General features: G+C 35.2%; 1 protein-coding gene and 1 non-coding gene across 2 annotated transcripts; one reads left to right on the top strand and one right to left on the bottom strand.

Annotated features, from left to right (window-relative positions):
• Positions 1–36782: 36782 nt before the first annotated feature.
• On the top strand, positions 36783–36854 carry TRNAH-GUG (transfer RNA histidin (anticodon GUG)). The gene has a single exon. It is a non-coding gene; the product is annotated as a tRNA-His (tRNA).
• Positions 36855–41863: 5009 nt separating this feature from the next.
• LOC127073337 (acyl-CoA-binding domain-containing protein 6) lies at positions 41864–47504 on the bottom strand. Its single transcript, XM_051014489.1, has 16 exons — positions 47138–47504; positions 46966–47047; positions 46683–46856; positions 46455–46532; positions 46195–46299; positions 45563–45629; positions 45421–45482; positions 44969–45108; positions 44649–44775; positions 44410–44524; positions 44008–44096; positions 43666–43749; positions 43255–43590; positions 42506–43018; positions 42361–42420; positions 41864–42271 (listed from the first exon to the last, which is right to left on the bottom strand). Exons 1-16 carry the CDS (start codon positions 47173–47175, stop codon positions 42185–42187), a joined length of 2157 nt encoding a protein of 718 aa, XP_050870446.1. The 5' UTR covers positions 47176–47504; the 3' UTR covers positions 41864–42184.
• Positions 47505–72089: the final 24585 nt, after the last annotated feature.

Here is a 72089-nt window from a genome sequence, read left to right as displayed (position 1 = left end):
AACCTTACCATTCAAAATGGCATTTTTGGACCTTTTTCATTTAAATTCAAAGTTTGACCAAACTTTGACTTTTTGAATTAGGACTTTTTTCACCATTTTGCCATTTGAGATTGCTTCCATACATCATTTGTGATTTGTCTAAAGCCTTAAACCATGTTCATTTCACCCTTATGCCATCATTTTTGGACCAAAATGCTAAAACTTGAAAATTGGCAATTGGCTTCAAATAAGTGAAAGCAAGTACAGCAGTCAAAAGCAACAACAAACAGCAGAGTTTTGGTCTGCTAGCAGCCTGTGCCCAGCCCACTCGAGCAGCAAACATACCCCCATTTTCCACTTTGTCCAAAATTAGCAAGTTTGCAATTACACTCATTCAAGCTAATCAAGTTTAGTACTCCCTAATCCAACTCTAAACAGACCCTTATAAGGGATTTTTCAGCATTTCTAAACCTAGCTTGACAGCCTCCCTCGACCAAAACACTTCATCCTCTCATTCTTGCATTTTTGCATTTGAGATTTTTCTGCACAAAACACCAAAACCTTTGAACAATCCTCACTGTTTTCTTCATCTAGACAGCATTTAGGAGTCACTTGGATCATTAAATCCCAGCTTTTACTCCATTTTCAAGTTCTGTTTTCATTAAGCACACAACAATGGTGGAAGTTGGTTCAACCTACCTCGTGCACTTGTGAGCTGAAAAAGCTTCATCACCCCTCATTCCAAAGCATTGGGAGCAGCTGTTTCGGTCTGTATCGTCCAAACAACCAACATTCAACACTTTGCTTCAAATTCAAGTAAGTTTCGATCCTCTCCTTTTACCAAATCATGCTAGGCTTAGAGTAGGTCTTTGAATACTGGTCTGAAGGCAACTTGTTTCATTTAAAATGGTGGTCTCATGTTGGAGAAATCCGAATTTTCCTTTTTGTGTACAAATGAATTTTTGCACGATTTGCCTTGCTGGAAGAGATTCAATGAACTTTGATGATGCATTCTTGTTGTTTGATATGTGTTGATGTTATGGGCTTACTTGATTTGGATTTCTGCACATTTTGAAATTTCAAGTTACACATTGATGTTGAACATATGCTGTTGTATTTAAACGAAACACTTTGCCCAGAAAACTCTCATGATTAGGCTTGTTTTGGTTGTTAGCTGATGATGCATGATGTTGGTATTTCATAAGTCGTGCTCCTTTGGTTGACTATGGTGTGTTGGTTGTTTGGTGGATGATTGAACATGATAGACATGAAGCCTTGCTGCTGTTTTAAAACCCTAGCTCTGCCCGGCTTGTCCATGAATCTTGTTTGGAATTTGCTTGGTGTAAAGTTATTTGAACCTTGCTGTTTACCATGTTAAGTGATTTTGGGTTGATGTTGGTGATACCATGTTGAGCACCATGCTGTTTGCTTGTTGTTGCTTATGATGACTACATGATAATGATAAACATGCCCTGCTGTTGCTTTGAATATGCCCAGAAATCCATGTGAGTTGTGTTAGTTATGTTTGGTTTAGAGCTGCTTTGGACATTACATGAACTTTGTCATTGCCTTGTTGATTGCCATTGCCTTTCGAATTTTTGGTTGAGGATGTATATTGATGATGAACTTGTATTGATTACATGATACCATGTTGTGGTGTGATTTGCTGTTGTTCTTGTTGTTCGAAACTGTTTTTATGATGTTTAAATCCTGCTGCAGTTTTGAAACCTTATGAGCATTGTCCTGAAATCCATGTGAAACATTGTTGTATGCTGTTGTTTGGTTGCAGTAGGAACATTACCAATACCATGCTGTTGTTTGTTTTGATTAGTTTGATGATGATTAAACATTGAGTGATGAATGATGCTTGCTGTTATGATGAGTATGCACAGAATTTTCTCATGAATGTTTGGTCTATTGCTGTTGTGATAACAATGATGAATATACTTTGCTGCTGTTTTGAACTTGCTCATAAAATCCACATGTTGATGTTTGTTGTATTTGGTCATGGATGCTGGTTTGTTGTATGATCATTGCTACATGTTGCTGTTCATTTGTTGTTGGTTTTGATTGATTGATGAAGCTGAACATGATACCAATGCCATGCTGTTGTTTGTTTTGTTTCATGATGATGATAACATTGAGCAATGCCTTGGCCATGCTGTTAGAAACCCTAAGGGTTTATGTGAAAAACCAGAAATTTGAGCTTTTTAGCTGCGTGCACTGTTCCATTGGCTGAGAGCCAATAGGAACATTTCATTTCCTTCCCCAAAACTGTGTCGTTTGGATTAGTGAAGGAGTTAATTACAACTCTGCCATCGGTTGACTTGGTTTGACCCCATATGCCATGCTTATTTGCTCATGTTTCATCCAAATGTCACTCAACTTCCATAATTCATTTCTAATTCATTTTAACTCCAAAAATTGTGGGATTTTTTGCATTAAACTCATGAATGTGTCCTCTATTTTATTGTGAATTTTAATTAATTTTTCATTGTCTGGATTTTTAATGATAAATGATTTCCCAACATGTATGCATAAATGATACATTGTGCCATTCCTATTGTGAAATTGTCATGTTGCATCCAATGAGCCTGAAATTTTTTGTGGTGAAACTAGACACATTGACCTTTGTTTCCATGTAGAGTTTATACATTTATCATTTGTGGTTTGCTAGTTATGATTTTTTGAACTAGGGTGTGACAATTTGTGTCACACCAATGATATGCAAATGTATGATTTTTGTTCACATGTCTCCTGGCCTCCAAATGATCCCAAATTTTGCATGAATCATCTATCACATGTCTAGTTTGTATATGAATTTTCTTGGAATTAATCATGCTGTTTCCAATTTGATTGTGAATTTTCTTCCATGCTTAGTCTTTTGTTGACTTTTTGTGATACGCATTGCCATATCTTTTGTGAAATTCTCACATCATATCACATGACCATGAAATTTCATATGTGATAACTAGACATCTCAAGTTTTGCATTGGTGTTAATCTCATTCATTTCTCTTCTGTTTTCAAATTGATATGATTTTTTGAAGTTGACCTATGTTTGTTGGCTTTCACCATGCTTACTTGAATTTGGTTTGACTTCATGATTTTACTTGACTGCCTTCCTCTCATCCAAATGCCATGAAATTTTACATGTATACCATGTTAGATGTTAGGATTGAGTGTGATTTATTTCATAATTTTTGAGAATGTTTGAGTTGACTTTTGAATGAAGTCTTTGCTGTTGACCTTTTGTGTGCTTCTCTTGCCATGCTTTGCATTCATTTGTGTATGAAATGACCATGATGCATGATATAATTATGAATCCAATTGAGAATGCTTCTTGAATGTTTAGACTTGGTTTGGTTTGACTTTTCCTTGCTGCCTTGACTTTTTCTTTCATCTTTGACCCTAGGCTAGTCCTAGTGGTCTTCTGAGCTTATGTTGAGTTCATCTGTTTCAGGTTAAGCACCAATGCCTTGAGGATCATTCAAATGTGTTTTAGTTTGATTGTTGAATGTGCTAACCTTTGTTTTGTAGGTGACTCACATACTTGAGTCTTTGTGCCTTGCACAATTGGTCCCTCTGTGGTTGACTATTGGGTTATTTCCTTTTGATTTTAACTGTTGAGCTGTTTACTAACTAGTTTGACTTTTTCAGGTACTTTAGTTGCCTAAGTTCTTTGAACTTGCTTGCTTGCTTTGCTATTTAGCATTTGCTTTGAGGTATAAACACTTCTTCTTCATGTAGTCTGGAGACCCGGTCTGTTATTTGACCGGGCAAACTGTCTGAAGTCCTCCTTAAGAGGCAATGCCTGTGTGTGTTTAAAATTGTCCCAAGCAGGAAAAGTCCTTCAAGTAAGGCAATTGGTGGAAGGTAGGGATAAGCAATCTATCCCCCACTATTCAGTGTGTCCTCTCTTTGCTCCCATTACATGGCTGAAGCATTGAGATAAATACCCAAGATCTAATCGAGTCAATAATGTGGAAAGAGCTCCATCTTTCTGAGCTCCCACACTTTCTTATATGCTCTCCCTGATCAGGGATAGAAGCAATGAGGCACACCCCTCATCTCCTTTTCATCTGCTTCACCTTAGCCTCTCAATGGCAAGGTTAAGAGCGACATTTACCTATTACAGTGGACTTTCAAAGTCAAACCCTCTTGTGTGAGCCCCCATTGTTTGGCTATAGAGTGTGTTGTTTGCTATTCATTGATTGACTGATTGCTTCATATGCACTTGCTTGCCTGTATGCTATGCATTTATCATCATCAATTGCCATTAGTGCATGATCATATCATTTGTCTGTGTGACTTTTATTATTGTTGTTTGCCCATTGAGGACAATTGTAAATCCATCTCTTTTGGCCATTGCTCCTATGATATGGAAGTGAGTATAAGACCATCACCTTGGCCACTCATCTTATCTTTGCCTGATGCATTTACTTGATTGTATGTGAGGAAGCAACTGTAAGTCCCCGTAAGTTGGCATTTGCTTTCCTATGATCATGTTGCTTTGTTTGTTTGTATGTGAGGATACAACTGTAAGTCCCTGCAAGTTGGCATTTGTATTCCTAGGACCATACTGTGGATGTTAGAGTAAGCCCAGACAGATTGGCATCTTACATCCATGTTTTGCTTTTGTTTGTCTATGTGAGGATACAGTATAAGTCCCTGCAAGTTGGCATCTGTTTTCCTGTGATCATAAGTTGATTTGTCCGATTGTATGAGAAATTGCAATTGTAAGTCCCTGCAAGTTGGCTTTTGTTTTCTCATCATCTCATGTTGCATAGTTCTTGTATGTGAGGATCCTTGTAAGTCCCTGTAATGTGGCATTGGATTTCCTAGGACCATACTGTGGAGCTAACCTAAGTCCAGACAGATTGGCAGTTGACTCCCATGTTTCATTTTGTTTTCTTCTGAGGAGATTAGTGTAAGTCCATTGAGTGGCTTCTGATATCCTGTTCTGTTTTAGGAGACTGGTGTAAATCCATCTATTGGTATCCGGTATCCGCCTTTTATTTCTTTGCCTGAGGAGATTAGTGTAAGACCATTGAGTGGCATCTGATATCCCATTCTGTTTTAGGAGATTGGTATAAGACCAGTGATTGGCATCCGATATCCACTTTTGCTTGCTTTGTTTGATTGTTATTGCTTATTTCCATTCCAAAGGACACACTTGAATCATCTGCTATATGATTTCGAGAAGTGAACCTTCTAAGAAGTTTTACAATCCCATCCTCATCCGTCCATCATTCATTATGTCCTAAACCTTTTCACACTCTTGACTTTCAAACTTGACATAAGTGTTGTGCAGACATCTTCATGTTTTCAAACTAAAAACCTGGACTCAAGTCCTTGACTTTTTTCAAACTCATTTCATAATACTTCTTTTGAATCAATCTTAATCATACTTTGACTCCATTTTCATAATCACAATCAATTAACTTCACTCATTCACTTGTTTTGGCTTTGTCCATTAATCTTTTCATGCATTAGCCATAGGCTTCAATTATCATTGTGGTTGATGTAAATCTTGCCTATCCTTAGTGAGTCGACAGTAAGACTTCCGTACTTCAAACAGGGCTAACCCCTCTAGTACGTCGAAGCTATCCTCGCATGGTGGATGTTGTTTTTGGTCGAGTGTTCTCCCATTGATAATGAAAAGCCTCAGTGCTTGTGTTTAAAACTGAATCCACCAACTTTTGGAAATCTTTTAGCCGAACTACGGCGTTCTGATCCTTACCTTTGATGGAAGGTACGTAGGCAACGGGTTCATCCGTTCGAACCCAATAACACAAAAATAAATAAAACCCAATAACCCAATAAAAATTGTATATTCTTTTCTCATCATCCCAATCATGTTTGCACAATGCTTATGTCATAACAAATAACAATTTAATACAACAAGTGTGAAAAGGGCTCCCTAGGAGTACCTAGGACGTAGTGGGTGCCTAACACCTTCCCATTGCGTAATTTACCCCTTACCCAGAATCTCTGATCTTTTTATTAGTTTTCTACGTGTAAAACTTCTTAGGCTTTTGTTCGCTTTTTAGCCAGTCCTTTGGATAAATAAAAGTGCGGTGGCGACTCGAAAATTTCATGTATCTCATAGCTTATGATTTAATCGATAGATCATATAGCGACGAATACACCGCTACAATGATGTGAATTTTTGATAACTGGTTTGGAATTTTTCTCATATGCTATCATTGTTTTTGACACATGAAGATGTATGTGACAATTTGTGTCACATTTTTGGCATTCAATTTGTGCATTTTTGTTCACATATCATTTGAATCTTTCTGGATTTGATTTTTTGCATATTGCTTGTTCATAACATGAGAAACTCATATAAAAAATCTCAAGGTCATTGCATGCATTTCTGATTTGATTTGGAGTTTCTAATTTGGATGTTCAATTTGTGCACATTCTTTGTCATTTGCATAACATGGATCATTTGAGGTATTTGCTTATTGAATTGATGTTGGTCCTTTTGAGGACATTTTGTGACATGTTTGAATGTGCATTGTGCAAAAGATTGGGTTCTGTTTTGATCATTTGATTTGGTTTTGAATCTAGTCTTTGCACTAGTGTTTTGTACATAAACTAATTGTGCTTTGTGTTTTAGGTTTGGACATTTAGCATTGATGGTTGATTTGTTCTCACTTTGTGAGATGCAAATGATTTGAATTCTAACTTTTGTTTGTTTTGTAGGGTTCTAAGTGATAGGCTTGAGCTCATGAGTTCATTTGAGTGCTTGAGCATTGCTCATTGAATTGTGTAACTGTGAATGGTTTCACTGTTTGTCTGTTGGGTTTAATAACTGAAGTACTAACTGGTTAGCCTTTGTACAGGTACATTAGTTGCTTGCTTTTAGCTCTTGCTTGAGCTTTGGATTGTGGTTGATACACCACTTAGGTAGTTATCTTCTTACTCCATGTAGTCTGGAAGTCCTGTCACCTTTTTGGCAGGCATTTTGCTGGCAAGTCCTCCTTAAGAGGCTTTGTTTGTGTTTGTTTACAATTGTGCCAAAGACCTCCAAGATGAGGCATGTGCTACTTGATAAGCCCTCCAAGAGTTGAGGCAATTGACGGATAAAAGGGATTAGTATTCAATCCCCCGTTATTCAGTGAGTCGTTCTTTATGCTCGCACTACATGCTGATGCTTCAGAACATGTACCCAAGATCTTTGTCCAGTGTCTGTCAAGTGGAATAGGATCTCACTTTCTGGATCCCCACGCTTTCTTTGTCATGAGCTCACCCAGGCCAGGGCTAAGAGCTATGAGGTCTCATCCTCATTACCATTTTGATCAGCTTCACCCTAACTCTCAATGTTAGTGGTTAAGAGCTCACTTGATTACCCATTACAGTTTGGCTTGTTTGTCGAGGTTGATATGACCCCTCTTGACTAAAGCCATTCTTTGTTTTGAGCCTCTTGTATGTATATAGTGTGTGATGATTGTTCACTTGTTTGCTTGTGATGTGTTTGCTTTTGATGTTTGTTTGTTATTGTTAGGAGTCGGGTGCAAGTCCATGTATTGGCATTCTGTTTCCTTTTTGTTGTTAGGAGTCGGGTGTAAGTCCATATATTGGCGTTCTGTTTCCTTTTTGTTGTTAGGAGTCGGGTGTAAGTCCATATATTGGCATTCTGTTTCCTTTTATTTGAGGATCTCTTATGAGACTTGTGTGATTGCTTTTGCCTTGTGCTGCTTATTCCAAAGGATGGTATCTACTTGGATCATCTCTATGATCTCAAGAGAGGAACTCCTGGAGTGGTTTCATTTCTTAACCCTCACCTTTTGTTCTTCTTCATCTCTTCATCCTAACCCAAACCAAAACCTTTTTGTGCAAACATTTGACTTTTGTTTTCAACATTAGAAACCTAAGCCTTATGCTTTTGATTTTCAAACTTTCTTTTCATAACACTCATTTTGAATTGAATCTTTAAGTCAACTTTGACCATTTTGTATATACTTCTAATTGGTAAATATAACCCATTCAAATGTCTCTTCTTGTGGTTCCGATGTCCACTTCCTAATCAAATTTTTCATAACCTTTAGCTATTAGGTTTGAGTTATCTTTGTGGTAGATATAATACTCATCTTTGTCCTTAGTGATGGACAATGAGTCTTCCATGCTTATTATAGGGTTAACCCCTCACTAGCATGTTGAAGCTATCCTCACATGGTGGACTTGTGGTTTTTTAGGTTGAGTTTTCTCCCTTTGATAACAAAAGACCTTAAGGCTTTTGGACCAATCAATTCACCAATTTGTTTTGAGATTTTTTACCCGAACTACGAGGTTTTGATCCTAATCTTTTTATAAGAGGGTACGTAGGCAATGGGTTTGTCCATCCAAACACAAAATGTAAATAAACTTGTATATTCTTTTCTCATCTCTTCAATCATGTTTGCACAAATAAAATTTCAAAAAAACAATAACCTTTACAACAAGTGTGAAAAGGGCTCCCTAGGAGTACCTAGGATGCTTTGGGTGCCTAACACCTTCCTATTGCATAACCAACCCCCTTACCCAGATCTCTGTTTCTTTTACTAGTTTTGTTTGTAAAACTTTTTAGGTTTTTGTTCGCTTTCTAACCATTTATTTGGATAAATAGAAGTGCGGTGGCGACTCGACTTTGTATGATTTACCTTGGATTTAGTCAATATCTCCAATGGTAACCAATACACCGCTATAATACCCTCGTCATCACAATAACTCCTAAATTCATCCGAAGTAAATTTGCCTCCACCGTCGGTTTTGAGAATTTTGAGTTTGTGACCTCTTTGTCGCTCAACCATGGATTTGAACCGTTTGAACACTTCAAACACCTCATCCTTCCTCCTAATGAGATAAATCCATAGCTTCCTACTAAAATCATCAATAAACGTGACGAAGTATCGGTTGCCTCCATACGAATTGACTTGCATTGGTCCGCATACATCGGAATACACCACCTCAAGGTGATGCTTGGTCCTATGACCCGCATCCTTGCTGAAATTACTCTTGTGTTGCTTCCCTTGCACACACTCATCACATATTTCAGATGGAATATTAATCTGTGGCAGCCCGGACACCATACCGTGCCTATGTAACGCCTCGAGGTCTCGAAGGTTGAGATGACCGAGACGGTAGTGCCATAACCATTCTTCACGACTTGCAGCAGTAGCTAAGAACCTATGCTCCATAACTTTCAACTCAATCTTGAAAGTTCTATTGGCAGCCATAGGAGCCTTAAGGATCAAAACACCGTTTTGGTCCAAAACATGCAAAACCTTGTTTTCCATGCAAATCGTGTAATTCCTTTCAAGTAATTGGCTAATACTTAAAAGATTACATTTGATTCCAGGAATATACAATACATCTTTGATCAAGGAATGACCACCATCCCTTCTCATGATCAAAACATCACCGACACCATCGGCTGCTAAAGTCGTGTTATCTGCGAATCTCACTCTACTTCGTGTGGCTTGATTGATCTTCACGAACCAATCCTTTCTACCAGTCATATGAGTCAAACAACCAGAATCCAAGTACCACTCATCACTACCTTGAACTCCATCTCGAACCGTTACCAATGCGTTTTTCTCCGAACGCGTTTTCTGCACTTTTTCGGTACTGCAGTAGTTGCTGTCCAGCAACTTTCTACTGTTGTCCATGCCATTATTCTCCTCCGTAATCACCACAAGAAGCGTATTTTCATCATCCATTTCTTGCCTAGCTACCTTAGCCTCATCCGCATCATTTTCCTTGCATTTTGAGCGACATTCTCTCGAAAAATGCCCAAACCTTTGACAATTATAACACTTCATGGAACTTTTGTCGAGTGGTTTGTAGGCGCTTTGATTACCCTCTTTAGAGCTTCCTTCACCCTTTAGCCCCTTTGAATTTTGTGGATCTTTTCCACCAAAATTCTGTAAATTCTTCTTACTTCTAGAAGACCATTTCCCTTTCGATCTCTTGTTCTTTTCATTTAAACGAGCTTGCAAAGCCACTTCCGCTTTCGCCTTGTCGTTTCCTATTTCATCCATCCTTTGTTCATGAGCTTCCAATGAGCTTTGAAGCTCATCTTTGGTCATAGTCTTGAGGTCCTTCGATTCTTCAATCGCAACCACAATGTTATCGAATCTAGGTGTTAAAGAACGCAACACTTTCGATACAATATTCTGCTCTGAAACAGCTTCACCGTAAGACTTCATTTGATTCACCAAACGCGTAACACACGTCACATAATCGTTGACCGTTTCCTTTTCTTCCATTTGAAGTAACTTGAATTGACGTTTGTGAGTTTGTAACCTCACAACCTTCGCTTTGTCTGCCCCTGCATAAGCCTTCTCAAGAATCCCCCAAGCTTGCTTTGCCGAGTCACAATCGCCAACTTTCTCAAAGTTGTCACTATCGACGCAAGAATGTATCAAGAAGAGAGCTTTGTAGTCTTTCTTCTTCTCTTCTTTGTGAGTAGCTTGCTGGGCTGCAGTAGCCTCTTCAACAAGAGGAGTAACACCGGTGGTAATCACATCAAGCACATCTTGATAACCGAACAAGACTTGCATTTGCTTGCACCATTTGTCGTAGTTCTTCGAATCAAGAATTGGAAGGTTGGTGGGTATTTTATCGTTTGAAACGGACATGATTGCAGCAGAATAGGATCAGAACCAAAGCTCCTGATGCCAAATGTTGGAACAAGATCAAACTTGTTCAAGGTGAAACAATGGTGGAAGTTGTTATTTTGGTGGTAGAAAGGTTAATTGAGGAAGATGATGAAAATAGAGAAATAAGAAAAATTGAGATGAGAATATTGAATGGCATTATCTGAAGGCATTAACCACAAATATTACAATTGAGGTCTATTTATAGTGTACAAACCACTAAACAACAAAGCATCCAAAACTGCCTAATAAAACAAAACTGTTTTTCTGTTTTGGCTTCAGAAAATTGCTATTTCTGCAGCAAACAAGAAGCCTTCCAAAATAGCTTCTCAAATAAGTTATTCTCCAAAAACACTTCAAAAGCCAATAACACTGCATTTGACTTATTCTAATCATCCAACAAATCGGTATCAGAGAATACATTCTTTACTCTTATTCATCTTTCTTTTCTTTTTTACTGATTTTTTTTTGAAAAAGTTATTTTAACTTTTTTTTTCTTTCTTTTTCTTTTTTACCATTCTTTTCTCTTGTTCTCGAACTCCAAGCTTAAACATAATTAACTTCCAAAATAAACCTCAAACTTATCCTTTTGCATAAAATAAGGAAACTAAACTTTCTACCTAACTTCAAAGAGGGTAGAAAAAATAAATATTTCAAGATAAATGGCTATATAACAGGCTATGTCACCAAAAGAATGGTATCGGGCTCAAAGTGGTTAAACAACGGATATAAACATTGCATACAGGTTGACTTAAAAAGGCAAGAGTTTCCATAAATAAATGCCTCATTATGTATTTATCAAAATAGTAAACTAAACAGAAATAAAGTAAATTCTAGAAAATAACAATTGTACGGATAGTCTCATGAGAAGGAAAAAAACAATGGATATTTTGCTCAAACCTTACTAGCTGAGGTATCTGGAGATTGAGTATAATTTAGTTAGTTGTCCCTTTTCTTCATAAAATGTCAATCTGCATCATGAACTCTTATGTATTTATCATGAATCTAATTACACGTAAAACTAGCAGGCGGAAAATTTCAAGTTCGGCTTTACAACTGTATATTTTATGGATCTACGATTTGTGTAGTTTAATCTAGTATGCTCATTCTATTTTTTCGTGTCTTCATGCGGTCGCATTTTTATCAGTTTGAGTTTTTTCATCCGTAGAATTTTTACTACGAGATTTGATATGCGATTCTCTATTTTACTAAACTTTATTTCGTGTAGATTATTTTAATGCAATCATTTTATTTTTTTGCGCATTTTTGAGTTCGATTTTTATTTGTTTTAATTTATTTTTTAATCAAAATATCAAGAAAAAATAAATAGAGATAAATAAATAATCAATTTGATTTTTATTTGCTTTATTAAAAATATTTGAATTTTATTTCATTAACTTTGAACTTCTCTTGATCACTCAAAATATCTAGGGGTGGAATTCGGAATTGAAAATGAAAACCCTAAATTGCATAGTTTAAAAACTAGTGATTGACCAAAAAAAGAGAGAGGCGACGCATATCCTCATCCATCTCACTCACTTTAAGGGAAAAAACAAAATAAAAACTTGAAAAAAGAAAAAAAAAAAGTATGAAAAGATTTTGTTAGTTCTTCTTCATACATATGCAGTAATGTCCATGAACCATTCTTCAACCTCAAATTCATTCATCACACAACACTTTCTCCTTATATCACCATCATCACTTCATTTTTCTACTTTTCATCATCTCTCTTCCTTACATTTTCACACATACTCCTTTCTTCCTCTCCTTTCCACTTTCCAAATGAACCAACTCCTCACACTCTCCGTTGAACATCTCCTCCCACCGTCGTGCAAACCTCACTCTGTGACACCATTGGTGACTCATCCAAACACACCTTCATCTTACCACAATCAACTCACAAACACTCTCCATTCTTTCCACCCTTCATTCTCGATTACTTCATACATACTCTCTCTGCCACATCACCAACTCACTATAACCTTCATAAACTCCCTCCGTTGTAACCTCATTCTACATAACATTACTTTCAATTATACAACTCTACTATCCATTTCCCTTCCTTCATTACAAGTCCGCTGCAACACACATAACCAATCAACCATTTCAAAATTTATCCATCTCCCATCTAACAAATCAAAAACAAATGAAAGCAATAAAAATAATAGATAAAGAAAAATAAAACAAAGAGATCCATTTTCATCCTCCGCCTTACTCACTTCCAAACACCAGTAACACGTCTTCAACGTACAAAATCAACTCTCACAGCCGTCGTTGCAACACTTCATCGTGTACCACAGAATCACCATCATTGAACACAACATCAACTCACATCCAACAAACTCTTCCTCCACGCACGATCCCACACGCCAAACATATTTCTTGCACCACTACTGCGAACTCGAACTCGAACTCAAAACTCATAGGGAAACCAATACGCAGTATAGATATTGTTTCTGTTTCTTACGAATTTTCCAGTTTTTTATGGTTATGTGCTTCTTCCTTTTTATTTGACAGAAACAAATTGTGTTGTTTTTATTTGGAAAAGAGAAAGAGTTTTTCATGTTTTAAATTGCTGCTTCTTTTATGTGAGAGAGATAAAGTCGTGTTTTCTTTTGGAAAATAGAAAAAATGTTTGTTTTGTATGTGTTAGACAAACTTGAGTCACATGTGCCTCCTCTCATTTGACTAATTCACTCTTTGTTTTATTTTTTATATTTCTTTTCTTATTTTATTTATTTTATTTTATTTGTTCTTTTATTATTAAAGCTATGCTTTTGTTTTGTCTTTGTAATGGGCCTTTTAGCCCAATTCAGCTTACACCTCCATTTTACTTATATTGTCCTCCTTTGGCTTATGGTTTTCATTATATTGTATGCGCATCATTTATCTTGTACTCCCTTGGCTTATGGTTTTCATTATATTTTGACCATTATTTTCTCTTGTTCCACAACCCCAAACTTAAATGTTACTAACTTTCAATAGCAACCTCAATTTTTTTCTTTTTCATAAGACAAGGAAACTAAACTTTCTACCTAACTCTAAAGAGGGTGGAAAGATTAAACTTTCAAGTCAAATGGCTATATAACAGGCTATGTCACCAAAAAAAAGGGCTCAGGCTCAAAGTGGTTAAACAATGAATATAAACATTTCATACAGGTTTGCTTAAAAGGCAAGAGTTTCCACAAATAAATGTCTCAGTGTGTATCTATCAGACTAGTAAACTAGGCAGAAATTAAGCAAATTCTAGAAAATAACAATTGTATGGATAGTCTTATAAGAAGGGAAAAAACAATGGAATTTTTTGCTCAAATCTTACTAGCTGAGGTATTTGGAGATTGAGTACAATTCAGTTGGTAGTCCCTTTTCTTCATCAAATGTCAATCTGCATCATGAACTTTTATGCTTATCAACTCTTTTTGTTCATTATTTTCTAGTGACTTGTGCCATACTCCAATTTTACCCCTCGATCAATAAATTGATTCATTCACATGGCATTTACATCATCTGCATATCATGGAATGTATTTCTCTAAGCATAATGCTTTAAAGTAAACTAGAATAAAATTTCGGTTTTATAGACGGACTGGTTGAACCGATTTTCAATTGGGCATAAAATTAGCTGGTGAAAAATTCAAAGTCCAGGCATACAACTGACTATTATATTGATCTACGATTCACGTAGTTTAATCTAGTATGCTCGTTTTATTTTTTTGCGCATTCACACGGTCGTATTTTTATGAGTCTGAGTCTTTTCATCCGTGCAATTTTTACTGCGAGATTTGATATACGCCTTTCTATTTTACTGAGCTTTATTTCGTGTAGATTATTTAAATGCAATCTTTTTATATTTTCGTGTATTTTCGCGTTCGATTTTTATTTGTTTTAATTCTCTCTTTTTTATCAAAATATCAAGAAAAAATAAATAGAGATAAATAAATAATCAATTTGATTTTTATTTGCTTTATTAAAAATATTTCAATTTTATTTCAATAACTTTGAACTTATCTTGACCACTAACAAAATATCTATGGGTAAAATTGAGAATTGAAAATGAAAATCCTAAATTGCATAGTATAAAAACTTGTGATTGGCCAGATAAAGAGGGAGGTGGCGCATATCCTCATCCATCTTACTCTAAATCCAAAAATGAATAAAAAAGAGAGGATGAAGAGGTTATGTTGGTTCTTTTTCATGCATATGCAGTAACGATCGTGCACCATTCTTCAACCTCAAATTTATTCACCACACAACATTTTCTCCTTATATCACCATCACCACTTCATGTCTCTATTATTAATCATCTATCCCCCATCCATTTTCACACATACTCCTTTCTTTCTCTCCTTTTCACTACCCAAATAGACAAACGCCTCACACTCTCTGCGGAACATCTCCCCATGCGGCCGTGCGAACCTCACTTTGTGACACCACTAGCGACTCAACCAAACGTGTCACCTTCATCTTACCACAATCAATTCACGAACACTCTCCATTCTTTCCACCCTTTATTCTCACTTACCTCATACATACTCCCTCTTCCACATCAACAACTCACTACAACCTTCATAAACTCCATCCATTGTAACCTCATTACTTCCAACCATACATATCTAATATCCATTTCCTCTCCTTCATTACAAGTTTGTTGCAACACACATAACCAATAAACCATTTCAAACTTTATCCATCTCTCATCTCAAAAATCAAAAACAAATGAAAGCGAGAAAAAATAGAGAAAGAAAAGGCAAAAAAAAAAGATCCATTTTCATCATCCGCCTTACTCACTTCCAAACACTAGTGACACATCTTCACCGTACAACATTACCTCTCACGACCGTCGTTACAATGCTTCTTCATGTACCACAAAACTACCACCATCGAACACACCATCAACTCGCAGCCAACAAACCCATCATCCACGCACGAGCCTACACGCCGAAGATATCGCTTACGCCGCCACTGCGAACTCGAACTTAAAACTCGTCGGGAAGCCAATATGCGGTATAGATCTTATTTTTGTTTCTTATGAATTTTCCATATTTTTATGGTTATGTGCTTTTTCTTTTTCATTTGACAAAAACAAGTCGTATTGTTTTTATTTGGAAAATAGAAAGAGTTTATCACGTTTTTATATTGCTGCTACTTTTATGTGAGAGATATAAAGTCATGTTTGCTTTTGGAAAATACTTATAAAAGATATATATTGTATGTGTTAGACAAACTTGAGTCACGTGTCTCTCCTTTGATTTGACTAATTCACTCTTTGTTTTATTTTTATTTTTTATTTTTTTCTTATTTTATTTATTTATATTTTATTTGTTTTTTTATTAAAAGCTAGGATTTTGTTTTGTCTTTGTAATGGCCATTTTAGCCCAATACAGCTTGACACCTCCACTTTACTTATATTACCCTCCCTTGGCTTCTGGTTTTCATTATATTGTATGGGCGTGATTTTTCTTGTACTCCATTGGCTTATAGTTTTCATTATATTTTGACCATTCTCTTCTGTTGTTCCCCAATCCCAAACTTAAACATTACTAACTTTCAAGAGCAACCCCAAACTTATTCTTTTGCATAAGACAAGGAAACTAAACTTTCTACCTAACTCCCAATAGTGTGGAAAGATTAAATTTTGCAAGTCAAATGACTATATAACAGGTTATGTCACCAAAGGAAAGGGCTCGGACTCAAAGTGGTTAAACAATTGATATAAATATTTCATACAGGTTGACTTAAAAAGGCAAGAGTTTCCACAAATAAACGCCTCAATGTGTATTTATCAGACCAGTAGACTAAGCAGAAATAAAGAAAATTGTAGAAAATAAAAATAGTACGGATAGTCTTATAAAAAGGAAAAAACAATGGAATTTTTGGTTTAAACCTTACTAGTTAAGGTATTTGGAGATTGGGTACAATTCACTTGGTAGTCCCTTTTCTTCATCAAATGTCAATCTACATCATGAACTTTTATGTTGATCAACTATTTTTGTTCATTCTTTTCTAGTGACTTGGTAGTCCCTTTTCTTCATCAAATTTTGAAAAGTGTGAAGAAGAAGAGATGTTGATAATGGTCATAACAAGAGATGAAGAAAGATTCCAGGACCAATGATACTTACACTCGGGATGCTCATCACACATTACTGGTAGAAAAGATTGGTTTGTCAACATAAAATCCTCAATTAAGAACATGATAAAATTTACAAATGACAATACTCTAGCAGATGAAGGTATCGGTGATGTTTTAATTATGAGGAAAGATAAAAAAAAGGTCAGTAATTTCCAATGTACTGTATATACTAGGCATGAAAAGTAATTTGCTCAACATAGGGAAGTTGGTCGAAAAGAACTAAAAGTGTCGATTGAAGACAAGATGATGAGAGTTCTCGACTAGGGTGGAAGGTTAATGTCGAAAGCTCCCATGTCTCAGAATATAACCTTCAAGATTGAAAATAATGTGATGGAGCACAAGTGCCTTGCAACTGCGACTAGCAGGGATGAATGGATATGGCACTAGAGGCTTGAGCATCTCAATTTCAAAGACATTAGAGATCTGAAAATAAGAAATATGGTATCAAGGTTTCGAGAAATCGACATTCCAAATAAAGTATGTGAAGAATGTATGCAGGCAAAGCAGCACAAGAACAACTTCAGCAAGGATGCAGGAAGCAAGACGAAGGAAATTCTTGAAATCATATACTCTGATGTATGTGGTCATAACTAGGTGGATTCAATTGGAGATAACAAATACTTTGTCACTTTAATAGATTATTTTAGTTGAAACTATGGACTTATGAAATTCTAGTTATCAGACTTTGGATGTCACACTGGTTGTTATGACATCCAATTCTGCACAGACAGGGATTATGCAGAACTTAACAGTAAGTGCAGTAAATAACACAAGTAATTGTTCACCCAGTTCAGTCCAACATGACCTACATCTGGGGGCTACCAAGCCAGGGAGGAAATCCACTATTAGTAGTATCAATTCAAAGCTAAACTCACCCGTTTACAACTTATCACTTAATCCCTACCCAATGCAATTTCAATCTTAACCTAAGATCAGAGTTCCTACTCACTCCCCCTCAATCACCTCAGTGATATTAAAGACACTTTGAAGTCACACTTCAAAAACAACTCTTGATTATGCTTCACAGCTTAAATCAAGATACACAGCACTCACGCTTAAAAGCTTTGAGTGACACAACACTTACAACTCAATGAACACCCTATGCCAAAGCAATCATCTACTTGATAATGGCTTGGCTTACAAGATACGTCTAATACAAGACTCACAAAATACAGCAGTGAAGTATGATGGACACACTGACTCTTCACGCTTCAAAATCCCCAAGACTGAATGAAGGAATGCCTTCCTTTTTATATTGCAGCACCTGGGCTTTTGCACCTGTATTTTCCTGAATTTTAGGTCACACAAGTTCCCTCAAATTCAACATTTAGGTTGCTAACAAATAGGCTATTTGTTAGGTTCATTGAATGTAGCTTGGTTGTTGATTTCCTGGATTTTCTCTCAGCTGTTGAATCCCTAAAGAATAGCCTGAGAAAAAGCTGAAACAGAAAACTGAACAACCTACAATTTAGCATATGCTGTCAGGCACGAATGTCACGACATTCAGCTTGACATCAAGGTCCATATGCTGAGTCTGTTTTTCCAGAAAACAGACTGTACAATTTGCTGACCTGTACATGATCAAAATGACCATACTACAGTAACAGCTTACATTAATAAATGTCAAAGTGTCCAACTTAACATTTATACATTTGGCCTTAAGTTAGTTCTGTTATTCTCTTGAAGAACAAACTAAGTTTTATGCTGAAGTATAGCAGAACACCACTCTGCCTAATCTTCAGTAGCTGCTGTCAATGATGAATGTCACAACATCCAGTTTGACATTCAGTCAGTAGGCCTTATGCCAGGTCTGGTTCTTCCTTGATAACCAGACTGCAAATGAATACTAAGTTCTAACAGAACTTCTGTTCCTTAGTATCTGTTGACAGGTATGAATGTCACAGCATTCAATAATCCTGTGTTAGCTAGTCCTGCAGTAACTACAATGTAGTCACATATACATGTCATGACATCAGTCAAGACATTAGTGTTTTACCATATAATGCAGCCAATTAAACACCTACAAACTCCCCCTTTGGCAAATTTTTGGCTAAAACACTTTGATCCCCATAACAGAGTTCATGGCAGCGGAATACTACTAGCTAATACACTCAGAGTGGCAGCACACTCACACACATGGAAGTTAAATAAAAACTTCGCATAGCAGCACACACATATTAGAAGTTGCACCTAAACTTCAACATCAGCTGCAGGGGGGAATCTTCAGATCTGTCATGAGAGTCTGTTGTAGAGACCCACTCTGTTTGTCAGGGGTATTGGTGGTTATTACTCCCCCTTTTTGTCACAAATGTTGCCAAAGCCAACAACATAGTCAGAGCACAATGACAGAGTTCCAGACTTGGTTTTACTTCACAGTTTCAACCAAGTTAACATCCACTTGATCTTGCTTCACAGCTTCGATCAAGTGATCACCCACTTTTGCTTTACAGTAGGTACCACCATATCAGATGCCATGATTTTGTTTCTGACATCCAGAACCACTCCTGCATGAACAGCATCCTTGAACTCCTGCAGGTACAGTGGCCTTCTCTCTGTAGGGTGTCTCCTTACCCTCTTGTATCCACCCTTGTTGCAAGCAGCATAGCTATGATCTGTTGACCAATCATAGCCTAGTACAAATTGTTTAATAGTCAGAGATATTAAACAATTTATCCCAAACATCAGTGGTTGCTATAAGGTCTCAGAGAGACATATTCCCAGTTTGCTCCTTAAGTTTTCAAACTGAGTAGCATCCAGAGCCTTTGTAAATATGTCAGCCAGTTGAAGATCCGTGGCTACATGTTCCAAAGTGATCACCTTGTCTTCCACCAGATCTCTGATGAAGTGGTGCCTAATGTCAATATGTTTGGTCCTGCTATGTTGGATGGGATTCTTGGAGATGTTGATGGCACTGAGATTATCACAGAACAATGTCATAACATTTTGAGTGACATTGTACTCAGTGAGCATTTGTTTCATCCAAACCAGTTGGGAGCAACTGCTTCCAGCAGCTATGTATTCAGCCTCTGCAGTGGACAGAGAGACACAGTTCTGCTTCTTGCTGAACCACGATATGAGGTTTTCTCCTAAGAAGAAACATCCATCTGATGTGCTTTTTCTGTCATCAGCACTTCCAGCCCAATCAGCATCACAGTACCCAGATAGGACAGGCTTAGACCCATGTGAATACAGCATCCCATAGTCACACGTCCCATTGATGTACTTGAGAATCCTTTTGACTTGATTCAAGTGGCTCACCTTGGGCTCTGCTTGGTATCTGGCATACACTCCAACTGCATAGGAAATGTCAGGTCTACTTGCAGTTAGATACAGCAGACTACCTATCATGCTTCTGTACAGGCATTGATCAACACTAGGCCCTCCATCATCTTTGGTTAACTTCAGATGAGTAGGAGCAGGAGTCCTCTTGTGCCTGGCATGATCCATACCAAACTTCTTAACTATGTTCTTGGTATACTTGCTTTGGGAGAGAAACATAGAGTCCTCCATTTGGTTTACTTGCATTCCAAGGAAATAGGTCAGTTCTCCCACTAGACTCATTTCAAACTCAGACTGCATCTGGTGAACAAATTTTTTAACCATTTGTTCTGACATTCCACCAAAGACTATATCATCAACATAGATTTGAGCTATCATGATTTTGACTTCTTCATCCTTCACAAACAAGGTTTTATCTATGCCACCCTTTTTGTATCCATTTGAGGTCAGAAATTCGGTTAACCTTTCATACCAAGCTCTGGGTGCTTGCTTCAACCCATACAAGGCTTTCTTCAACTTGTATACATGCTCAGGTTGGTTAGGATCACAGAACCCTTTGGGTTGTTCCACATAGACTTCTTCATTCAGGTAGCCATTCAAGAATGCACTCTTCACATCCATTTGGAACAGCTTAAACTTCAGGATGCATGCTACCCCCAACAGCAATCTGATGGACTCAAGTCTAGCCACAGGAGCAAATGTCTCATCAAAGTCTACTCCTTCAACTTGAGTGTATCCTTGAGCTACTAGTCTTGCTTTATTTCAAGTAATTACTCCTTTCTCATCAGATTTGTTTTTGTAGATCCACTTGGTACCAATGATGTTGGACCCTTCAGGTCTTGGAACCAGCTCCCATACTTCATGCCTTGTGAACTGCTCGAGTTCCTCTTGCATGGCAATGATCCAGTATTCATCAGTCAGGGCTTCTTTCACATTCTTTGGTTCAACCTTGGAAACAAAGCAGGAATTTGAGTTTATTCCTCTTGACCTGGTAGTTACACCACTGGTGGGATCCCCTATGATAAGATCCTTAGGGTGGTCTTTCTGAATTCTGATAGATGGCACTTTGGTGGGTGCTTCTACTTCACATTCAGGAGAAGGTTCCTGTACTTCTTCAGGCTTGACTGGACTGTCAGTTGGACTGTCAAGGAATGTTTCAACATCCTCCATGACATCGGTTCCTTCCTCTTTATCATCCACAATGACATTTATGGACTCCATCAGGACATTGGTCCTGTAGTTGAACACTCTATAGGCTCTGCTGTTAGTGGAGTATCTCAGAAATACGCCTTCATCACTTTTGGGATCTAGCTTCCTTCTCTGTTCACGATCTGTGAGAATGTAGCATTTACTTCCAAAAATATGAAAGTACTTCACAATGGGTTTTCTGCCCTTCCATATTTCATACAGAGTGGAGGAGGTTCCTTTTCTCAAGGTGACTCTGTTGTGAACATAGCACGCGGTATTCATTGCTTCAGCCCAAAAGTGCATAGGGAGCTTCTTTGCATGAATCATTGCTCTGGCAGATTCTTGAATAGTTCTATTTTTTCTTTCAACTATTCCATTCTGCTGAGGAGTTATAGGGGAGGAGAACTCATGGCTTATTCCTTCAGATGAGCAAAACTCATCAAACTTGGAATTCTTGAATTCAGTACCATGATCACTTCTAATCCGGACCACACAACTGTCCTTTTCCCTTTGAAGTCTTATGCACAGATCTTTGAAGACATCAAATGTATCTGACTTCTCTCTGATGAAGCTTATCCACGTGTATCTGGAATGGTCATCAACCACCACGTAGGCATACTTCTTCCCACCAAGACTTTCAACCTGCATAGGTCCCATTAGGTCCATGTGCAGCAGCTCCAGAACTCTGGAGGTTGTGGAATGTCCCAGCTTTGGGTGTGACATCTTGGTTTGCTTGCCCATTTGGCATTCTCCACAGACTCTTCCTTCATCAATCAGAAGCTTTGGCATTCCTCTGACTGCTTCCTTGGATATGATCTTCTTCATTCCCCGTAAGTGGAGATGTCCAAGTCTTCTATGCCACAGCTTCACCTCCTGTTCTTCCTTGGCTGAGGAGCATGTTGTGGAAGAGTTAGAGAGATCAGGTTCCCACAGGTAGCAGTTGTCTTTGTACCTGGTTCCTCTCATAACTTCCTGATTGTCACCATTTGTCACAATGCACAGCTCCTTAGTAAACTGAACATGAAAACCTTGATCACACAGCTGACTTATGCTGATGAGGTTTGCAGTTAGTCCTCTTACTAACAGCACATTGTTCAGTTTTGGCACTCCAGAACAGTCCAGTTTGCCCACACCTCTTATTTTTCCTTTGGCACCATCACCAAAAGTCACATAGCTGGTGGTGTGAGGTTGAATATCTACCAGTAGATTTTCCATACCAGTCATATGTCTTGAGCATCCACTGTCAAAGTACCAGTCTTCTCTGGAAGAAGCCCTTAGGGCAGTGTGTGCTATCCTAGCATACCATTGTTGCTTCTTAATGGGAACACATCGCTTACGTGTTTTATGCTTAGGTCTGACAGGTGAGGCTCTGTTAGGGAAGCCATGAATCCAGTAGCAGAAGGCTTTTATATGACCAAGCCTGCCACAGTGGTGACACCTCCAATTCTGGTATTTCCTCTTCTGATGATCATTCATCCTAGCTCCTTGATGTTGAGACATTGGCTTTGACATCTGTTTGAACTTCTGAACTCTAGCCTTTGGGCGTTTGTGTTCAGTTCTTTTTCCAAATCCTAGCCCAAATTTGGTTCCAGGCTGCTGTCCCACCTTTAGAATTTCTTCCCAGGTGTCAGTTCCCTTATTCATCATTCTGATGGATTTGGTCATCTGGTTCAGCTTGGAGGTCAGAAGGGCTATCTCATCATTTAGCCCCTCTATGGCAGACAGTTGCTTCTGTCTCTCATCTTCCAGTTCCTTGATGAGTTTCTTCTGCTTTTCTCCTTGTGCACGCACTTCTGCACTGGTGGTACACAGCTTCTTATATGCTGCAGCAAGTTCATAAAATTTTAGCTCATCTGCACTTGTGTCATCTTCAGAGACACACACACTGGTTAGTGCAGTGACATGTTTGGCAGATTCTCCTTCAGATTCACTTTCAGAATCTCCTTCAGACCATGTGATAGCTAGCCCCTTATTTTGCAATTTGAGGTAAGTAGGGCATTCAACTCTGACGTGTCCATACCCTTCACAGCCATGACACTGGATTCCCTTCCCATGGTTGAACTTCTCCTCAGAAGTTGATCTTTTCTTAATGTCAGACGGGATGTTCTTGACATTAGGTCTACCTCTTTGATCAATCTTCTTCATGAACTTGTTGAATTGCCTCCCAAGCATGGCTAAGGCTTCTGATATACTTTCATCACCTCCTGTATATCCTTCTTCTGACTCCTCTTCAGCATTTGATATAAAGGCTATGCTTTTCTTCTTCTCAGCATACTCACCTAAGCCCATTTCAAAGGTTTGGAGAGAACCAATGAGCTCATCTACCTTCATATTGCTGATGTCCTGAGCCTCCTCTATGGCAGTGACCTTCATAGCAAACCTCTTAGGCAAGGACCTGAGAATCTTTCTTACAAGTTTCTCTTCAGTCATTTTCTCACCTAGTCCACCAGAGGTGTTTGCAATTTCAAGAATATTCATGTGAAAGTCATGAATAGTCTCATCCTCTTTCATCCTCAGATTTTCAAACTTGGTTGTCAACATCTGAAGTTTGGACATCTTCACCTTGGAAGTACCTTCATGAGTTACCTTGAGGGTATCCCAAACTTCCTTAGCTAGTTCACAATGGTGCACTAGCCTGAAGATGTTCTTAGTGATTCCATTGAACAGTGCATTCAAGGCTTTGGAGTTTCCAAGAGCTAATGCCTCTTGTTCCTTGTCCCAATCTTCTTCGGGAATCTGCACACTGACTCCATCTTCATCAGTCCTCGTTGGATGTTCCCATCCCTTGTTGACAGCTCTCCAGACTTTGCTGTCTAGAGACCTTAAGAAGGCTATCATGCGAGGCTTCCAGTCATCATAATTAGATCCATCCAACATGGGTGGTCTGTTTGAGTGTCCTAAATCCTTGTCCATGGTACTAGAAAGTAACTTCCCTAGATCTCACCCAGAACTTCACAGGCAGGGTGCCTGCTCTGATGCCAACTGAAATTCTAGTTATCAGACTTTGGATGTCACACTGGTTGTTATGACATCCAATTCTACACAGACAGGGATTATGCAGAACTTAACAGTAAGTGCAGTAAATAACACAAGTAATTGTTCACCCAGTTCAGTCCAACATGACCTACATCTGGGGGCTACCAAGCCAGGGAGGAAATCCACTATTAGTAGTATCAATTCAAAGCTAAACTCACCCGTTTACAACTTATCACTTAATCCCTACCCAATGCAATTTCAATCTTAACCTAAGATCAGAGTTCCTACTCACTCCCCCTCAATCACCTCAGTGATATTAAAGACACTTTGAAGTCACACTTCAAAAACAACTCTTGATTATGCTTCACAGCTTAAATCAAGATACACAGCACTCACGCTTAAAAGCTTTGAGTGACACAACACTTACAACTCAATGAACACCCTATGCCAAAGCAATCATCTACTTGATAATGGCTTGGCTTACAAGATACGTCTAATACAAGACTCACAAAATACAGCAGTGAAGTATGATGGACACACTGACTCTTCACGCTTCAAAATCCCCAAGACTGAATGAAGGAATGCCTTCCTTTTTATATTGCAGCACCTGGGCTTTTGCACCTGTATTTTCCTGAATTTTAGGTCACACAAGTTCCCTCAAATTCAACATTTAGGTTGCTAACAAATAGGCTATTTGTTAGGTTCATTGAATGTAGCTTGGTTGTTGATTTCCTGGATTTTCTCTCAGCTGTTGAATCCCTAAAGAATAGCCTGAGAAAAAGCTGAAACAGAAAACTGAACAACCTACAATTTAGCATATGCTGTCAGGCACGAATGTCACGACATTCAGCTTGACATCAAGGTCCATATGCTGAGTCTGTTTTTCCAGAAAACAGACTGTACAATTTGCTGACCTGTACATGATCAAAATGACCATACTACAGTAACAGCTTACATTAATAAATGTCAAAGTGTCCAACTTAACATTTATACATTTGGCCTTAAGTTAGTTCTGTTATTCTCTTGAAGAACAAACTAAGTTTTATGCTGAAGTATAGCAGAACACCACTCTGCCTAATCTTCAGTAGCTGCTGTCAATGATGAATGTCACAACATCCAGTTTGACATTCAGTCAGTAGGCCTTATGCCAGGTCTGGTTCTTCCTTGATAACCAGACTGCAAATGAATACTAAGTTCTAACAGAACTTCTGTTCCTTAGTATCTGTTGACAGGTATGAATGTCACAGCATTCAATAATCCTGTGTTAGCTAGTCCTGCAGTAACTACAATGTAGTCACATATACATGTCATGACATCAGTCAAGACATTAGTGTTTTACCATATAATGCAGCCAATTAAACACCTACAACTTACCCGATCAAGAAGAAAAGTGAAGTGATTGAGGTACTTGCCAAGTTTAAATCTATGGTCGAAAGATAAATTGGTCAAAAGCTCAATATTTTGAGGACCGATGGTGGTGGAGAATATGTGTTAAACGACGTCGACACATAATGTGAGAAATAAGGGATTATGCATGAAGTGATGTCACCCTACACTCCACGGCAGAATGGAACTGCAGAAAGGAAGAATGGAACCATCATGAATATGGTGAGAAGTATGTTAAAAGGCAAGCATCTACCCAAAGAATTATGAGGAGAAGTTGTGTCGACTGCAACATATATTTTGAATAGATGTCCAAAAAAAAAGATAGAAGGAATCAAGCTAGAAGAATGTTGGTCTGGTTTCAAGCCCAGCTTGAGTCATCTAAAAGTATTTGGATCTATAGCACATAGACATGTGCCTGATCAGTTAGGAAGAAAACCTAATGATAAGTCGAGTCAAATGATTTTAATAGGATATCATTCGACTGGAGGATACAAGTTGTTCGACCCGGTGAACAAGCAAGTAGTGATCAGTAGGGACATGATCATGTCATACCCCAATTTTGTCCGGCCATTTGTGATTTACCCATGAAATCTCTTTGTTTCAAAGGCCCATTTGCATAAGTGTGTTCATAATCTAAAACGTAGTTTGAATCTTTTTACATTACTAATCCAAAACCTATTTTTTTTTATTAATAAGTATTAAGAGCCATGTTATTATTTATGTGATCACTATTTACTAGTCCATTTACACATCCCAAATATTTATGCCAAGTTCTAAGTTCTTCATGGGTTCCCAAATTAAATTTGCATTTTTTAGAAACATGTATGTGTCGTTTTTAAATTAAAAGTTCCATATTTAGATTTTTGTGTTTAAATTAGAATATGTGTTGTTTTTAAATTAAAAGTTCCATATTTAGATTTTTGTGTTTAAGATAGAATCGTGTTGTTTTTTAAAATTAAAAAGTTCCATATTTAGATTTTTATGTTTAAATTAGAATATGTGTTGTTTTTTAAAATTAAAAAGTTCCATATTTAGATTTTTGTGTTTAAATTAGAATATGTGTTGTTTTTTAAATTAAAATCACTATATTTGCTTTCTCTGTACTTAAGTTAAAAGTGTGTTGTTTCTAAAAAGTTGAAATTGATTAGCATGAATAAATATTGAGTTAAGTTTTGAAAGCTTAAAAGGTTGAATACATAGTTATTAATGGCTATTAGATTTAATTCAATAAGTTACAGATAAGTCCAAATACACATTTTGTCTTTAAAAAAAACTAAACTAAATAATTATATTTTAACTAAGTGGAATTTGCTGCAAAATAGGTTCCTAATTCTAATGACCAAGACCAAGTAGCTAGGTTAAAAACCCCTTGGACTTGGGCGCGCCTCCAAGTTTGCCTTCTTACAAGTCACCTTCCATTCCATCAAGTCATCTCAGAGTTGTAACCTGCAGAGAAGAAAATAGCTTAAATAAAAAGCACTTTTCAGAAGCGCTTAAGAAACTGAAAAGCAACAAAATAAACTATTTGGCTCGGAGCTTTACACAGCAGGTTAACACGAATACTCAAAAAAGGCATTGCAACAATAGCTTAAAACAAAACAAATCCACATAAATTAAATCCCACATAATCTGGGATGGGAAAATCGAAAAAGGGGGAGTTTTTCAAGACTTAACAAATTCTTCATAAACAGATGGATGAGAAGTCAACAAGGGCGGACAACAGCAAGAACACAGAGATTTTTTTTCTAAAAAACCCTAAGGAATCCACGTGAATACAGAGCCATATTTCAAAAAAACCTAAAAAGTTAACAAGAACAACATAGCAATATTTCATAAAAAAACCCTAAAGAAACCACACAGAGGATAGAAAAGTGATATGTTTTTTTTAAAACCTAGAACAACACAGCAGGATCTTTTTTTTTAAAACACAAACACTTCCTTATAGCCACTGCGATCAAAGAAGCGGATTACGCGGAGCTAATAACAGAAGAGGACTCGGAGAAGCAGGAGAAGTCGAGAATCACATACTTGTTCGTTCAGCTCCAAAGCACCTCGATCTGGTAAAATCCTTTGTCAGTATCTCTGATGCAACCAAATGCATACATAGTTCTTCACTTCCCCACATGATTTGCACCACTGTGAATGTTTGGTTTGGTTTTATGTTTGGGTATTTGGGTTTCATTTGCGAGTAGGATTCATAGAATTCATGATTGCCAAACATAGATTTATTACTGCGATTTTGAAGAAGGTTTAGGGTTGATTAGAGGCAAGTTTTTTTAGCGGTGTCGGAGGAGATAAAGAAGGTAAAAAGAAGCGTTTGTTTCGTTTGGAGAGAGAGAGTAGGCGTGAATGCCCTTGCCATGACCTAAATCTGTGTTTTATTATTTTGTTTAAGAGTGAGTTTGATGGCCATTAATGAGGGAATCTTCTCTCACTGCCCAAGGCCAACTGCCACTTCAATTTCCCACCCTCACAATTATTCTCACTCTCAGAATTGAAGAGTCACTGTCTCTTTCACGCTTCCTGGTAGAATGAGAAGGGTCTTGATGGACCCGATTTAGGGTTGCAAATAACCCGAGTTGGACGGCGCCCACTTGGGCCTCCTGGGTTTCGGCCCACCCTGTTTTCTCTTCTCCTTTATTGTTGTTTTGCGCCCTAATGGGCTTCAGAGGTCTTCATGGCCCATTTATTTTTGGTATAGTTCCTTTATTTCTTTTTTTATTAGCATATGATTAGTTGTTGGATTTATTTAATTTAAACATAATTTTATTTATTAATTAAAACTTTGTTATCATAATCATCTAATATCAATTATATAATTTACTACTATTTAATTAATTAATTAAGTTTACTATCATTATCACCATTTATTAGTTAAATATAAGTAATTATTTTTTTATGAGAATTGTGTGTGCCACCACTTTGGTTTATTTATTTTATTCTTTTTATAAAAAAATTATAATTATACTATTGTTAATATTATTTATTTTATTTTCGAAATTAATTATACTATTGTTAATATTATATATATATTCATATATATATATATATATATATATATATATATATATATATATATATATATATATATATATATATATATATATAGTAAATATGTAATTATATTACTATTATTATTATTATTTCTTTTTTAAAGTAAATACACAATTATATGGTTGTTATCATTATTAATATTTAATTATCTGGTTATATTCATTTTATTATTACTACTTATTATTTAATTAAAATAAAATAATTCGTTAAACATTCAGTTAATTAATTGATTATAGAATCACAAATGACCTTCATAATTTAGATGTTTATTTATCTTAAGGAGTGTATGTGCATGATTATTCTTTATCTATTCGTTTATATTGAACCTTAAGTATACACGAAACGATATGTTATAATTGTGACAAAATCACGTCGCTTTCATCGATTTTAAAATAATCCGAGCCGATTTCAAAATAAATCACATACTTCTCGATTCAAAGTTGAGCTCGTTTTCAAAATACCTTTGTAAGTCGATCGCTTGTAAAAGCATCGCCATCAACCTCACATGGCTTACTCTTGGGCCTTCTTACAATGAGGCATATTCGGTTTTAATTAATCGATTAGATGGATTATTCACTAAATAAATTCAATTCATTCACAAGAATGCAAATTTTAAAAAACTCGATCCGACATCAAAAAATCAAATTAAAATACTTAATCACATCTAAACAACACTTCATTTGAAAATGAAAAGGGGGATGGTTTTGAGTTTTCAACTCCTCTCCTCGATTATTTGAATACGAGTTTTCTTACTCGGTTAGTCAAATGGTCGTCATTTCTAATTCATTTAAGTACAAACAAATCAAATCCTTTTATAACAAGAAACCAAAAGGGAGATAACTTTGAGTCTTCAATTTTTCTCCTCGACTATTTGAATACAAGTTCTCTTACTTGGTTAGTCAAATAATTGTCGTTCCTATACCAATTTCCAAACTCCGATTAAATCAAAATATTTTCACAATAAGCTAAATGAAAAGGGAGTCGACTTTGAGTCTTCAACTTCACTCCTCAATTGGACGAATACGAGTTTTCTTACTCGGTCAGTCGAACAATTGTCATTTCTCCGCAAACATACAACTTAATCAAACTACTTTCGTAACAAATTATGCGAAAAGGGAGATGGTCTTGAGTCTTCGATTCTTCTCCTCAAATGCTCAGCTATGAGTTGTCTTACTCAGACATTCAACTACTTGTCGTTCATTCTAAAAATACATCAACCATACACAAACCAATTTTCATAATCTACTCAAATGAAAAAAGAAAGTGGCTTAGAGTTTTCTATTCCCTTTCCCGACCATTAGGATACGAGTTGTCTTACTCGATTATTTGAGTATTCGTCATCCATTCGAAAAAACACCTTAATTATTATCAAATCATTTCTATAATTAAAGATGAAAAAGAAAGCGGTCTAGAGTCTTCTATTCCCTTTCCCGATTATTAGGATACGAGTTGTCATACTCGGTTATCCGAGTAATCGTCATCCAGCCAAAATATCTTAATACATCAAATCTATCTGTCCCCGCCCTCGTGCAATCGAAACCAATCTAATAAAACATCCAAATATTAATCCAACTTGTCACCCTCTTGTGACCAAAACTCTTTTCAAAAAGAACACCATTTAATCCTTTCTAATGTGCATAACAAACCAATGCTTAAGCCTCCGCCGAGAGTAGACAAGCCAGCGTTTAGCCTGTAGAACGTGATCTAAACAGTTGTTCGATAAAAGACACCAACCAATCGTAGTTCCCCGAACTACGAATGCTCTGATTTCCTTATTACACCATAAGGATACGTAGGCAGGAGATTGTTGTATCTTCGCGAGCACACTAATAAAAAACCTCCCCTTTCCCTTTCTGAGGTTCCCATCCATTTCTATTTTCAATATTTTATAACCCAAAGATAACAAACAAACATAAATTAACACTCAAAACGCAAATTAGAACTAAAAGGTTCTCGTTGAATACAACGGACGTAAGGGGTGCTAATACCTTCCCCTTACGTAATCCACTCCCGAACCCGAATATGGTTGCGACGACCATTATTCCATTTCCTAAAGGTTTTATCGATATTTTCCTATCCCTTCATTGGAATAAATAAAGTTCGGTGGCGACTCTGTTCGAACGTAATTTTTTCCGCGACCATCGCGAGGAATCGTATTTTTCGAGATGCGATAGATCATAGATGAGCTTAAGGAATGGGATTGGACTGAAAATGTAAAGAAGGATTCGGTGAGAATCTTATGTGAAGAACCAGCAAGTGAGGTCAAAAGAGAAGTTCGGCAAGAAGAAGTAATAGGCCAAGCAAGCACAAACAGACCTCAAAGAACCAGACACGTGCCTGCAAGGTTGCAAGAATGTGTGATTACATCATATGATATGGTCGATGATAAAGGGAGTTGGCATAGTATGCTTTCTATGTAGATGTTGAACTAGTCAATGAAGCTCAAGCATTGAAGGATTCGAAGTGGGTAAAAGCAATGAATGAGGAACTGAACTCCATCGAAGTTAACAACACTTGGTCACTTGTCGAATTGCCTCAAGGTAAGAAGGAAATCAATGTGAAGTAGGTATACAGGGTGAAGTTGAATCCCAAAGGAGAAGTAACTCGACATAAGTAAAAAATTTGTGGCGAAAGGATTTCTTTAGAAAGAAGGAATCGACTTCGATGAAGCTTTTACACATGTTGCTAGGATCGAAACAATCAGGTTGGTTGTTGGCCTAGAAAACATGAACAACTGGCGCATATCTCAAATGGATGTAAAATGTGCATTCCTGGGTGGACCCTTAGATGAATAAGTTTATGTTACACAACCAGTTGGGTTTATGAAATAAGGCGAAGAAAGCAAGGTATACAGGCTGCATAAAGCCCTGTATAGACTTAAGCAAGCTCCAAGAGCTTGGTATAAGAAAATAGATAGATTTCTAATAGAGAAGGAATTTGTAAAGTGCACAACTGAGCATGGAGTATATGTAAGAATAAGCAATAGTGAATTGTTTATACTATGTCTCTATGTCGATGACCTGTTAATAATAGGAAGCTGCAAGAAGTAGATCGAAGACTTCAAAGTTGATTTTAGCAAGGAATTCGAAATGTATGATCTAGGCGACATTTCATACTTCCTTGGGATAGAATTTTACAAGATTAATAGAGGGTTGAAGATGCATCAAAGAAGATTTACAAGTGAAATACTCAAGAGATTTTAGATGGAAGATTGCAATTCAACCTCGACGTCTGTTGAACCAAGACTACAATGTCGAAAGACTCAAATGAAGACAATGTAGACCCAACACAATACGAATGACTTATTGGATCATTAAGATACCTTTGTGACATAAGGCATGATCTAGCATACAGTGCTAGTATGGTGAGTATATTCATGCAGAAGCCAAAGGTATCACCCTAGCCACGACAAAGAGGATACTAAGGTATCTCAAAGGAACTCTTGACCATGGAATTTTGTTTCCAACATATGATGAAGGAAAAGAATGAAAGTAAATGGGATACACCGACTCAAGTTGGTGTAGTAATGTTGAGGATAGATAACCCACAACTGGTTATGTGTTTAAGCTAGGTGGTGCACTAATTGCTTGAAGTTTAAGAAAGGAAACAGTAGTGGCATTATCGTCATGTGAAGAAGATACATATCTGCTTCTATTTATGCGTGTAAAGCAACGTGAATATTGAATTTGGTAGAAATATTACAGAGAAGAATCATGGAGTAATTACCATGAAGATCGACCACATGTCTACTATCAATCTAGAGAAGAATCAGATAGCACATGGAAGAAGAAAACACATCTAAATGAGGTTCCATTATCTTCAAGAGCATGTTACAAAAGGGAAGTTGAACCTGGAACACTCCAGAACTAAGAATTAGAATGTATACATCATGGTGAAAGGAGTGTAGGTCGAAGTGTTCAAGAAGTTAAGATCTATGATGAATGTAGATATCTTAGACAATATGAATTAGGTGGTGTATTAAATTTTAATTCCTTGTGTCGAAGAAGGTTTCTCAAAAAAGGTAAGGAAATGTCGAAATGTTTATATCAAAATGTCGAAGCATGTTGCTCGGCAGAGATTTCGACTTAGGTTTATTTTGTAGTTTTAGCTGAATTAGGTTAGTTGGAATTTTTCTTAGGAAGCAAGAAAACTCAACCTATAAATAGGGAATAACCCTTATTATTGATTGTAATAACACACAAGAGATAATTCTATTACATATTTGAATAAAAAATTCAGTTTGAAGTGCAGCGAGAATCTCTGCATAAATATTCATCCTCTTTCCCTTTTCTTCGAAGCCTTATTCCCTTTCTTCCCCAAATTCATCTTTTATTTTCTTCTTTTATTATCAATTATGCAATAAAATTATCCATAAGTTTGGGTGAATTTCCAACATCTAATCCAAGGTATTATTTTAGGATTTAGTAATAAAGGCATTATATTAAAGACAACCTTGAGATTTTGAGTTTTAATATGAATGAACTAAGCTCTCAAAAATAAAATGTAATTATAGCATTAGAGAATGAATATAAAACTCATATATAAAAGCTAAATATTAGATTTGTTCATTCAATAATAATTAAACATATTATATATTGGTCACATTGTGTACACCAAGTGCTTGCATGCCATTTTTCAAGTTAATAACCAATGAGTCCATAGTGGAGATTATTCATGTTCAAAACAAAAACATGAGAATGAGTCTTTCACTTTCACATAAGATAATATTTTGTATTGTATTGGTAGTATGTTTGATAGGGTTTTGGAAGTTGAGAATCGAACTAAGGAAGCTTGCACCTGGGTGAAAATGGCTATTGATATTAGTTCCTTGTTTGGATTGTTGAGGAGAAAGAGTGTTGTTGCAAACTCTTTGGACAGAAAAAGTATGTTAGGATCAATGGTTCATTGGTGAGGACCTCGTCATTAGTGAAAACCTAATCAATGGTGGATGTTGACATGATTTGGTAGGAGATAATGATGAAGAAAAAGGATTGGAGGAAGAAGAAGTATGAGGTGAGTTTATGTTTGCTAGGGAGCAGATATATCTTGGTTGTAGGGGAGAAGATGACACTTCTCTATTTTGTTATGAAAGTACCTATAAGGAGTCATTGTCAACCTGCTTCAATAAAAGAAAAAGGTTCTCCAATTATGCAAATAAACTCCCATTTTTCTCTTGGTGCAGAAGGACCTGGGAAATATAGTTACCAATGGGCATATTCATGCAAGTACATCGAGAAGAAAAGGTACTCCCTCATTTTCTTTTTAATTGTCTCTTTTTGATTTTTTGCGTATATCAAGAAAGCTAATAATTTTTACTACTTTTCAAATAATGATTGTCTTTTTACATATAATACACTTAATTATTTATTAATTTATTTAACTTTTTCTCTTTCTTCACTTAATAATTAGGGATAATTTTGACAAAACAACTATTAATATTACCTTAAGCTTTGAAAACAACAATTAATAAGAAACAAATATTTTACTCAAAAACGACGGTTAAAAAGAAGCAGAGTGAGTATTAGTATCATTAGAATCTTCAATTGAATCACCTTTGTCCCACTGTAACATTGAAAACACTCCTTATTGTAATATTTGTTTGATTTGGACTTAAAGGGATTTCGCCACGTCATATAGCCTCCTACCTGTACAAGATTCAGACACGTCTTAGCCAAAATTGACTTTTCACCACCTACACATGTCAATTCACACATTGAGTCTACCTCTAAATTACTACCCACCCTAACATCATCATCTTTCACCATCACATTTGTTCTAAATCTACAATTGTCTCAATATACACCAACAAGGCATTATCCAACTTCTCAACTTTTCAAACGTCTGACATGGTGGCCAATTTTATGTTTAGGTTAGATTATCTTCGAAGAAATCTAGAGAATACTTTCTTTGAATTTTAATTTCAAATTACACCAATTTAAAAAAAATGATTTTTTTCTAAAATAATCTAATTTTTCAAATAAAAATTTAAAATAACCATTTTTTCAAAATATTTACCAAAATAACCAATTTTCCAAAAACATCTAACATAGACGCCAGTTGCATTGGCGCATCCAATGAAAATGTTATTCATTGGCGCCATATGCACTGGCGCATCCTTGGCCATTGCGCCACTAGGAATGGCGCATGCATGTGTAGACGCCATATGCAATGACGCATGCATAGTCCATTCTATGTGTGCGCCAATGCATGTGGCTACTGCTCCACCACTCCGTCTATGAAAACAGTATCACTTGCCATAATTTTTCACACATCTTCATACCATCTCCTTCCATTTTTCTTCAATCTCCTTCAATTTTCTTTAAAATGTCTTCATATTCATATTTGTGCTCTTATATTCACAAGAGAAATGTCAATTTAATTTTTTTAGCAGTGCACCCTCCGATGAAGATTCGACTTTAGAATGTAGATACATTTGAACATCTTAACAGGATCTTAAAGCGTTGGTTAGATAGAGAAATTGCAGATAGTAAAAGGATCAGAAGAATTCAATGGCTTGATACGACGTTCAACCAAAATGGAGAAGTTTGTTTCTGGGTCAATGTTAAAACTGATAGAGACGTTCACATGATGATGTATACTTCTCACAAACTTGTTTTGATGGTTGTAATCGCATACTTATGTTGTTTATGTGTTGTATTTGTTTGTGATGTTATTTTATTTGTTGTAGTTGGTTGTGTTGTTGTTTAATTATTGTATTTATTCTTCTTATCATATGAAATGAATGTTGTTTTTAATATAAAACAAAAGAGTTACAATTAAAATTATGTTGTTGTGTTTGGTCCAACACTGGGACAGTTTGTACGATTATGATCGGGCTGGCGACATGAACTACATAATCTAACCATTTTGTTCGTCGTATCCATTTCGGTTCGAATACGGATGTTGTTTTGGCGACTCTTTTTCTTTTTTCGTATTATTTCATTATGCCAAAGAATGTCTCCTTGGTATGCATGTCAATAATCCTCTTTTGCTACCACTGAAAAGTTAATTTTATAAATATTACAAATGTTTATGACTTTGTAAACGTCGGATAGTAAGTTGGAATGATCATGTCGAACCTTTGAACATGTCACTATGACATAGGAGTAGGGCATACGAAAGGCTTGGAACTTTCCGCAGTCGCACCAACCTCTATCTAGTTCCACTCGATAGTGTCTCATCGGTATGTCTTCATTGTGATCAATTGACTCAGCAACACTATACCAATCTTTAGCACGGTCAAATACCGTGACCACATATGTATTAGCTTTGACAGCTTTCTATTTAATGAATTTCATTGAAACATTATTGAATAACGGTCCAGATTGTAACAATGAAATCTTCTTTAATGAATTCCTCCAATTATCTTAAAACTCACCATTATGCTTTTATTTTAATACAAAATATGGCTATTTAATAAATCAAAAAGCTAACAACAAAAAATCTTAACTTCCCTTGGATGATGAACCGCGAGAATGCAAATCCTACATTAACACGTATTATAAAATGTTGACTTAAACTAATTGCTCTCACACTTCAGTACACCTTCGAATTAAATTGTCCGTTGTGTTAGACTTTATCTGGCACAATCTATTTTCTTAAGTAGAAAGAGAATAATATGTTAATCATATTATTGTAATTTTAAGAGTTACAATTAAAGAACAAAGTATGGATAACTATCCATCGATCAAGGTTAAGATACAAATATTATTTTAAATATCATTTATAAATCAGTATTTCAAAATTTAAAATAATTGTTAGTGATCTATTACAAATTACAATTAATTATTTATTAGGTATAACACCGGGACCGATCCTATACAAGCAGTAGGCTCTACTTTAAGGACCATAATGGGAGGCCTAATTTTTTCTTTTGATTAGTAAACATAAAAAATTCTATAATAAAAATCGAATAGATAAAAAATATGTTATAATAATTATTGAGTATTGGCACAATATTTTTATTGGATCAGTTAAGCCTCTTGCAATTCAGGATTTGTGTTGACCTGGTTGAAATAATTATTGAGTTTTGCAAAACTACCATGTCGCATAGCGGTTAAGTTAAATATGAAACGTAATTAGATTTGTCCAGTTTTAGTCCTTTCATGTTTAGAATGTTCTGTTTCTCGTGAATCAACATCATGTGGCTGTAGTTTAGTGGTAAGAATTCCACGTTGTGGCCGTGGAGACCTGGGCTCGAATCCCAGCAGCCACATTTTTTTAAGTGAAAATGTAAATTTTGTCACTTGCTGCATTAAATTTTACAAGTTCTGAAAATGTAAAGACGTGTATTCTTTCTGCTGTTAAAGCTATCTCAATGCATTAAGATTGATAGTACTCGTATAGACCAATCTATGAAAATATGATACTAGTAGTAATGACCATGATTTGTGATATGTGTAAGGCCACGGATCAAACAAATGAAAAATTCATGGATATCGGTGGAGCAAAGATTTCTTCCAGCATATTGGTCCAATTTGGTTCAAAGAGATCAAAGAATGGTGTCCGAGTTAAGTTTTCAGAATGGTTCCAATGATATGTATGTAAGTTGTTATGTGAGAACAACTTTCAACAAACATATTAACAGTAAACGGAAGATTTTTTTGCCATCAAAACTATGGAGGAAACATTTCCTTGTCCTCTTAAAGCACATGCATGCAACCCATAGAGAAATTGTGGTGGATGATGAAGATGAAGGCCCTTATTTAGTTCAAAGACATGTTTTTAAAAGCGATTGAGGAGGAAGATGAAGTGTATGTTTGGTTCGACGGTGAGGAGAATTGATTTTGTAAATATATTATAGTTAAAAGTGAATTTGATGTAAAGTGATTTTATATTTGTAATAATGGCCGACAGTAATTTCTAGGTAGAATAGTAAAAGGTTCAAAAGATCAAATTTCAAATGATTATGGGGGAGAACATTAATATTGAGCCAAAATTAAAATGGTTGGTTTATATGGAAGGGAATTCCTTAACGTGTCTTATATATTATTAAGGTACCATATAAAAATACAAAAATATTCTTAGAATTCGGAGATACATCTCCAGACGTTGCTTGTACATGACGCGATAGAATCCTTCTTCTTTCTCACTTATTAAAAATAAATAAAGTTTTCTCTAAAACTCTCTCAAAATCACATTATCTCAAAATCAATCAAGCAACATCAAAGTTTCTTCAATCATCACTGAACGGCATCAAAGAACTCATTCAACTACATCAACTTCAAATATTCCTCACTTCTTGTAAATTTTTTATTATTTTAATCTTTTTTGAGTTTTTGTAGAAATTGATGATTAGGTATTGAAAAACATAGTTTATGCATATTTGATAGTTGATACATTATGAGAAATGTGTTTCATAGTTAAAAGTAATGATCAATGCATTATTTTTGGGGTCTTTGTGGTCTGCATTAGCGCCATTGACGAAAATGAAAGTTGCAGAAAAATCAGGAGATGTATCTCCGTATTTTTTCAATGTTTGGATTCCCAAGAATCGGAGATGCATCTCCGTGTTTTATCAGTTTGTATTTTTTGCTTTTCTTGCTTGTAGGTTTGTTTGTGGTAATTGCGTGACATTTGTCTGGTTTACTTACAGGCATTATGGATGATAGAGATGACAGATTAAGTCGCGACAGAATTGCACAACATGCATCTATTCGGAGGGAAAAGAGTCAGTTTTCGCAGGTTCATGTTCCCTCTAGCTCAGTTGATGCGGAGGCGTCGAATTCTAGGTGCATATATCTCAACTTTTTTCCTCCGGTATGAGACGGGTGTCACCTACTCAGGCAGCAGAGGTACCCGAGTCACCAGAGATACCTCAGTCACTAGAGGCACTGGTGCCACCTCAGGCACCATAGCGACCTCATGTTGATGAGACTGATGAGCAAGTGTCACCTCAAGCTGATGAGACTAATGAGTCAGTGCCACCTCAGGCTGATGATGTTGATGAGTCAGTGCCACCTTAGATAGTTGGAGGAGGTCCGTTAGAGTTGTCATTACTTCCTCTTTACCCAAACTATACTGCCAGACATATCTGGAACTGAAAGGTAAAATTAGTTGGATTCATTCTTTTTAAACTATGTTTATTATTTGATGATGATTTATTTTTCTACATGATCATGATCCGCTGAAATTCATTTACCATGGATGAAAGATTATTGGCTTGCATCAGCCTACTGATGAGTGGTTTCAGGTTGCTTTACAGCTATCTAGGATGAAAGACTTATGCAAGACAGGTTATGTTACGGTGAATCACGGGATGCTTAATGCATTTGTATAGAAATGGCATACTGAGACCTCATTATTTCATCTACCATTTGGTGGGTTGTTTATCATACTCGACGATTTGTCATGTCTGCTGCATCTTCCGATTAGGTGGAAACTTTAAGATCATCGGAGGATTAGCAAAGATGAGGTACTTGAGTTGATGATAGATTATATGGGAGTTTACTCAGATGCTGCCTTAAAGGAGTTTGAAAAAATCAGAGGGGCTCATGCTAGGTTTGAATTCTTGGAAAAAAGGTATATACAGATGAGCTGGTTAGAGCAGAGCATGCTAGAGGTGATGAGGATCGGGTGGGGCATCATAGAGTGTATGATATGAGAGCATACATGTTAAGTTTAATTGGTACTGCCATTTTTGTGGATAAAAGTGTCGCTTATATGGATCTCCTCTACCTACGATACTTCGAGGACTTTGAGTGGATCCATGAGTACAACTAGGGGGCGCTTGTTTGGTCTACTTGTACTCTAAGTTATCATAGGGCTATAGGTGGAAGATGAAGCAGGTGACAGACATCATCAAACTTTTGACGGTAATATTTATTGATCTTTTAGTGTTTGTGTGTCATTTTCATTGTATTTTTGAAACGCCCTTACTAATGATTTGTGTGTTCCAACACTTTTTAGATTTGGATCCTCCAGCACTTACCACGCATCTTCGGCTGGTCTTGTGTACCGACCTATACTAAGGATATGTCGCATGCTTATGCATTTTCCCGATCAGAGGGAACCAGGTGACATAGTCGTTTTGAGTGTATCTTGACCGCTTGGTAGCAGATGATATGCACTTTAACACCTATGGCGATCACCGTGAGATACAGCCATTTGACGACATACTCTTATACTGTGGATGGTTGGCTTGCGATTCACGTCTGACATTTCCCCATCTACCTGAGTTCGTCACGTGGTTGTTCGACTATACTCAGGTTATTCCCAAACACCCTGATGTCTCTACTCCTTCTGCTATGACACGTAGAGATATGGATGTCATGTTTGATGATTATCTTAGTCCCCTAGTATCGAATGAGGTACAGAGTATCATAGCTGAGAGCAACTAGAGTTATGTAGACGGTTAAATCAGGTGGTTCTTTAGGGTGTCACAATCATACATGGTGCATGCTTCTCTAGGAGATTCATCGAGGCAAGCTCATCAGGAGATACTAGAAGAGGAGCATGTTAGGTTAGATCATGCTCATGGTGTGTTTCCTAGATGGCATCGTAATGTGGAGATTGCACATACAGGTATTGACAGAGGTATCTTTCTTGATGGTTTTGAGTTGATGGAGGTCCCAGATGCCTCTATGACGGATGCACGAGAGGCATTGATGTATTAGAGACAACGTCGGAGGACGGGGGCAGAGAAGGACGAGGAGCCCAAGGAACTCTAGTCTGGGATACGTGGTAGTTGATAGTATTTGTAGTTTGAATTTATGTTTGGTTGTTTTTTTTTTATTCCGTCTTCATTGTATATTCTGACTTTATTGTGTATATCAAAATGACTTATTTTGACTTTGAATTTATATATGTCATTTTTTGCATATTGGTTGTATGATTTAATGTTCATCACATAATAGGGATCTTAACATTTATAAATCGTCATTTCGTCTGAGTAACCATAAAACTAACTTAATTTGCACTGTTTTGACTGGTTACGAAGATGCATCTCTGTAATCCCTAAAGTTATTAAAGTGCAAGCTTAAGTATCTTAAATGGTGTAAACTATCTCCAATGAGTGAAGGTATTGGACCATGAAACATGTTTTCTCCGAGCTCTAACAAAACCAAATTGTTTAACAAGTTATTCAAGGAAGAAAGAAGATGTCCGCTCAAACTGTTTTTTCTTAAATTCAATATTTTCATGTTAACAAGAGAACCTATTGAAAAGGGAATATTTCCGAACAACTCATTATTGGCCAGATTAACATGTACTAATGAGGTTTAAATATGCCAACAGTTAGGTAGCTCACCCTTCAGTTGATTGATTGTTTGATAAATCTAAACTTTTCAAATTATTGGGCTTACTTTTGATGCATAGAGGAAGTTAAACCTGAAATTTTATTATTCGAGAGACACAATATTGTTGCTTGCAATAAAAAAGGAGGAATGGAACCTTCAAGTTGATTTGAATTCAAACGTATAGTAGAACCGCTGGCAAGTTTTAATTCCAAATTAGGAATCTTTTCCTTAAGATTGTTGTTTGAAATATCCGTGAAAACCAGTGTTTGTAATTTTTCCCAAAACCATTGAGGTATCGGAGATAGATTACTAACATTTGAAAGATAAAGTCTAGATAAATCTTTTTGTGTTCAAAGCCAATTAGAAAATCTAGAATTCAAATTGCAAGAATCTAGAGCTAAATCAACTAATTGAGTTGAAGGAGAACACTGTGAGCGAGGAACAAGAATCTTAGAAAAATAAGATGAACACAAATGGGTTAGAATATAATTTCATATTATTTTAGTTAGAAATAATTTGAGTGTTTATAAAATTATTAGACACAAGTTAAAACGTAATATGTATATTGGACTTTGGTTGTAAAAGAATGATTTAAGCTCAGAGAATCAAATTTTAAAAGTTTTAATTAATTAATTAATTTAAAAAAATATTAATTCAACTTATTAAATATTAATTTATTTAAAAACATAGTAATTAATAATTATTCTAATCATCCTTGCCATCTAATTAAAAAATATTTTTTTATGACAGTGATCAATGTCACCTTTATAAAAGTGAAAGAGATCACAAAAATCTAAAGACCATCAAAATTAAGGAACCTAAATCACATGTTTTATAATAGGAGAACCAATTATTTAAAACGATAAAACTAGAAGAGAGACCAAAAATGCAATTAAACTAATTAAATTAAAAGACTAAAACATGCATTAAACCTACATTTATAGACTAAAACATGTGTAAAAGTATCACATGGTTGTACACAAGGACCAATCTAAGTTATCGATTTATTGATCGAACAATCAGGAATCTATAACGGCCTGATACAGTTACAACAGGAAATCTTTTTCTTTTAATAGACAACATTGTATGAGATAAGTTTTATATATTTACTTATCTTTTGCTTTTCAATGTTATTACTTATCAGTGGTTATCCTAAATAGGATACATAGAACTAAGAGGACTAGCACAATATACACAATCATTTCCTTCTAATGTAAGCTTAGATTATACACAATCATATGCTTCTTGATATGACAAAATGGCATAAAAACTAGGACCCAAGTAGTGTGAGCTGCTTCAACTATCATCTTCACTGCACGTGAAATGGTTTCCTGGGTGTAGTAGATGTCCGATTTTCCATCGATTGCAATCTCTGTTTGAGATGAAAAACTTCGTACTGTAGAGCAAACAAAGGGATTGTGACAACATGTTCAATAAGTCTAAGGAAGTTTGCTCAAAACATTGTAGCAACAACACAATCAGTACCTGTAGTTGGAATGCCCTATTTCTTTCTCCTGCAATAACTCCTCGTGTTGAATGCAACTCCTACAACAAATTTTCATCAGCCAATAATAACCATACATATAAGTATCGGGGTGCTTCGAGCTCAATTAAATGATGTGTCATGTACCTTCTGCGTGTCATCTAAAACAGCCTTGAGGAAGGCCACGTCATGTTCGAGACGAACATTGTCAGAGTGGACAATGTTTGACAAGTTGTTGGCCTCTTCTTGGGCCAATTCTAGACTCGCTAGCTTCTCTCTTAGTACTTCAGTCTCCTTCAGTGTATCGGCCAATTTTTTCTCCATTTCCTGTCTGCTTTTAAGAACAGATGCTAAGCTTTTCTCTGCAACTTCTCTGCTTGTCAGAGAAGCTGCCAGTTGACCCTCCAGCATTCCGTTCTTTCTTATTAGGGCCGCTACTTTACTTTCATAATATTGATATATATTTGTAGAAGACAGTGACCCTGATTTATCATTCTCAGGAAAAGACACACTATCACTTTCTACCGCATCATTTTCAAATACTTGGTTTTGTTGATTTGAATTCCCGGACAACAACACCTGTCCTTCAACATTAATCTTGGCTCCACTAATGTTCATCAGTTTACCACGGTCATTTTCATTTGTTCTGTGATCTGCCGCCTGAAATGTATCACATGTTAAGCAGAACATTACGATATATGATCCTCAAATCTAAACATTTACAGTGTAGCAAGTGCCTAAGGTGTGACATCTTGTTTTGGAAACACAAGTGCCTAAGGTGTGACATCATGTTTTAGAAACACATGGCAAGCAAATGCAAATGATTCGAGAAGTCCAACAAATGTTCCTAGATTAGAACACACGGCTAACATTAGTTTTAAAAAAATGTATTTTACCTGAGGTATAAAACTTCCATCTGAGTTCCTGTCCATTTTGACATCTGCGTTGTATTCTTCGTCGCGATCAAATTGCTTACGAAGGGAGACATTGGTTGAGTGGAAATTTGGATCAGCAGAATCGGAAAGAGATTTCCTTCCAGAACCGTGTTCAACTGCAGAAGCTAGATTTTGTCTAGCTACAGAGTCAACTAAACGTTGGGAACAATGATTAAGTTGAGAAGCCAATCTAGTGGAAGATGAATGTTTTTCAAGCAGTATAGACGCAGGACCTTTACTTGGAGTTGAACGTCTTCTAAGTGCTGATTCATTCTTATCCAATTCCAACACTTCCACCTGATAGGAAAATAAGCAAAAGCTCAACCTCCATAAGAATGAACTAGAACATTAACTCTATGCTCTTTGTCAAACCTGATTTGACGGCTCTTTTTTGGATCCCCCAAATGCAACGAGATAGTCCTTTTCCTTGTATTGCACAAGTACCAAACTGAAACCCTGGAATTTAAACAGATTTCATAATCATTTTAAAATCATAAACAAAGCATGTTCATGACATGCATCTAGAAACAATAATATACAGATCAAGTTATTATATTTGAAGGCCAAAGCACCATTTTTCAATGAGAAAGAGTTGTCTACTAATTATTATTAATCACAAATCTATATCTATTTATTCAATAACTCAGGTAAAAACAAAGACAGCACTAAATGAGGCGAGTAGGTGGCATGGCATGAGAGGAATGATAGGCACACCTTGTTGGTAGTGATAGAAGATGGAGGTGAAGTAATTGTCACAGACCATTCATTTTTTACAATATCAAAAATCAGAGTCTCTCCATGTCCTGCAAAATTAAGGTGGGAATATAGTAAAGATGCACAGTCCACAGCGCAATTTATAAACAGCAACAACACTAAAATAAATCTACTTCAATAATATTTACTTCTCAACAAAGTTTCAGCTAGATCATTTTGTGCCATGAATTCAAATACTTGAAACAAAAGGCAACCGTAATAATAATAATAAGGTAGTTTAGGCTTATAAATAAATTATTTCCCAGAAAATGAAGCAAAATAACAGAAGTTCACATTACTACAAAAAAAACAAGTAGGTTTAAAATTATTAACAAATGCATTACATTACATTACAAAACATACGCTTTTTCTTGCTTCCACCCCCTGTAATATACCATTTAGTGCCACATAAGATGCCACAACAGCCAGTTCTAGGTGATGGATGGAAACCTTTAACTTTTACTCTTGACCATGCCATCTGAAGAAACATATATTTTTATCAAATAAATATAGTAAACAAGTGTATTTAAACAAATAAGCATCTTGGAGAAATCAAAAGGTTTCATATTATTATAAACATACTAGCGACCTACACCACTCACCGTTTCAAAGTCAAGTGAAAATAAATCATTCAAGGTCTTGGATTTTGATGATCCTCCAAATATATAAAGAACTTTATCATCATAAAGAGCGGCTACATGGTTCAGTCTTGGAGAAGGTGCTGTTCCCCTGCAATCAATATAGTATCAAAAGCAATGTAATGTTTGCAAAAGGCGATGACCATGAGAAGATTAACCACATCTAGGTCCAACCTTTTCTTTTCAAAGTTTTTTTTCTGATTCAAATCACTTTATGAGCATATAATCGCATCTAAATCCAACCTTTTTCTTTTCAAAGTTTTTTTCTGATTCAAATCACTTACGTGTAGTGAAGTGGGAGCCATGTCAACGACTTGAGATCAAACATATGTAGATCATTCAGTTTCCTCCTTTTTGCATCTTCCCCCCCAAACAATATCAAATAAGAGCTTGCCCTAACGACACTGTGACCATTGCGAGCAACCTACCAAGAACAAACTCCACGGTAAATAGTGCCTAGCTATATGTATTAGTTTTCATAATGGACTATTATATATTTTAATGTTTTTTAGAAATTGTTTATGATCTTGACTTCCCAGTAACTTAACTAGTCAGAACTGAACTGTAAAACTATGAACTTTAAATAAATAATTATCATCTTATATTCCAAATACAATATTACACTTCCTAGTGTTGGTTCTTTGTTCATATCAATAGAGACAACACAACGATGCCCAGGAACAATTTATATTTTCTACCACTGAAAAGTACCAAAGCTACAAGTAAAATATCCTACCGGTATGTCTCCCTTTGCTTCCATGAGGGACCAGCACTCACTTTCTATATCAAATGCCCATACTACACAAACACCAAAACGATAATCAGAACAAGTTCACAACTTGAAATATATTACTACATGAGAAGAACACGAATTGAACCTGAGATTCTGTCACTTCCGGGATCCGTTTTCCCTCCGATGAGAAGTGCCTTTTTCCCATATGATACCTGGTTGAATATCATCAGACGTAAGAGATTTGACTCGAGACCAGACACATAAATATCATCTCTAAATCTAAAACAAGAAGATGAAGTATAAAAATATATAGAAATGCTCTCAATACTAATCTTTTTCTTCATTGTCAAGTTCATATTTGTAACTTTGTACCAGACTCGTGGTTAACTTTCATTAATCTTTGTACAAAAGAAAAATCTCAGTTGTTTTCTTTTTCTTTTCTCTTCGATAACTTGGTGTTCTTGCGATTTTAACTTGTTTCAGGCTCCATAGTTTCTAGATCGTGCATATCAATAAGCAGAACATTGGTGGCAGCTAGAATTCGAAGATGAATATCTTGCTTAATTCAAATAAGGCAACTTTTTTGAATTATATTAAAAAAATTAATTGGCAGAACTTTGCATCTTCATGCATGTTATTATGTGTTTTAGACAACGCAACAATGGCAAAAGGGAGAACGAAACAAGAAGATGAGAGCATTTTCAGAAACAACACTACACAATAGAAGCCAACTAAAATGCTAGTGCTGTGCAAATGTCACAAAATGGACATGCTTACCAAACTATGACCCCTGCATGCGGGAATCTTTAGGGGCAGACTGCTCGGAGACAAGTAAAGCTTGGATGATGCCGTGGTCCACGAAAATGTGTCAAAATTCAGCACCTGAGAATGAAAAGGAAAAGCACCAAAACCACATTCACATCAAATGACAGTTATAGGAAGGAACAAAATATCTAATGTCAATGTCGATGATGATGATGATGATGATAGAACAGTCACACAACGATGTTGTTAGCAGCAATTGACTCATAACAAACCTGCACATCATCTAACAATCCGGTAGCAGACTCGCCGCCAACCACTATGATCTTATTCCCAATGACAGCAGCAGCATGCTTTTCACAAATCACAACGAACAAACAACGATACAAACATTAACATTAATACAGTTGAGAATTGATTCATCCATAACTAACTATCTAACTATCATTACAGTTCAACAATTAAAGAAAATGACAAGAGAAAAAAAAGAGAGAAATATATACATTGAATCTAGGAATGGGCTTATCCCCCGAAATCGACAACAATACCCAATTCTCAGACCCGCCGGAGGTACTACTACTGATATCGGCACAAACATTTTCAATTTCATTATCAACTTCATGAGAATGACCACTTGAGCCAGTAACTGCATCCACATCTTCTTCTCCTCCATCTCCCTGAAACAAAACGAGGTCAATAATCAAAAACTATCCCATTCTAACTTCCAATTCCGCAACAATAATAACAAATAGTGAATGTGGATAACCAAAAAGAAATTCCAATTACATTGAGAATGGAATTTGCAATTCGCTTGGGATGCCTCACATGAACCGGACTTCTAGTTCCCTCAGAAAGCTGAACCTTCAATCTAACAAACCAACACAATCAATGCATTATTATTACTACATTAAGAAAAAGAATGTATCAGATTTAGAAAGTAAGTAAGGTTTATTATTACCTTCCGAGTTTGGTGCGTCTACGAGAGAACCCAAACATCTTCAAACGTATTTCTTAGACAAAGAAGCAAGAAAAAGAAGGGAATGAAGAAGAAGAAGAGTAACTTTAAAACCCTAGAACATTCTAAAGTTTACAAGCAGAGAGTGTTGAAGAAAAAATAGTAAATAGTAAATTAATGGAGTAATTAGTTACTACTAAAAGTACTTCAATAATTAGCCTAAGGTGGAAAAATGGAAGAGGTGAAATGGTGATGGATGGAGTAATAGCGAAACACGGAAGAGAGTGGGGATTGGAACGTTAGATGTGTACTGCAATGAAGTGATGGACTGCCTTGGTGTCAAGGTCAGGTCACTGTCTCACTCCGTGTTTGCAGGGTTTTGTTTGTTACCGATACTGCTTTCTCTTTCAATTATTACCCCCACAGATTACTTGTCTTGTTAATCTTTAGTTTAATCATTTCCAAGTTTTTAATTTAATTTTAGTTTATTACTCTCTAATTTAATAATAATTCATCCATTTTAGATTTAACTCGGTTATGATATTATACATACAAAAGCCTTATCTCATTAATTGAGGTCCATTATATGGATCAATTTTTTACTATAATGTTGTAAAATAGTAATTTATATTCAAGTTGTAATTGTTTTGAGTTTAGATTACATTTAAGTTTTATTTGATTGACATTTGTATTTGAGGTTGGGTAGATAAATTGAAATTGCAATTCACTTTTAATATTGTAACCATTTTTCATATTGAATAAAAGTCAGTTACAATTCTATCTTTTTCTCTCTCTTTCATCTTCATTTTCTTCAAACTCTTGTGTGTTAATGAAAGTGTAACTCCAATAATTGGTATTTAGAGCTCTGGTTCGATTCATAGGGAAACACGGGTGTAGTGAGGTGTGTGATTGACTTCGGTCTGAAATCCGCGTTGAATTGAAGTTCAAAGTTGGAGAGAATTAGAGATCTTGATTCTCAGGGTTTGGGAAATATGAGTGTTGGTGAGAACTTAGTGATTTGCACAAGAACGAAGATAAACGACGAAAATAGTAGATTGAACATAAAGCTTATAGTATTCGACAGAAAGAACTGGAATCGGTGGTCGATTCAGATGTGTGTGTTGTTTGGAGCTCAAGATGTTCTTTATCTCGTCAATAACGGTTACACGCCGGTTGCAGAAAATGAAACAGAAGCGCAAAGAACTGCGCAACATGAAACGGGGAAGAAAGATCGGGAGGCATTGTTTTATATCCATTAGTGTGTGAATACAAAGGTGTTTGAAAAAATTATTGATTCGACGACGGCGAAGGCGGTGTGGGATACACTAGTATGGTGTTATGGTGGTAACACGTCAATGAAGAAGGTCAAGCTTCAATCCCTACGAAAGCAATATGAGAATCTCAATATGAAGAACAATGAGAAAGTATCTGATTACATCTCTAGGGTAATTGTGGTCACTAGTGAGACGAAGTCTTGTGGAGAAACGATATTTAAACAAGTAATCATTAAAAAGGTACTGAGATCACTTACTCCTCTATTTAATTACATAGTTGTATCCATGAAACACTCTAAAGATACCAGTACCATGAGAATTGAAGAGCTTCAAAGTAGTTTAAAGGCACAAGAGTTGCGTCTGATTGAAAGAAACTATGAACAAGAGTTAGAGACGAGTTCTTAAAGCTCAGACTCTAAAAGCTTCTTTTGGCAAGACGAATTAGAAGCAAGCATGGCTAGAGAACAAGAAGAAGTATGGTGGTGATGTTCAAAAGTCAGAACTCTCCAATTCTGATAAGAAACATCAAAACGTTCTTAAGCGAAAAGAGGAGTTTGACAAGAGAAAGGTTTAGTGCTACGGTTGTAACAAGTTTGACCATTTTGATGTTAATTATTGGTCAAACAAGGTTAGCAAGTGTGAAGAAGTCAACATAGCTAGAGCAAATCACGATGATGAACTTGTATTATTGATGGCATCTGAGAATATAGGTGGATTAATGGTAGACCGGTGGTATATGGACATTGGTTGCTCAAAACACCTAACTAGAAACAAGCAATGGGTGGTTGATTTTGACTATGGTAAGAGGACCAATATCAGATGTGTTGATGATGAGTATCTCAATGCTAAATAAATGGGAAATGTTAGAGTTAAGTTGAACAATGGTAAAATTTTATTGATTAACGATGTACGGTATATTCCTAGCATGAATACAAGTCTGATGAGTGTAGGTCAGTTGATTGAAAAAGGTTTTTTCAATAACCATGAAAGACAATCTCTTAAAGTTGTATGATTGTAATCATAAGGTGGTTATGCAGTCTGAATTGGGAAGAAACAGAACATTTAAGGTGAATGTTGCAACATCAGACATTCAATGCCTTAAGGCAAGAAGTACTGAAGGGGAAAGTGAGTTGTGGCACAGAGATTGGGGCATCTAAACTACAAAAGTTTTAGGCATATAAGTTCAAAGAATATGGTACATGAAATTCTTAAGACTGTGGCACCATAAAAATTATGTGATGTATGCATGATAGGAAAGCAACCAAGACTGTCATTCTCATTAAAAATGACTCAAATAGTAACTCATGTTTTAGGTGTGGTGCAATGTGATGTACGTGGTCCATTTGAGGTACCTTCACTTGGAAGGAACAACTACTTTGTGTCATCTGTGGATGAGTTCACAAGAATGACATGGGTATCACTCATTAAGTTCAAACATGAGGTGTTTGTTGAGTTCTAGAAGTTTAAAGTGAAGGCTAAAAATCAAAGTGGACAAAGGTTTAAGATCCTTATAATTGATGGTGGAGGTGAGTTCAACTCAACAGAGTTCAAGAAGTTTTATGAGGAACATGGTATTGAGCATGAGGTGACTGCTCCATACACTCCACAACATAATGGTCTTGCTGAAAGGAAAAATATAACTATGTTTGACATGACAAAGAGCATGCTAAAGGAGAAGAATTTGCCTAAGCAATTGTGGGGTGAAGCAATTGCTACTTCAGTATATGTGCTCACCAAATGTCCAAGAAAAAGTTAAAGGAAGTAGTTCATATTGAGAAGTGGACTAGAAGAAAGCAAAGTGTCATCCATTTCAAGGTGTTTGGTTCAGTATGTTACAAACATATACCAGATGCTACTAGAAGGAAATTGGTTGACATAAACAAGGTCATGTTGTTTATAGGTTACCATAGTACATGTGCTTATAAGCTCTATTGTCCAGTCACCAACAAAGTTGAATTCAGCAGAGATGTCATAGTGAAGGAATAAAAAACATGTGATTTGAGTAAGTCTCAATCTAACTCTAGTGGAGTGTCAATAGTAGAGTCTGATTCTGACTCTGAAGGAGAGTCTGAATTTGAAGATGACTCTGACTCCGAAGGTGATTCTGACTATCAAAGAGAGTTTGAATCTGAAGATGACTATGACATTGAAAGTGAGTCTGGGTTTGGAGGAGATTTTGACTCTGAAGGTGAGTCTAACTCTGATGATGGATCTTCCTCTGAAGGTGTTCCAGTCTCTGAAGGTGGAACTTTTAAAGGTGAATTTGCACAGTCCTAGAAACCACATAGAGTTAGACAGATACCAAGGAGACTTGAAGATTTTGAGTTGTTGTAAGATATTGAGATTGATTTTGAAGGAAAAGTCATACAAAGTGCCATTATGGTAAACTCTCAACCTATCAGCATCAATGAGACTCTCGAGAATAAGGTGTGTGTGAACACCATGAAGGAAGAGCTTGAGGCTATTTAAAGAAACAAGACATGGGAATTGACTATTCTACCTCGGAACAAGAAACCCATTAGTGTGAGATGGGTTTTCAAGATAAAGTTGAAACCAGATGGTTCACTTTCTAAGCATAAAGCAAGGTTAGTCGCTAGAGGATTCCTACAAAAGTCTAGTTTATACTACTTTAAAGTGTTTGCACCTGTAGTCAGCCATGAAACCATAAGGCTGGTTATTGCTATAAATGCAAATAAGAATTTGCCTCTAATACATTTAGATGTAAAGTCAGTTTTTTCTAAATGGTCCATTACAAGAAGAAGTTTATGTGTTACAACCTCCTGGATTTGTGAAAGAGAACAAATAATAGATGGTGTACAAGATGCATAAAGCCTTGTACGGGCTAAAACAAGCTTCAAGAGCTTGGAATCTGAAGATTGATTCATTTTTCAAGGATATGGGATTTAAGAAGTGTGAAATGGAATATGGTGTGTATGTGTAGCACAATTCTGAAGGCAATGTGATTCTGGTGTGTCTTTATGGAGATGACATACTTCTGAGAAAACAAGTTCAAGAAGGTGCTAATGAAAGCATTTGATATGTTTGACCTTGAAAATATGGTGTATTTTCTAGGGATGGAGATTTTTCATTTTGAGAATGAAATTATTATGCGCCAGCTGAAGTATGAATTTGAGCTGTTGAAGATATCTGAGTTCATAAATTATAAGTCAACAATCACACCTACTGAGACAAATCACAAACTAGACTCTGATGATGATGGTCAGGATGTAGATGCTACAACCTTCAAATAGTTGGTTGACTGTCTGAGATACCTATGTAACATCAGGTCTAACATATGTTATGCAATTGAAATGGTGAGTATGTTTATGAGTAAACCAAAGTGGTCACATTACCAAGCTATAGTTAGGAGACTAAAGTATGTGAAGGGAACTCTGAAGTATGGAGCTTTGTTTCCATCTGAATGGTCAGATGATGCTGAGCCGATATGATATTCAGACTCAAACTGGTGTGGAGACAAAGTGGACAAAAAAAGCATTACATGATACATATTTATGTATATAGGAGCCCTTATTTATTGTTGTTCCAATAAGAAACTAGTGGTTGCATTGTCAACCTGTGAAACTGAATACATAGATGGTGCTTTGTCAACTTGACATCTTGTTTGGTAGATGAATTTGTTGCAGAAACTGAAGTTCAACAGAAAACCAGTCAAGATAGTGATAGACAACAAATTTTCCATAAGCCTTGCAAAAAAAACTAGTGTTGCATGGGAGAAGCAATCATTTAGAGATAAAGTTTCATTTTCTGCGCAATCAAGTTTAGAATGGAATGCTTGAAGTTGCTCATTGTGACACTTAGAAGTAACTTCTAGATGTAATGACCAAGGAAATGAAGACTGAACACTTCATCAATTTGAGAGATGAAATTGGTGTTGTTGACTTTAACTTGAATGTGAATTGAGGGATAATATTGAATAATAATTCAGACTCAAGTTGTAATTGGTTTGAATTTAGATTGCATTTAAGTTTCATTTGGTTGGCGTTTGCATTCGAGGTTGTGTATATAAACTGAAGTTGGAATTCAATTTCAATATTGTAACTATTTTCATATTGAGTAAAAGTTTGTTACAATTCTTTCTTTCTCTCTCTCTCTCTCTCTCTCTCTCTCTCTCTCTCTCTCTCTCTCTCTCTCTCTCTCTCTCTCTCTCTCTCTCTCTCTCTCTCTCTCTCTCTCTCTCTCTCTCTCTCTCTCTCTCTCTCTCTCTTTCTCTCTCTCTCTCTCTACCTTCATCTTTTCCAAACTCTTGTGCATCAATAGAGGTGTAACTCTAACAAATGTTTTATCTATAATCATTACTAAAAGTTGTTAAATCCAAACCGATCCAAATAAAAATTACAAGCAGACTTAAAAAAAAACAAAAAATATTTAATTTGTTTGGATGTCATTTTGTAAAAACTCCTCAATTCGGATCAGATTTCGGATTGATTTTTCAAAATCGATCTAAACTAAATCGAGTCGAAGCGCGTGTATATATTTATATACTTTTTTTATTTTTTATTAGTATGATTCGTTGTGTTAATTTATTATTAGGTGATACTTATTTCTTTTCTTTTTTAAACACGGTTGATTTGTTTTATTTAATCTATTTATTTTTATTATTTTATTTGTTTCAGCAATAAGCAATATTATTATTTTATAATATTAACTTTTAATATGGTATATGTTATATATTATATCAAACTTATTATTTATTAATACTTTTATAATATTAATAAAAATTATAATTTGTAATTTGGATATTTAAAAAATCGATCCAGATCAAACCGCATGAAATTTGATCAAATTTTTTAATCAATCATCCAAACCGAATCGAATCGCAAGTAAACTTATATTTTGATCGAATGATTTTTTGTTTTAAAATTGATCTAAATTGCACCGCAGACACCCCTAATAATCATGTTTCTTTCCAAATCGTTACTCCTGAGATGTTTCTTAATGACTTCTCTTATAGTCTTTCTAGATCTTCTTCTTCCTCTAATTTGTTTGACTTCTATCCATCTGATTTACTCTTCTTACCGCATAATCTACAGGTCTTCTCACTACATGCTCAAACCACTTAAGTTTATTTTCTACCATTTTCTCTACTATAGGTGTTACCTCAATACTCTATCTAGTATTTTTATTTCTAATCCTATTATGTATAGTCTTACCACACATCCAACACATCATCCTTATTTCTAGTCTTACCACACATCCAACGCAGTTTGACATTTTGTCTCGTACAACATCACAGATCTTACTGTAGTTTGATAAGAAAAATCTTCAACTTTAGTGGTACCTTTGTGTCACATAAAATCCCTGAAGTCCTCCTCTATTTTAGCCATCCAACTTAAATTTGATAGTTTACAGAAGAAACATCTCTTCTATTTCTCCATTATTTTATATTACAAACCCAAGATTTTTGGATATTTTACATAAATTAAAAAACAATATTAAAAAATTGTATATAATTTTATAATATTATTCTTCATTAATTATATGAGAAAGGGAAATAAAAAGAATTTGTTAATATTTAAAAAATTAAAAGAATTAGAAAAAAAGAGATTAATAAATAGTTTATTAGAAAAATATATTATATTGAAAATAGAAATTGTAAAATGATTTCTAATTTAAAATATTTTTTTTATAATTTATAATTTATGAGAGAGTATAATTATTTTGCCAATTCATTAAGATATTTCAAAATTATTTATATAACAAAGAAGTAATATTAACTTTTATTAGTTTTTTATTAGAGAGTATATATGTAAAAAAAACTACATATAATTATGCACTTATTTGGTTTCCTTTTGTCAAATCTCATGAAAAAAATATGTTAGCCCTTTAATTTTAAACCCCTTTGTATTTTTATTTTTTATGAGACATAAGTAAGGGATTTAAAATTAAATTTGTTTGGGACAAAATGTTTAAATTTTTTATTAAAAAATCGATTTTTATTTTTAAAACAATAGTTTTTATCAAATAAGATAGAATTTTTTAAGGAAAAAAAACTATTTTTTGGAAACTAATTTTTTTTCGAAATTAACAAAAATCTCAAAAAATTTAAAATTTAATTTTTTCTGAAAATAAGAAAAATATTTAAAATAAAAAATGAAAAATCCATTTTTTTTTAAAATAAAAAGATAGTTTTTTTTTTCTGAAAAAAAATCCGAAAATTAAATAAAATATTTTTTGGAAATAAAAAAAAATTGAGTTTTTCCAAAAAATTTAAAAAATTCCTAAATATTATAAAAAAAAAAATCTGAAAATAACAAAATCAATTTTTTCTAAAACTAAAAATTAATTTGTTTTCAAAAAAAAGTTTTTTAAATATATATTTATTTTTCTAAATGACATTTTAAAAAAAAATTATGAAAATGCTGAGGCCTTGGGACCCTATTTGAATTAGGGACTTACTTATTTGAGACTCATTTATTTTTAAAATTGGAGAAATACCAACCCCACCCTACCGGGTGGAAATACACTCTATAAAAATTCAAAGTTCCATCAGACTCCAGAGATATATCTTCGAATACACATTTGTCTTTAGTCAAAACGTTAAAACTGAATCACACCCGATATATTTTGCAAATTTTAAACTAGAGATGCATCTTCAGAATAATTCAATATACACCCCATATATCCCTGGCTGAAATGCCACATTTTACCATATATTGTTCTGGATATGTATCTTCATATTCACACAAGAATCTGGAGATTCATCTCCACTACCAAACCAAACAATTAATTTTAAGTTTGTTTTAGTGATGCTCATATGAAATTGACGATATAGTAAAGGTATATTATGATGAGTTAAATCATACAACTAATATGCAAAAAATGACATATATAAAGTAATAAATATATAGTACACAATGAAGTGGAAATAAGTCAAAATAAACTCAGAGTATAAAAACTATAAACTACTACGTATAACGGACTCGAACTCGGGACTTCTTGTTCCTACGCTGCCTCTTGTACTGCAGTGCCTCATGTGCCTCCACCATAATGACATCTACAACATCTCTGGCCTCATAGCCATCCGGAAAGAGTCTTATATCAATACTCGTATGCCCAATCTCCATTGTACGGCGACATCTAGGTAACACATCAATAACATGATTTGTCATTGTCTGTTCCTCCTCTAGTATCTCCTGATGAGCTGACCTCAGTGGATCTCCTGGAGCATCCTATATCATATAAGGATGTGACACCCTGAAGAACCATCGGATATAACCGTCTACGTAACTCAAATCGCTCTGAACTATGGTACTTCTTGCCCCCTCTTGTACCAGATGATTAAGATAATCATCAAACATAACATTCATATCTCTACATGTCATAACGGGAGGAGCAGATACAAAAGGGTCTATGGGAATATATTGCATGTAGTTGAATTGTCGCATGATGTGCTCAGACAAATGAGAAAACGTCAAATGTGAACTGCAAGGCAACCATCTTGAGTATAAGACTATGTCGTCAAAGGGATGTGTCTCACGATTATCGACGTACGTATGAAAATGTATATCCTTTACTACTTAGAAGTCAAGATACACTTTGAACGACTCTTTTGTCTAGTTCCCTCTGAGCAGGGCGAATGAAGAAGCATATGATATATCCTTAATATAGGTTGGTACATATGACCATCCGAAGATGCATTGGAAATGCTTGAGGATCCAAGCCTGAAAAGTGTTAGAACACATGAACCATTAGAATTGACGTTGCGAAAGTGTAATGAAAATGACACACAAACACTGAATGGCCAATAAATATTACTATTAATAGTGTGATGCTGCTTGTCACTTATTTCATCTTCCATATACAACCTTCAGATAACTTAAAGTACAAGTAGACAAAACAAGCACCCCCTTAGTTGTACTCGTGGATCCGCTCAAAGTCATCGAAGTATCACATGTAGATAACATCTACATGAGTGACACTCTTGCCACAAAGATGCTAGTGTCAATCAAATACAACATGTATGCTCTCATAGTGTATGCTCTATGTTATGCATCCTACTCATCATTACCAGTAGCATGTTTTGCTCTAAGTAGCTTATCTATATACACCTTCTCCAGGAATCGAAACCTAGCACGAGCCCTCAGGTGGCTTCAAACTCCTTCATGGCATCCTCTAGATCAACTCTCAAATAATCTACCATCAACTCTAATGCATCATCTTTATTAATATTCCCATGATTTAAAAGTTCCCCCTAATTGGAAGATGCAGCAGACACGAGACAACATCTAGTGTGATAGACATTTCACCATGTGATAGATGAAATGATGACGTGTTTGTGTGTCATCACTCTACAAACACATTAAGCATACCATGGTTAATCGTAACATAACTGATCTTGCATAAGTCTCTCATCCCAAATATCTATAAAAGATCCTAAAACCACTGCTTATTAGGCTGCTGCGGACCAGTAATCTTCTGCCCATGCTTGACGAACTTTAGTGGATCACGGTCCTGGAGAAAAATAAATCATCATTAGAAAATTTAAATATTATAACAAACATAATTTTAAAAAAATGAATCTAACTAAAACTTACCTCTTCATCCCAAACATGTTTGGCAGTACTGTCCGGATAAAGAGGCAACTGTGATAAGTCTAACGAACCTCCTTCAAACCCCTATGGTGCCTGGGGTGCCTCTGCTACCTCCTATTCCTGGGGTGCCTCTGCTACCTCCTATTCCTGGGGTGCCTCAAGTACCTAGGTTGCCTCCTATTTCTGAGGTACCTTTGGTGACTCGGGTACCTTTGTTGTCCCGGATGCCCGAATAGGTGAAACTTATCGCCTACGGGAAGATGGAGGCAGGGATGCATGAGTAGGTGACACCTATCTTACGGGATGAAAAAGGAAGATATATGAGCGATAGAAGTTAACGCCTCCACATCAATCAGGCTAGAGGTAATAGAAGCTTGCGAATGGAGGAATTGCAGTCCCCTGAAACAGCGAAAATATTACATCGATCAATAAAACTACCTATCAAACATGTTTCTCATTATATATAAACTATCAAACATGTATAAACTATCTATTTCATAACCTAATAATCAATTTATACAAATTTATACAAAAGCTCAAAAAAGTTTAGAAAATAAAATACTTAGTTGTATTATGAGTTTTCTTCAGTGTTGAATGAGCTATTTGATGGACTTGATGTTGATGAAAGAAATTTTGAAGTTGGTTGAATAATTTTGAGAGAATGTGAGTTAAGAGAGTTTGAGAAACTTAAGTGGTTTAAAGTTGTTTTTAAGAACCGAGGAAGGAGAAAGGGTTCTAACGCGATTTTGAACAAACAACGTCCGTAGATACATCTTTGTAATGTATATAGAAATGTATTTCCATAATTTTTTCCATTAACTTAGGACCTGATTTAAAACATATTAAGTTGGATGCATCCGAATATGAATCTCCAAAATATGAAAATATTATTGTATTTTTATGAAATGTGCTAATGATCCTTTAGAATGTATTAAAAAATTCCTTAAAATTTTAGATCATTTAATTTTGAAGCTCTTAAAAGTTAGCCTCAACTCCATAAATTGACAGCTCTATTAATGAGCAATATAAAACTATTTATCTATTAAACTCTACATGTTATAATAAGAAAAATTTAATTAAAAAAATATTCTAATTTATCATCAACTCATTAAAAATGTTTGTCAATTAGTTTGTTTGTCCATGTGTAAACATTAGACGATAATATTTATAATTAATGGAAAGGGTAATGCTAACTTGTGTCTTAGGGGCACAAGATAATAATTAAATAAAATAATTTTATATTGGAAATTATGCATTAATTTTAATAAAGATATAAAATTAATTTTATAATTGGTTTTTTCAATATAAATTTTCTATAAGGGAGTGTCTGTCTTGTGTCCCTAGGACACTAGTTAGTATTACCCTAATGAAAAATAGGTAGAAAATTAAAATTTGAAAAAAATCAATTAAAATAAATGTTATATAGACAAAATATAATTTTAACTTTATAGTAAAATATATCATAAATTTTAATGTCATATTATTTTATTATTAAAAACATTAATCCATTTTTTTTGGATGAAGAGCAATATATTAATAAAAGAAACGAGTAAAAAAGGAGACGGAATAAATTAATCTCAGGATTTAAAAAAATCTAAACAAAAAGTGTCTATAACCTATTATTTACAAAATCAATCTTCTCAGGCTTAATATAATAAATGATGTGTAACAAAAAGAAATTATATACAAAACCATGTTATATAAAAAGTTAACAAAAAAAACTTTACTTTATTAGTAGTAATTTCAAATTGAAGGTGTTTTATGAACAAAAAAGAGAAAAAAATTGTACATGTGGGGTTTATAAACAAAAAGATAAAAAGTCTGTATTTGTGGGGTTTATTACATCGGGACTTGGAGAACGTGGACAAGGATAGACCATATCCTACGTCAGTGTTTTGTTTGTGGGACCAAGAGACACAACAAAGGACAAAAGTAAAACTCTTCATGCATAGGTATTAGGTGCTCTATTATTAGAGTTGTGATCACAAAAAAGAAAATAGTACCCCAACTAGTACTACTAGTACATCAACAATGGTGTTCTTGGTTTGCCGTTGTGTTGGGGGTGGAATAGGTAAGTTTTTACTTTTTCAAAATATTGTTTGTTTTTATTTTCACAATTTAGGTTAACAAAAAGAAAACACATTTCCAAAATAATAAACAATTGTATTGTATTTTTGAAATGAATTTGAGAGGATATGTTTTGTGAAAAATTGTTTGTTGGCCATTAATGATAAGTTTCTCAACTGAGATTTGGGTCATTATAAATCTTTTTTTAGTTTTAAAATTATAGAATAATAAAATTTGTTTGATAATTTAATTTTATAAAATTATCCTCTGTTTAAAAGTTTTAAAAATAAAAATAAAAACGAATTTTATAATTTTTTATTTTTATTTTTTATTTTTGTAAATTAAAAAGAGGAAAAAATAAAAAAAAAGTGATACACTTTTTATTAATGGCAAATTTATAATATTAGGTCATTTTAAAATAATTGTTAAAAGTAGGATTATTAAACATGTGTTTCTTTTATTTTTTTTCTTCAAACTCTCTTTTAAAATGTATTTACAAAAGTAGTTTTTAAAAATTAAAAACTAAAACTCAACCCTTTATATTTTAAATTATAGTATTTGAAAGATCTCTTCATTTAGAAAATGTCTTCACATTATCAATCAATATGCCCTTAAGTGTGAGTCCACAATGCTCCCCCTCAAATGAAAGCTCTTCTTACTTCCACAAATTTTTGTACCGCGCAGAACGTTTCTTATTCACCACACTGACGCTGTTGATACTCTTTAGCGGGACATTTCTTATTCACCGCACTGACGTTGTTGAATTTCGATACAAGTAAGTCGGTCCCTTTTCTCGAACCAAAGGCTCATGATACCATTGTTGGAGACGTTTTTCACTATGGAGCATTGAATATTGTGAGACTTCTTTTCTAGAGCAATATCTTTGTGAGAGACATACCACATATTCACCCAAAACCTTAAGGTGATAGGTGAGTGAGTTCTCCCAGTTATAAATGCTCAAGTTTCCATATTACCAACCAATGTGGGACTATTATCCACACTACTCACACTTGATACATTCTCAAACTTATATGTTTTTATAACTAGTTTTGAATTAGTTTTTAGTACTTCTCATTTTAAATTGTTTAAATTTATATACGTTAATAAAGATTTTTATGAATGGTAGAAAAGTTTGATATGGTTTTCAACAGTTTTCAAATACTAACGACGTGGCAATGCATCAGAGGAATAAGTTACATGTCTTTAAAGACGTGTCGATTCTTTGGGAGTGAACTGTTGGAAACAATTATTTTTTGTTTAATATATATAGTAGGCTCATATGTTGTGATCAATGTCGCAAATTTCATATACTTTCTATATAGAACTGGAGTACTCAAGCCAAAGCGTGAAACAATTTGTGAGTGATATGTGAGTTTGCGTCTCTTTCATTTTATTTCCTTTATGTTTCCTTAAGTGAAACGCCTTTTCTTTTTGTCATTTACTGCATTCATTTAATGTTGTTTATTGCATAGTTCTTTTACTTTAATTCAAGTTTTATTCTCTTTAAAGTTTATCTTTATCCTGTCTGCACACATACATTTGTAGTCCCTTCATATACATTTTTTAAACGTGTTTGCACATAATTGCTCTCAAGATTTTTCAAGTTAATTTCATAAACTTTCAAACTCATGATTGTTCTCTAAAAACACCTACAAACAAATTGACATGTTCAGTGGAACCGTTTTGTGCACAAAAAAAAAGATATTTTACATGAAACTATCGTATTCTACATTTTTTCTCTTTGTTAAAATGTTTTCAATATCCGGAGTCACATGTGTCTGAGAAGTGGTACGATCTTAGCATAAATGGTTACCCAAAAAAAACTTTTCATGCCCGAAACGATACTCCAGACCCTGAACCAACAGTCACCACGACAGTTGGTACAATAGGAACAACAAACCCTATCAGAGTCACATGCCCAATTCTATCTCTGGTAGCGACTTCGACGTCAATACCAGGAGTAGTTATTGTTTTACTGCCGGTAACAAGTGTATCAATCTCACCCATGCTTACTTCGATAGTTTGGGGGACCCTAATCTCCCATATGTCCCAAGTTTTATCTTACCCTTAGTTAATAGGGATTACCCATATGGCATGCCAACTGCCATGACGTCGGGGTTACAAAGTCACGCTTTGACGTTTGTGGATAATGCTACAATGATAACGTCACCCCTCAATCCATATTTGGCGTCAAGATCTGCCATAAGCAACATTGGTCGGATGACACAACCATACTGAGGGGTTCGATATGTTCCTCCTGTAATGCCATAATTAACTACTGATTCTCTAGCGACCATAGGACAACAAATGGATGAAAGTAACCACGAGATGGGTAGAGTTGCTAAGCAGTTGGCCCATTAGATGGGTATAATTGCTAACTTTTTTGCGGCGCCAGTTGTGTCAACACCTAATAAACAAATTCCTGTCGAACAACCTTCACTAGGACACTGACAAAGTATTTAGGAATGTCCAACAAAACAAATTTTGGGGGAAAATAATATAACTAACATGGTGGATTAATTTTGACCCAGAATATCCTTAATATTGGCCTTTATAGGCCTAATCATGTGTCTCCTTTGTCGGAATATGTTTGACAGACCGAACTTCGTAGGGGATGGAAAGTCCCAAAGTTCACCAAGTTTTCTGGTGAGACCAATGAGTCAACAGTCGAGCATGTTGTCAGGTATCAAACCGAGTCTGGTGACATAGCCAATAATGAGAACTTAAAAATGAAATATTTTCCTAATTCTTTGACAAAGAACGCTTCTACGTGGTTCACCATGTTGCCTCCATGTTCCATATTTAATTAGAATCAATTAGAAATAATGTTTCATGAATAATTCTATATGGGTTCATCTAATATTTTCCTTAAGGAATTATTCAGTGTGAGGAAAAAGGTAGCTAAAGTTATAGATGATTACCTAAATATATTTAGGATAATGAAATCAAGGTGCCTCACTCAGGTGCATGAGCATGAATTAGTCGAGTTGGTCGTATGAGGTCTTGATTATTCCATTAGGAAGAAGTTAGAAACCCAATATTTGAGAGATATGGCCCAACTGGAATATAGGGTTTGACAGGTAGAAAGTTTGAAGGCCGAAAAGGCCAGGTCGAGTAAGTATCATAAAAAGGAAAAAAGTCTTACATTAAGATAAACGAAATAGAAAACTTAATTGACATAGATAGTGACTTTGTCAGAGAAAATAAGGTAAATGTGGAAGAACTAAAGTCAGAACCTCCCTATGTGTGTAAATTATTAAAACCTTCAAATGGGAAGAATTCCATTGAACCAAAAAATGAGAAATTTGTCACAAAAACTTATATATTTGATGTAACCAAATGTGACAAAATTTTCGATCTCTTAGTTTTTTATGGCCAAAATGTAATCCCTAAAGGGTTTAAAACACGACCATTCGAATAGAGAAATAGTTTTTTTTTGTAAATTTCACAACTTCCTCCGTCATAAAACTTCTTATGTGTGATTTTTAGAGATCTTGTTCAAAATTTGTTAAAGGATGGTAGACTCAAGTTTACTGAGAAGCAAAAAGTTTGACCAAAGGGAGAAGCTGATCTTAAAGTCGATGAGGCTCTTTTCATCGAGCTTGTGGATGTGTTCATGGTCAACATAATTGAAAGCACATAAGGGGCAGAACCTGGATATGAAGAGCATATGAAGGTGGTTTTTCCTAAGGATAAGGAAGAACTCATAGATTTTTTAAATAGGTGTAAACTCAAGGATTATGAGGTTATGTTATGTTTACGTTGCAGCGAAAGAAACGATGAAAGAGTTGGAAAAAACAAACCCATATAAATCAAAAGAAAGTTGGTCGACAAGATTATCACAACAAGTTCTTTTTTAATAAGAGGGGAGTCCCTCAAAGGACTCAAAGGCCAATGAACTATGTTTCGCCTTCTAATGTACCTACCAAAGAGTAGGTCAGACCTATAGGGAAGTCAACTGTGGAAAAACGAAAATGGAAGCAGGTAGAAGTAGATGGAGGATCCTCATACCTCGACAACTCTCATACTTCCAAGAAATATTCTTATATTTCTAAAAACTACATGGGTAAGAACCCTATGACGTGCACCCAATGAAGGAGCCACCAAAGAAACAAAAAAGATGCCTCCAAAGCAGGGAGTGCAAACAAGAACAGTAGTGTCTAAACTACGGCTGATGGACAGACGACATAGAAGCCTGTCAAACAAAAGTTGTTTCCCCCACTACAACTAGTCATGGAAAATGAACCTAAGATCTCCGTCAGATTAGGCGAAGTGATAGAGAGCAACGACTTAGACTCAGGGTCGAAGGATGGGTTCGATATTATATGTACTATTATATAACTGATGCCATTGGAATATGATACATTTGTAGAGGTAACTAAAAAAGAAGACGGGTCGGCCGAAGAAATGGCTACCCATAAGCCTTTATGTTACTATTTTATGCATGATGGCCCCGTGAATAAGGTCAAAGCCATATTTGAAAGACCTGACATGTCTATACAACAACATCTGAAGCTTTTGTACATAAGGGCCAAGGTGGAAGGTGTCAGGATAAATCAGGTTCTCATTGACTATGAAGCCTATATCAATGTCATGCCACATTCCCTACTTAAGAGGATTGGAAAATATGACACTGATTTGAAGTTCAATAACATGGTCTTGTCCAATTATAAAGGAAAAACCAACAGGTCTTTAGGAGTTATCCAAGTGAATATGGTTATAGGGACCACGACTCGACCCATCTTATTTGTTGTGATTCTGACTAAAACAAATTACAATTTGCTACTGAGACAAGAATGAATACATGAAGTAGGGTGTGTGTCATCCTCCTTGCACTAAAGGATCATGATCTGAAAGTTGGATGTAATCGTGGAGCACATAAAAGTTGACCAAAGCTTTTTTTATGTAGAAGTGAATCGTGTCGATAAAAGAAATTTTGATCGACAATTGGCGAACATTTCGCCATGTGCATCCGCAAGAATTGGCTTCGATTTTAAGGGAGTTGATGTATATTATTATATAAAGTTGCACCATTTGCATGGATTTACATGGGGAATATGAGACCATTGGTGGATATAACAAATGGTATGAATCAGATAAAGGTGATGTCTGAGTCGAGCACTTTGGCTCGGATTTTGGCCTATGTGGCTAAAAACAAGTTAATAGCAACTTTAGAGGCTGAATCATAAGAAATGATGGCTTTCGAAGCCACTAAGTTTGAAGTTAATAAGGAATTGTCCACAATGGACAAGACACAAATTTAAAAAGCTGCAGGCTAAACTATATGTATGATGACGAGCCTTTGGGGTTTGAGAAATACCCATTAACCTTGACCAAAAGGATATAAACTTAATATCCTTTGGAGGAGAAAGATCTTGGAGATGGGTAGACTAAAAGGCTAACTTACATGATTTCCAAGCTTGACCTAACCCTAAAAACAAGAATAATCGAGATGCTGAAAGAGTTCAAAGACTACTTAGTATGAGATTACCATGAGATGTCGGGAGTTAGTCGGGATTCGGTGGAGTTGAAACAACCAATCAAGCCTGACAAGAGGCTTATAAAGCAAACCACAAGTATATTTTCGCTAGAGGTTATGTCAAAGATAAAGGCAGAAATTGAAAGACTATTGAAAAATAAGTTCATAAGACCTACAAGGTATGTCAAATGGTTAGCCAATATTGTTCCAATAATTAAAAAGAATGACATCCTAAGAGTCTGTATTGACTTTAGAGATTTGGACACTGCCACTCCAAAAGAAGAATACCCAATGCTAGTGGCTGAAATTCTAGTCGGCTTGGCGGATGGTTTTGAGTATTTAAGTATTTTAGATGGCTATTATGGTTATAACCAAATTTTTATTGCAGAGGAAGATGTGGCAAAAATAACATTTTAATACCCTGAAGCCTTAGGCACATATGAATGGGTGACGATGCCTTTTGGGCTAAAAATGCTGGTGCAACCTATCAAAGGGTAATGAATTATATGTTTCATGATTTTATTGAAACATTTATGAAAGTTTGCATATATGACATAGTCATCAAGTCCTCATCATAAAATGGCACTTTAGACCACCTTCGACCGTCCTTCAGAAGGATGAGGAAATATGGACTGAAAATGAATCCATTAAAATGTGCTTTTTGTGTTAATACATGTAATTTTTAGGCTTCATAGTCCATAAGAAGGGCATTAAGATAAATATGAATAAGACGAAGACTATACTAAATACAGAGCCTCCGACAAACAAGAAGTAACTCCATTCTCTACTTAGGAAAACAAATTTCCTGAGAAGATTCATATTGAATCTAAGCGGCAATATAAAGGTATTCTCATCGTTGTTGTGTTTAAAGAAGGGGGAAGGTTTCAGATGAGAACCAGGACATCAAAAGGCATTTGATGATATCAAAGAATATTTGTCGAAGCCTCTTGTGTTATTACCTCCTATAAGAAATTAGAGTATGAAATTGTATATTTTTACATCGGATTCAACAATAGGCAATATGATATCCCAGGAAGATGATGATGGCGTCGAAAGGCTCATATTATCTTAGTTGACTATTAAACGATGCAAAAACTAGGTATAACTTGATAGAAAAGTTGTGCCTTTCTTTGTATTTATCATGTATGAAATTGAAATACTACATTAAATCGACATATGTGTTTGTTTAGTTAAACTTTGGTATTATTAAACATATGTTGTCGAAACCGATTCTACATAGTAGAATAGGAAAGTGGGCTCTCGCCTTAACATAATATTTTTTAACTTACGCGCTGTTAAAAACCATGAAAGGACAAATCATTGTTTATTTCATAATAGATCACATAATACTGGAAGCAACACAAAACTATGTCAAACAATCGGCATGTAAGTTATACTTCGACGGTTCTAGTCATGCTAAAGGTGTTGGTTTGAATACGGAGTAATTTGTCTAGAAGGGGGGTTGAATAGACAATTAAAATCCATTCGATTTGATTTAAAATCATATTATGAAAGCAGAAACGAATATGGTGAAAACTTGTTTTGAAAAGGTTTTAAGATATTGGAAGAGGATTTATGCTATACATACACCAAAGGTTTCTAATGAGGTAAAAGAAAATATAATGACTAATGGTTAAAGTTTCAACGAGATGTTTAAAGACTTTAACTATTCTTCAATTTGTAAGTAACTCTAATTTCAATTCTCACACAATAATCAATTAACAAGATCCTTTCAAAGAACAATTCTAATCAAACCTAAACTTGCAAATCAAGACTTTGAACGCAATGAGTCTAAACAGCTAACCCAAGCATGCAATTTTAAATGATATATATATATATATATATATATATATATATATATATATATATATATATATATATATATATATATATATATATATATATATATATATATATATATATATATATATATATATATATATATATATAGAGAGAGAGAGAGAGAGAGAGAGAGAGAGAGAGAAGGAGAGAGTGCACCAGGATATATACTAGTTCAGTGTTATCATCCTCGTAGGCACCTACATCTAGTCTTCGATGGTGAACCACCGAAAATTTCTTTCTTCCATTAATATGATATTTTGAGTTTAGTTTGTGTTACAACAATTTAGATAAGCAAAAGATAAACTATAAAAATCCAATCTATCTTATTCATTGCTTCTTAATAGAACTTGTTTGCAACTAGTTACCACCATATTTCCCAAGATCTTGATCTTCAACTTTTGATGGACTTCGATCTTGATAAATTTCCCAATCTTCACTCAATCTTGAAATTACAAGCCTTGGATCATTCTCTTCAACAAGTTGACAGATCCACAGAAAAACTCCATTACTATGGAGAAAAACTCCTTCTTATTTTTCCTTCTAGAAGTTTCAAGCCTATGTGTCATACCCCAAAATTTGTCCTCCCCTTTTCACTTTTTTATCTAACCTATGACTTGAGATTCATCTACACTCATTCATGCTTCATCAATGTGTATCATTTATTCATGTTAACACTTTCTAATAATCATCATAGATTCAAAGTTTATGGTTAACAAGAGCTAGGGTTTGCTTATGGATCAATCCCTAGGTGTGTGGTATAGCTCATCATATGGGATCAATGGGGTGAAACCCTAATTTCTTGATCTTTGGAACCTTGGTTCATAGAGAACATATCATGGTATTCATTTGTGCATCAAAACCCTAATTCTTGACTTTTCTACTATGGGATCTTGTGATTGACCTTTTGAGCATTGATTTGATTATGAAACCCTAATTTTGGGCCCATGTGTTGGGAAGTTGATTGTGGAGCTTTATGCTTGGTTGGAAGACCTTGATTAAAGGGTGTGCATCATGGAACCCTGATCAAGGATCATTGGTACTTGTGTGCCATTTTGATTTGACTTTTGACCATGGGATTGACTGAACCTCTAATTCATTGGGAGGAGGTTCTTAATTATCATGCCATGCATCCTCAATCATTAAAATTTATTTGAGCGTAAGAATTATTCTTTTGACCCACATGTCTATATGCTTGGGATTTCCTCTGATTCAAGATTTTATTCAAGCATCCATACATGTGCATTCTACTTGCCCATTCCTAATACATTGTTTCTAAGCCTATGGTGCTTTCAAATTCATAGGTCTTTGGTCATTGATTCATGATTCATGATTGCATTGGTGCATTGATCTTTTGGTCCATTGTTTGTCATTGATCCATTGTGACTCATAAGGCATTATAGGCCATTAGTTCTTGATTCATCCAAGTATCTTAGTCCATTTGATTCATGTGTTATCATGTGTTCATGATCCTTATGATTCAAATGATTAAAGGTGATTGATCGATTCGTAGATCAAATTTGTGTTTTAGGTGAAATTCATTCAAAATCAAAGTTTGGTTCACATTCAATCCATAGTCATTTCATTCAAATAATTGATATTCATTCATTCATTCATTGGAATACAACATTCATTACAAAAAAAGAGAAATAAAAAAGTTACATTTTTACAAAAGTTGACTTTTGGTCAACTGTTGACTTTTTGGTCAACCATTGCATTTTTTCATCCTAAACCTAATTCTAATTGCATTCTATCCATACATGATTCACGAGTTCCCATATGGCTTCACAAACAATAAATTCTCTTTTTTATAAAGTGACCATATCATGCCATGACCATGGTCATTTCTACCTTGTAAATCATGTCTTGCCAAGTTGCCACTTAGTTTATTTGCCTTGCCTTGCCTCACAAGCCCTTGCATTTCACCATACCACACACCTAGTAATAAAAAATGATACAATAACATGACTATGCATATTTATACAAAAAACCAACCAAGTCACACATTATATACATTGATGCATGCCAAACCATTTGCAAATTCACCAAAATAAGAGCTTACCGCATACATGTATCATGTTGTAACTTGCTGCAAGCAACAAACAAATATTGCCCTGCCATATGCTACATCAAATAATGTTGAGCAGACCAATATACATGTAATAGCAACACATCATCATTCACATTGCATTCAGTTTACATTAATAACAATATTGCATTGCATTCATCTGGACCAATTCAAAATCGAGCAAGTCTTCAAAGCAGAATTTCACCATTACCTAACATTTAATCTATAATAGCTAACAATCATTTGCATTAGCTACTTAACCTACATTTCCAATCAACTAACAGACTTAATTGCACCTTAGCAAAAAATTGCAAATGAGTTTAACTCAGTTAATAGAAATTGTAGTTATAGCAGAAAATCTTTTTAATTCAAAACCAGTTAACCACATTCAAAATTCAGTTCCATCTTATTTAACATTAACTGAATCAAAGCTTCAAATGGAAAAGTGTTCAACATGAAAGTTTCTCCCCTTGATATCGCCATTCCAAAAAGTCCAAGATCATCTCATTTGGATCAAAATCAAGGGACTTACGCATGGCTCCTTTGTTAGGTTTGTTTTGGAAAGATTTGGATTCAAATGGTCATTCTTCTTTGCATGCTTCCATATGATGACTTCAGTACACTTTATGCACGAATTGGAGATGGATTGCATCACTCTTTAGGCCCAAACCATTGCCCATGCATCCATGCAACTTGATTTCCAATTTTGGCAAAATTTCAAGTGGTCCAAAAATCAATTCCATTGCCTATTTAAACAAGCTCATGACCTCAGAATTAACATAAACACCTTGCCCAAGCTTTTCCAAGAGAACTCAGACCCTCACACCATAGAATTTTTTGAGGATTTCTTTGAAATCAAGTTTGAATGTCACTTTCTGTTTTGAAGTTTAAACTCCAAGAATTCATTGCATTTTCCATCTCAATTGATTACTGCAAGCAAGAGGAGGAAGAATCAAGCAAATCAAGATCAAGATCAAGCTGAATTGAAGCTACTCGAAGATAAAATTTCAGAAACTTCTCTTCTTCTATTCTCCCTCATTTCTCAATTATTTTGATTGATTTTTTGTTGGATGAAGTCCTACCAATGTAGGCAACAAGATTGAGTTGCTTTGAGGTCAAATAGAAGCAACTCAGTGCATGATCCTCAAAATTCAAATCCCTGTATCTTTTTATGTACTTGGAATTGGAGAAGATTGAGGCCATATTCGAGCTCATGAGCATTTTCTCTTTGAAATAGTATCCTTGTTTTTCATTTTTCATGAAGTTGAGGTTGGAATAGTCCGGTGGTGATTACCGGAAAAGATGATCGGAGCTAGCGCTCCGGTGGTGCGTTGGCAAGTCCCAAGCCATCTGATTTGGTTCCAACGTTTTAATCTTAGCCCTTGTTTTTGTATACCACGCGTGTACACGCTTGGCTGAAGTGTTGGTGGAATACGCGCTTCTGGCCATCAGATCTGCCACCTCAATTAATGAGGGAGATCTGATGGCCCTTGTTTTTTTGAATTTCTTTTTAATTTCTGATTTTATGTTTAATTGCTTTATTTTGTTTAATTCATATTAATTTCATTTTTAATCCAAAAAATATGAGACTTTCACCAAAAATCTTTAAATATTTTTCTCTTTCATTTTCTGAATTAAAATTATTTTTTGGATTAATTTTGATATTTCTCATGAATAAATGTTTTTGTGCATATTTTCAATTGTTTAAAAATACTTTTGACTTTTCAAAAATCATGAAATTTTTTGTCTAAGGTCCTTTGACCTAGGATAAATCTCTTGGCCATTTATTTGGTATTTTGAAGAGATTTTAAGTTTTCACCAAATTAAATTGAATTTTAATGCATTTTTAAATTGATTAATTGTGTAAAAATTATGTCGAGCCATTTTTATGGTCTTGTGATGTTTGACTATTTGTTTATGCCTTGATCAAGGTTTATTAGACTTTTGTTGAATTAAAATCATTGGATTTAGGGGATTGATGAAATGTATATTTCATCTCCCAAAATGAATGAATGATTTTAATTTAATAAAATTCCTCCCATGACCAATTTGTGTTTCTCTCACTCCCCTCCCTCTTAATCTTCATCCCTATTCTTTTACATTTCTTTCATTGACCAATGAAATCTCAAATATCCTAAGGTTAATTGGTTCATCAATGACCTTGTGTCAGATGAACCAATACTAGTATGGATGAGATAGGTCCATCCCTCCTGATCTTTTCTTTTAGTGTGTGGTATGTGTTAGGAGTTTGGTTCATTATACCAAACCTCTAACATGCAATAACACCTAAATTTTTATTGCCCGACCTCAGATAGTTGTGACTTCTACATAAGTCCAATTACGACTGCTTAACATAAAGCTAAATTTGACCCTAAAGGCATAACATTCTAGTAAGTGAGATTGTAATTCTCCCATCCTTCATGGTATTATGTGGAAACTTGGCCTTTTTTCCTTCCTATGGAAGATGTCTTGGTTCAAGGATCCATGCTTGCGAATGGATGGTTGAGTGTTCTCAAAAGAATGGCTTAATCAATTAAAAAGTAAAACACCACTAACACTTAACTAACATTTGACTAACTCTTATTAATATTACTTTCTAAGTCATTTACTTTATGCAATTTAATTTTTAGTCATTTATCATTCATTGCCATTTACATTTCATTAAACTTGTTTATGTTTATGTTATTTTCACTTTGCTCATTTGAGCCATATCTTGCGATGGTATATATTTGTTTGTGTATTTTGATTTTGTTTATGGTCTTAGGACCTTAAAATACTTAATAAACAATTAAAACCCTAAAAAATGTTTGGTGGACTGTTGAGCTTGATCTGAACTTTTGGGCTTAGAACTAGACAACATTCCCTATGTAAAAAGGACTTGGAAAATGCCAACATTCTGAGACCAAGCTATTATGAACTGAGCCTTCATCTGATACAAGTATTGGGATTTATTTGAATTCATCTGCTACATTGTCTGGATGCAAACTGTTATTTTGATCTTGTGTTTATTTGAATTCATCTGCTACATTGTCTGGATGCAAGCTATTATGAGACCAAGCTATTATGAACTGAGCCTTCATCTGATACAAGTATTGGGATTTATTTGAATTCATCTGCTACATTGTCTGGATGCAAACTGTTATTTTGATCTTGTGTTTAATGCTTTATTCTGAGTTGATCAAGGAGTATTTCATCTGATAGATGAGAAGACAAAGAAGACTGCTAGTTATGGTATTTGTTTGCTTGGATGTGGATATCTTTATTTGATGCCTTAATCTTCATGATCTTTGGATGTTGCCAATTGCTTGATAGATTATTGCTTGATTCAAAGTCCAAAAGGAAAGTGGGGTTTCTATATGACATTTTTGTCTATTGGATTGCATCCCATTGGTAAGATCTTTTCAACTCTTAAATTTTAATTTTATGCTTAGGATAGCCTCTTCATCTCCTCCCATTTCTTAAATTTAAAATTCTCTTCCCCTTTTCAAAAACTTTCTTTGATTGTGATTTCAAACTTAGACCTTATTTCAAGTAGAAACTTTGGCCTTATGCCATTGAATTTTTGAACTTCTTTTCTTAAAATCAAACTTGTAAATAAATCTAATCATATTGACTTAAAATTTCAAAAGACAAAAAGAACTAACAACTTCATTCAACGTTTTGGCCCTTTGTGCCA

The sequence above is a fragment of the Lathyrus oleraceus genome, chromosome 4, assembly GCF_024323335.1.
Source record: "Lathyrus oleraceus cultivar Zhongwan6 chromosome 4, CAAS_Psat_ZW6_1.0, whole genome shotgun sequence".
Taxonomy (NCBI): Eukaryota; Viridiplantae; Streptophyta; class Magnoliopsida; order Fabales; family Fabaceae; genus Lathyrus; species Lathyrus oleraceus.
Note: the sequence above shows the minus strand (reverse complement) of the source record. Positions and strands in the feature narration are given on the sequence as shown.

What these genes read in the sequence shown, in the direction of transcription:
- LOC127073337 (XM_051014489.1), bottom strand. Translation starts at nt 47,175, where the DNA reads ATGTTTGGGTTCTCTCGTAGACGCACCAAACTCGGAAG. An exon ending in CATGCAGGGGTCATAGTTTG is followed by an intron (nt 45,630 to 46,194) that starts GTAAGCATGTCC and finishes ATATTCAACCAG; the next exon opens with GTATCATATGGGAAAAAGGC. An exon ending in TTTTAGATGACACGCAGAAG is followed by an intron (nt 42,421 to 42,505) that starts GTACATGACACA and finishes AATTTGTTGTAG; the next exon opens with GAGTTGCATTCAACACGAGG.